This window comes from Nomia melanderi, chromosome 4 (genome assembly GCF_051020985.1).
Source record: "Nomia melanderi isolate GNS246 chromosome 4, iyNomMela1, whole genome shotgun sequence".
Classification (NCBI taxonomy): Eukaryota; Metazoa; Arthropoda; class Insecta; order Hymenoptera; family Halictidae; genus Nomia; species Nomia melanderi.
Genome location: NC_135002.1, coordinates 7,084,270 through 7,145,217, shown reverse-complemented (window position 1 = coordinate 7,145,217; position 60,948 = coordinate 7,084,270). Strand labels below are relative to the sequence as shown.

The following is a 60,948-nucleotide window of genomic DNA, read 5'->3' as shown; positions in this document are numbered from 1 at the left end:
ACGAGCGACCAATGCGAAAGCAACCCTTCGAAAATTCGTTTCCTACGAATCACCCCCGAGCAGATATCGCTGTATACGAGCGATTGAAAGGAGGGTGTCATTGTTGCCAGCTTTTAAATCGCGAAAGGGCCCGCCGCCGCTCGCGGATTCAATAAAGTAACGATTCACACCGTTATCTGGATCCCGCAGATTGGGGTTCCGCGCGTTGATCCGACTGATACGTGCGGCCGGATATAACGAGGGCCATCGCACACTTACGCCCCCTCTTGTATCGCGAAACAAAACGGGGAAACGCGCGACGTCCTTTCGAATGAAGAGGAGGACGCCCGCTCGCCGGTGGAAGATAGTGTTCGACGAAAATCGAAAGATAGTTATCCGAATTGTTAGGCGATCACTTGTACTTGACGTGTACTGCTTGTCGTGACAGTATCCTCCCTTTATGGTTAAATCATTTTTAATTGTCAATAATAACCTAGGTCAAAGAATGTAGTCATCTATACAAAAATCTATTTAGATCTTTGGAAGATCTTTAGAAAAAATTGTCAACGATCCACACGAACTTTAATGTTTAAGGCTAAATAATTAGGAAGAGATCTTAACACGATCTCCTTTCGATCGCAGAAAAACTTTAATGAAATGATGGATAAAAAGGTTAGTTCGAAAGAATTCAGTTGACGTGGATACGGTTGTTTTGAACAGAATTTTTTTGAAGACTACAAAGGGACACGCGAATTCTTTCAGTGTTCAATGCAGTTCTGAGGGTGTACTTTTATTGGCTTTACAATTTTATGGTTAGCAAGTAGATGAATGATCATTTATCGAGAAGACCCATAAGCTGTTTGGAAAATTGTATCGAACGGCTTAAGAGCAGCGACAAAATGGGACGAGACTTACCTCCGAATCGCGGTGGGACGCCCGGAATGGTATCCACGTATGAGCATCCGTGCAGCGGGAGGCCGCAACCAGGTGTACGGGTGTGAATAGACCATCGGCTAATTTACATACACCGAAAACCGGCGTGCCGGCTCCTCGATGGCCTGGAATTCCCGGCAACAAAGCTGCTACGTTTTATCCGGCGGGTGTATCTCGGCCGCCGGCTGGAAAAGAAGAAATTCACTACCTGTTTAACGATGAAAAAGCACCGCGGAAGAAGAACATGGTCCTTTTTTTCGGGCGGATGAAGCTCTTGTCACTGTGGCGTTTGAATTTTACTCTTGCCACCCGTACCTGTAGGATACATTCTTGTTAATAAATGTTAGCAAACGTTTGAATAGTTTTAAAACCAACGTGGAGATTAATGAATTATTTAAATAATTTTGATAAGATTCATTTGTGTCGTTGAAACGAGGTGCAAAGACATTTTACGTTTTAATTTATTTCAAAATGTCAACGCTGCTAAATGTTGCTTGTGCTCTCTGAGGTTAATGTACCGAATACCACGTAAATATTGATCAATTTTATGTAAAGTAGAATTCATTAAAAGTTTATTATCAGATTTGAAATATTCGAAGAAAGGAAAAAATTCCTTTCAAATTTGAAATATTTACATAGCCGTATTACGCGTGAAATATTGATACGTCAATGAGCCAAGTAACACGTCCGCACGTTTCACCACATCAATTTCGAACAAACGACAAGTCGCGACGGAACCTCTCTCAAAGGGAGACGGTTAATAATACCGCGATAACAACCGAGGCATGCTTAACGAATTATCGCCTCTATAATCTCGGCAAATGCGAAGCAGCGAACCGGTTGTTTGCGGTGTAATTATTTCGAGCAGGTCGCCTACAGAGTTATACAGCAATTCCCTAGGTTGTTTACGCGAGTCGATCGTTGGCACGAAATATTCGCGCGTCGACGCCCTTTGAGCTCTGTAATTCGCAATTTATCGATTGTCAAATTTAAATTTCTGGGAACAGGAACATTCTATTAATATAAATCTATTCTCCGAAGCAGTTACAAAAATTTATTCCAGCACAGATTCCCATTTATATATGTTCGGTTACTTTGTAACGCGAATTTCAACAGTTTTCGGATGATTTCATTAGGTAACCGGTCAGAAATAAAATTTATAGGTGTTTTATTTTGCATGTTTCTTTTGCCCGCGTTGTTACACACTGCAGAAATCACGATGTTCCGAGTTTTGTTGCCGGAGAAGGAGAATAACACAAAATGGAAGACGAGATTCCGGACCACACGAACGATCGAAATTCGCTGGCTATTGGCGCCATTTTTCACGGATCGCTGACGGTCTCTGCTTAATCCGAATTGTCACGCACGTGTCGGGGCCGGTGCTGTGAACCGCAAGTTCAACACTCCGGTTAATTCCGCGTAAATTGTGCGACACAACATCGAATGGCAAAAACTTTCTGATCCGATCGTGACACCTGTTCCTTTTTTTGTATTCTCATGCGTACAATCACTGACGGAAGCATTCGTTTGACGTGAACTTTTTTGTTCAAATTAATAATAGTGTTTTCTATAGAGTCTTTAATTGGAACACGCCCGATTTTCTTTGATCAACTTTAACCCTTAACTGTCGAGAATTTCAGCGTATCTAAATGTTCCTCCCTAAAATATTAAAATTCTGTTTCTTTCGCAGCTTGTATACATTAAAGTGTACAAATTTAATAATGAAGCATCACTAAAAATATATTTGTATTGAATATTATTGCATTAATATTACCATTGAAGAAAATTTAGGCTTCTTTCAGATGTCTACAACATTAAGGTGTAATAAAACGATCTACCTGATCCAGTGAAAATCAGGATTCCATAATTTCATGTGAATCACTAAATAAAAATATGCGCGACCTACTTCAACCAATTATCGCACCCTCAGACCTATAATACCGTCGATGTAATTCCTTCCGGTGCGTGGCAGCCTCGGGTTGCTGAAAGAAATTCGAGAAGAAGGCGGGAGAAGGAACAGAGCCGATGGAGTCGATTCTCGAGTGCAGGGTTCAATCCGAGGCTGAACCCAACGAGTTTCCCGGCAGCCTCCAGGAACAATGATCAACGATTAATTATACCGTTCGCGGCTCGTATCGGGACCGCTCGTGTAAAACGCGTTTGCCTGAACAGGGGCGCGTGATTGACGGAGATGGGAGCGGTATGGCAGGTGAGGTAAAATTGAGCTGCATTATTCGAATTATTAAACAATTTGACAGTGACGCTGTTAACATTGTAGCGATAAATTCCACGAGACATGTGTTCTGATCATGAATTATTAATAATAAATTAGCATGTTCAGTGGAAATAATAAACTAAATGCTGCAAAGCGGGGCAGAAATTTGTAAATTAAAAATAGATATTTAAAGAACTAGGAAAAAGGAATCCAAAGGAAACCGAGGAGGGCAAAAAATTCATAATCCGTCGTTAAGGGTGAAACTCGAGGTTTACGAACCACGATTGCCGTTGCGAGACCTAACCCCGATATCCAGGCTGCATCTAGAGTGAGGCACTTCAAATGAGCAGATAATTTCCTCGAATCGTTGCTAACAAGATTCGTACGAATAATTTCAATCCCGTTGCATATTTTTCCGTCGCCGCAGCGTAGATGGCCAACGGAGGGCCTAAACGCGAATACCATAATATCCCGGCGATGGTCTCGCGTTGAAATTACGTCGAAAGTAATTAATCCTTCAGAATGGTTCAAGTTCGAGCGGGGAGACCCGACCGACCGGAAGTAGAGGCCCCGCGGGCGCGGAGGCTCGAAATGCCAATGGCGGATCCACGCTAATGAAGCCGTGAGGTGGTGGACGAGCGACTGATTTACATTCCGGTTAAGTGATTTAAGGTATATAACCGGCGAAAGGCACTCGTTCAAACTCGTTGCTCGTCGTTCTATAATGAATTTAATGAGAAAACTGTCTGTAGCGTCTTTTGAACGGTGAACAGCGATGAGTGGTGGAGTGAGGAGAGAGGGAGGGCAGGCTGGCTGTCGACCGGCTTCGATTCTCGGCGTCGTACCGGGACTGACGGGACGTATAATTAGTAATTAAATTGTCCGTCGTTTCACCGTCGAGCACCGGTAGCCGAATCCTAGACAATCAACGGCCGATTCGCGGTGATTTCTAACGAGAGACGAAAAAGTGAACGGCTGAACACGTTTCAGCCCGGCCACGGGAACCTGTTCCACGGATGATGACGTTGACGCAATCCTCGGCAGACTTTGTCTCTATGCTCGGACGGAGGAGAACATTCAAGGACCTTCGTCACGGGTGTCTTATCGGATGTTGTAACTTGTTCCGATCACCTGGGAAAGTGGCTCGGGTTCTTTCGAATATACGGTAGCAAACATTTTTCTAACGTTTGACGGGTCTACGAGTTCTCGATTATGAGATAGAAAATATAAGTATTGAGATTGATAAAGGAATACGTTGCTGTGACATTCTTCGTCGAGAATATATTGTTACATACACCTTTACCTAATGACAACTCTATATTGTACTTTTAACTTTCTAAGAATCTGTGTAGAAAAATACATGACAAGAAGGGTTAATCAAAGGTCACGGTACCATTGCAAAATAAAAGGAACAGCAGACACAACCAAAAACTCGCCTACCTACTGATCTCAGTACTCCGTCACTCAATAAAAACTTCCAACACCTCGTCGAAGAAAAGAATCGCCACAAAATATTCGCAGAAAACCAGGTCACCCAACGCCATCTTAAATCACCGCGCCTCCCGCGGAGCGAATCCTCACAGCGTCGCTGCTCTTCATCGATAGTGTCGTAACAGGACTTCGCGGGGACCACTTAAAACCCCACCGCGCAACAAAAGCCGGCCGTGATCCCCGCGATCAAATCCCTATCAGCTCTCCCCGGACTCCTATTCTGGCCTGGAATCAGGAAACCGACAAAAAACCGAATCCGAGTCTGGCAGCGGGAGGTGGCCCCGCTCTAAGCGGAGCATTCCAAAGTCAACAGGTACTAATGAAGTCGTGAGAGGTTACGGTGCATCGGGGTTGAACGTCCTCGGAGGAAGGCTCACCCGGTCGGCCGAAGGACGCGCCGAGTGTGTGCGAGAGAGAAAGGGATAGGGAGGACAGCGCGGGATGATTTAGATTCCACCTAAACGATCTGTCTAACCGGCGTGGAGAGGAAAGGTGCGCGCGCTCGGCGGTTGACGGGCGCGTTCGGCTCGAGTTCATCGCTGCTCACTCGGTATAATGGATTTAATGAGAAGGTAGCCACCTCTCCTGCCCCGGGGTCCAGGAGAGAGGCCTACGGTGACTGGGGAGAGCGTGTTGTTGGCGCGCGAACGCTTATATACGCCGCAGCCCGGGCTGGCGCGGCGTCTCGACAGCATAATGGCTCTCCAGTGATCAGAAACAATGGCGGGGGCCCTCGAGAGGATAATGATGGTGAAAATTGTCAGTTTGTCGCGGCAAGAGGCGTGCATAAGTCGGTAATCACCGTTCTCACGAGCGCCGACTCATTATTGCTGGGAGGAGGCCGGGCTACCGTGGCCGCTGCTCTTTTTTATCGAGTTACCAGCCGCAAACAAACGAGCTGCTCCTGCTCCTGCTCCTGCCGTCGCTGCTGCTGCTGCCGGCCAACAGACCCCTGCCAAGTCGTCTAACTGCTCGTTACCTTTCCTCTTTTATGCTTCGAGGCCTTGGCTGCTGGTGTCCGCCAATAGACAGCTTTCGACACTTTGCTTCCATCGCGGTGGGACCGATGATTCCGGCCGTTTGGTCGGCTGATTGCGATGACAGTTAGTGGGATGATAGGATTGGGGGTGCTTACGTAAGATCAGGTGTTTGAGGAGCGTTTCGATGGGGATTGAGGTTTGAAGAGGTTTGTATTGCATGCGAGTTTGTGGAGTTGATATGAATGTTTGGAGCTTGCGCTGGTTTGTAGGACTGTTAGAGGGATATTGTCCTATTCTATGTTTCGAGGGGGTAGTTTTAGAAACAATGATTCGTCCTTAACGAATGTCAATAGGGGATTAAATTTGATAAAAATTGAAAAAGAATATTTAAGGTTGTTAGGTACAATTGATACTCTAATTCTAAACAGTGCTGCTTAAATAGGTAACGGCTAGTCTTCGTTTTTTAAATTTCGTACGTTTCATCCAGCGGATCTCTTAGCCACCGTTTCACAGAAAAGAGGCTGATCCGTCCGAGAACTTTCTCACAAATCCCAACCGTTCCTTTCACCGTCGACGGAATCGTGCAACCACAGAGGAACGCAAGATTCGGACGTCGCCGGAGAAGGTGTCGCAGAGGTGCAAACGAATGAATGGATCCAGGGATCACGGCACAGCAGCCGCGATCGCAGCTGTCGCTTTTCGTAATCCGACAATGAGCCGCAACCCGGCGAACCTTCCTGCCACTTTTTCAACTTCACGCTTCGACCGCGTGTCAGATTTCGATAGATATTGTGCACAGTTAACTTGGCCGAGAACGCCGGGACCGACGTTCTTTGTTTCCGGGGATTTTCGGGGCCTGGCCGTCCTCGGAATGCCGATCTTGGATTTCGTGTCGGATCCTCGGACTCCGAGCGTATTGTTCGGGCCCCTCGTATCGGGAACCGAACGTGTTTCATCGAGATCTATCTGGTGCGCCTTGTTTTCATCGCTGAAATCTGACATTTCGCTTGAAATTTTCTTGGAAACAAGTTCATTCGTTTTTAGTTGATTAAGTGATCTTGCGGCTAAGATTTCAGGCCAGAATCGAGTATCTAGGTGTTATAATAAGTTTCTATGTAAAAATGGAATTAAGTAAGAAGAATGAAGAAAGAGACAGAAGATATAAACAGGTGGTGTGGCAACAAGGGATTACGAGCAATTAGACGACGATCGTGCCTTCGAAGGATAATACTTAACGTTTATTTTGCTTTCTCACTTAGAATACAATATTTATAGGTTACTTCTGCCGCGTTAAATTGTAATAATCGAATAATTGGTACATTGTGTAAGATTTATCGTAACGATACAAATACAAAGGTTACACGTCGCACAATGGGGGAGGGCGTGAACGTTCCGCCAAAGCGTCCGAAAAAACACTCTCTCTCACTCTTCCGTCCGTATCTCTCCCACTCTTTTGCTCTCTCGCATTCTTTCGCGTGAAACACCTATAAAAGCTCTCGTGTCGACTCTCTTCCTCGCAAAGTCGTCCGATAGAACATCAACTAGAAAACTGAAAACAAAAAGAAAACAGACGAAACAACGAGGAATCAACCGGTTCGGGAGCACTAAGTATTCCCTCGCCGGTGGAAAAAACAGAAAAAAAACTCGGGCCGAAGGCGAGAAGTATCGATCCAGGAAGGGGAAAACGATATTTTACAAACGCGTTTTCTAGCGGCGGGTTTTCAAATGATCCTTGCCGTTCGATCCCCACGTTACCGCGTCGGCGACGGTAAGGATCATTTGAAGACCACTGGGACAGCGATCGGCGTCACCGGTTTCGTTTCCAACGCTCCCCCGTATTTCGAGCTTCCGAGTCCGGAGAAACTCAAGTAATCAACATGTAAAACAAAAACAAAGGAAGCTCGATAATAAATAAGCCAAATGGAGTACAAAGAGAGGGGAGATTCGTCAACCCTTTCGCTCCGGCGTGCTCGCAGGAACACGTGGTCTCCGTGTACAGAATGTGTTGCTCGCGAGCCGGTAGAGACGAATGCATGAAACGCGTCCATTTGATACATGATGTCGAATACATAAGACGGTGATACATAAAACACTGTGTACGATGCCATTAAGAACGCAACGTTCCATTTGTTGCAAATTGTTAGATGACAGGATGGTATACACTCGTTTTACGCGAGCGAACGATTATTCGACCATGTATACGTGCATGTATACGCTGTTTAGAGCGAACGAGTTAACTCGAACCGATACACTGAGATACACGCATGTCAAGCCGCGCTCGTGACACGCACATCGTATCTATGGATAGAGGAAAGGGTGTCTAGACGCGTCTGACGAGTTGCCGAACGACCGCCGCCAGCCACCGACGTCGAGGACCGAGATGCTCACCGGACGCGATAGAATTTCGTCGACGATCCGAGCCGTCTATGTACACTGATTACGAATCGAACGTACGCACGAAAAACGCGTTCTCCTTTCTCCGGTTCCGGTACCCTCCGTCGTCGAACCTGATGGTTAATCTGCTGTACCGGGCTCTTGTCACTTGACTGTCACCGTTTTTCTCGTCCCGCTTTGTTAAGTTTGTTATAGGGAAATTGTACAGCGTGGTTCAATGATTTCCATTGTCTGGGGTATCTTCGTCGCACGGTGATGTGGATGTTAGTAAGGAATGATTTCTTTTCGATTTTTTAAAGATGTTAAGTTCATTTTTATATCTTTCCTTTTTCATTTTTTAACAGCGACGAAGATAGGTTTTGCAGTGGAAATTATTGGACCACAGTGAAGGCTTTGATTATCAGAGTGTGCGTACCCTAAAGCAGAGTCTACACCGTCTTGGACTTTTTCATACGGTTTTGTGTTCTGGGAACGTACGGAATGTGGTTTGTGTGCTTCGTTATGTGCTTTTCAAGCGGCAAGGCTAAGATATTGGGGACGCGGCTTAACACTTCACCTACCATATTAACAATTAACGGTTCGAAATAAAAAATTTGTATAATTATATTAGAGTAACATAACAATGTCTTCCGATCAAGATACTTTTTGATATAGAACAGACATTAAGGATCCTATTAACCCTTTGTCAACGAAAATTTGTATAACTGAAAGACATCCATAAGAAGCCAGATTATGTATTGAAATTTTAAGTACCAGAAAAGAATTAATCAATCGTTCTTTAGCACTGAAATAACGTAATAACGTTATCAATTAATAATTGAGTCAATCGTATTAAACTTCGGATACATAAGCGTGACGTTATCAATATGGAGGCTCTCGTTGTTAAAGCGTTAATAGGCTCCGATAGGCAAAGTGTTAATACAGCTACCGATAGAAAATCAATGACTTACTCAAACAGTTTCGATGATCGAAGGCGGAAGAGGTCCTGGATCTGAGGAAAGGTATCCTGGATACGCGTGCTCGGCAGCTGGAACGTTTCCAGGGCGAGTCGGGGAATGGGGCTGAAGGAAAATCGCTTTTTCGAGCGTCCTGCGCGATAATAATCCTTGCTACACTATTTACACGGGGACTATGTACAATTTCTCTGTACCATTCCGTCCGCATCGACGGGAACTATCTCTGACAAATAATCGTTGCGTCTCTCTCCGCGTCTACGAGTGATTAGAACGGAGCGATTCGATTTCGTTGTTGCTGTCAACGCTGTGTACCGTTGGTGGCCCTGGATTCACTTCGCGGAGGAAGTAAACGTGGTCCTCTTCGCTGGTCCGAGAGTCACCTCTGGTGTCCGCCATTTTGTCCGGTTCCCGATGCTGAGTTCCTAAGATCATGGCCGTACAGGGGATCTAGAAGCTTCACTCCTGATGATGATGTTTGATGCTTCCTTTCTGGAGGGCTCAGACTTAGCTACCTCTTGAACATTGGTGAACCGATGATTCAAGGAATCTCTGTTCATCTTTCCAGCAAGTATTATTTCAATCTATCATATGTTTGTAACATATCTGATTGAAGAAGAAGCTCTTCTGAAATTGACGATAACAAGTGGTCTTGAAGACCCAAAGTACTTTGCATTTCAAGTTCAAAGTTTGATCTTCAACTATCACTATTGCAAATTGTTCTGAACAGTCCAGTTTGATATGTCAAGGAAGCCCAGCTGTAGCCCAACTCTTCGCTACCCTTATTTCTCAGCATCCACCCTGTAGACATCACCGAACCGACACAATTCAAACGTCACAAACCTAAATGTCAATAAACAATCACATTTCACAGCTCCTCGGACACCTTCGGACCAGAGGGTCGAACCAGACTCTACGGAAACTGCTCCTCGAAGAAGGATCAGAGCTACGTTCTATCGGGTCAGAAGATGACCGTAAGAGGTCGTCGGAAGGACTCGTTCCCAGGTGTGGGGGCGGTTTGGTAGCCTCCGTATTGGCTCATCTGTGCTCCCAGCAGGCCGCTACTCTGTACTGGACCTGGGTAATAGGCCGGGAGACTGGCTCCAGGACTCGCAGCTGATGATGTCGACGTGGAGCTGGCGCTTGACGAGCCCTGCTCGGTCCTCTCGTGTTGTTTGCTCATGTCCGGCGATTCTGCAGCCGGTGACCTCGTCGATCCTCCCCCGCCCACCACGCTACCGGGGCTAGACTCCTCATAGAGCTTGTTGTGCTCGTAACTGGGTCGATTGTAGTCGGTTATCGAGGGCTTCTGATCCATGTAGAGCTTAGACTGCTCAAAATACGCCTTCGCCGAGTCCAGGTAGCTCCGGTCTAGGTAAGATTTCGGACTGGAGTCCAGGTACTTCGGGTCGGAGTACATACTCATCGCCAAGGTACTGGGTGGCATGTACGTGGCGCGATATTTATCCGCCTCCATCGAGTACTTCATGGCGTCCATTGAGCTCACCACCTGGAACAGTGAAGAGGAAATAGGGGTTTCATTTGTGGTTCTGGAAACATTGTTCGTCGAGGTGACATCGTTATTTTTAGATGAGATATTAGAGTACTATGGTGAATTTTGGATGTAGTAGACACGAGCTTGTAAAATTTCTTTGGATAATTGTAGAGACAATTGAGAATATACAGACTTTATAGAAACTGAAAACAGATCTTGAATCTTAAGTTTGGTACTATCTTCAATAGGATTTTTATTGGCTCGACTGTGAAGGTGTCTCTAGAATGGAAAGACTCCTGATTTTATAGGTCTAGACGTTGCCCAGGCCAATTTGCATAACCTGCATCGGTTTATGCGAAGCTGTTCACGCGAAATTCGAGAATAAAATTCGACATTATCATTACAACACGTTGTCAGACTCGTTAAGCTTTGCCCCATAAACTATAAGTATCAAGTAAAACATTCATTCGAATTATTCTAAAATTCTGACGACACGCCAAACGGCTACCCCTAAATTCTCCAAACTATTCATCATACTCATCTCCCCCTAACACTGCCGAACAAAAGTAAAAAGTCCCGAACAAGAATAAGTTAAAAAAAAAAAATAGTAGACACTTTAGAGGTTCCGAATATATCAAAGGACAGTCTCCCAACATTCCTCCGCATTCCCGTTCTCCTTTAAAAGTCCTAGCCCAGAGTCCGGGGCTAATGGATCCCGTGTCACCGATCAATTTTAATAAATCCAGCGTGCGAGAGGGAGAAAATCGCCGGCGGTCGGTGAGGAGAGAAGCGATCGAGGCGGATTCGATTCGGCGCGCCGCTCGCCAATCGCGAAATCGTCGGATCCACGACCGCGGAGATTTGTTCTATCCAGAGGACAAAGCTGCCAATGGCTATAAATTTCGTAACGGCGCGTCGGCCACGAGCCGTCGGTAGGAGGACCGGGGCCTCCGCCGCGTGAAACCGCGAGGGATACTTAAAAAGGCGAGGAGACGGCGTATTCCCGATTCTATAATTCGTGGACGGAGGACTGAGAGCGGGACCCTTTGTCGGATCGTTAAGCGGCTTTGTCCGGATGATTTACATCCAGTCTTAGCTGCCTCGCTCGTCTCACCTCCCGGCTACGTCCAATTGATTACTGCTCGGTTCCTCTCGCCTCGCAATCCTCCTACCCCTCGCGAAATTCGGACCCTGGCCCGGCCCGGCCCGGCTGGGCCACGGTGGATCCGGAAATTAAGTGTTCCCCGCATTCCTCAATGCTTTGTGCCGTGCTGTGGGAACAGAGGTGATTTGCAATGCTAGCGAATTTCTGGAAGAAAAGCTACCTGTTCGATGTAACGCGAGAGAGGAGGTTTCGACGCATTGCGCGGCGGCCATTTTGTCTGCGGCGCTTTGCGCTGGTCGCTGTCGGTGCTAATCGAGGGGATTGAATGAAGAATTATGCGATTAAACTTGGTGACAGTGGATAATTTGAAGGTGACATTAGGTTATTGTGGTTATAATGGATAATCGTGGGTATTAAGGTATGTAGAGTATATAATAAGGGAAAATAGCGTATCGGTTGTTACGCTGATTTAAGGTTTTATGAATTTGATGGATAAAAGTGGTATAATATGGTAATAGGAATTTGAATATTAGATGGTGTACATGTTAAGATTTCGAGTGAGATATTCGAAAGGTACTATTTTATGAAACGGAAGCTACGAAATGGTCAGGAAATATTCCAGAATCGCGCCGTATAGTTTCTCTAGCTCTCGTTTCAGCGTCCGGACACACCAGACCTTGCCCGGCAAGACTTAATTATCCTCCAACGATGTCACGATCCAACCGTACAATAACGTCGAAACGTTTCTCTTCTGTTTTCATTCACAAAAGCGTCTATTCTCTGCGCTGCCATGTGTCGTCAGAGGACGAAGGGACGCGCGGGAAGAAGGAGCCGCGCCGACACGGCTAGACAGAGACAGAAAAAGAGAGAGAGAGAGAGAGAGAGAGAGAGTGAGCAGCAGGGAATGGAATGTCTTTTGCTAGCTCACTTTATTTTCCAAATGGCCCCTACAAGCTTACGGGGCCGGGAAAGTTGACTAGACTGGGAAAGTCAACCGGGGCCATTGTTGCACGCCGGGGTCGTCGATATTTCACCCACATTGTGCCCATATGGATCGACCTGGACTAATGTCGGAGACGATTGGAGCGCGAATTTTCTTCTCCGAATTTATGTGCTTCCCCTGGATCCTCGTGCTTTTCTAAGAGTCGTTGGAAAGTTTGGATGCTTGATGGTTTAGGTCCATTTCATTTGGAAAGTTTTTTCCCTGAATCAAGAACTTAATTCTACAGTTCCCTTTTAAGCTATGTATCCAAGCTGTTTCGCGAGTGTTCACAAGATTGTTGTGAAATAGAGTGTCCTCATTAATAATTACTGTCCTTTGATACTGTTATTTAAACTTTGATTGAACAGTAAAGGTAATACCCCCCATTTTTATTGTAAGTATTAATCCTTTGCACTCGAGATGTGGCTCTCAATCACCACTTGATTCAATATATAAAAATTATACATTCCTATATATAATATTAATCTTTGTATAACATATTCATTCACGAACTATTCAAATAAAATATGTTCCTTAACTTACATACATTCTCATTAGTTCCAAACAGTACCATCTATATCTCACCAGAAAATGTCCAATATTCTTAATGAAAAACATTCAAGTCCAAAGGGTTAACCCAAGAAATTTAACCAATGAGATACCCAACGCGTTCCTAAACCATCCACCTCCAAAATCCACTTCCCCAAAACACTCCAAACAGTAGTAGCAAACTCCCAAGCAAATCCAAAAAAGAAGCAGTCCATTCCGCTGAAGCGATTCGATCGTGATATCCGTATATTTCATATCAGCCGAATAGGTCGTAAGTGTCCGAACACTCCTGTACAGCTTCGCGCTCGTAGAAGTAGGGAAAAAGGTGTCCTTCCTCGAATCATCGGCCGACGAAAGGATCCTCGCCCCCGATGGGCAGTCGGCGGCGGCAATGATGGGGGCCTGGTGACGGCGATGACGCCGTCGTTTCGTCCAAGGGACGATAACAGCGACGCATGCTGGAATTCTTCGCTCGTGCTCGCCGGTTCGCCAATAATAGTCGGGGCTGTATCGCGCCGGTGCGTCGTTCCAGACGCGTCGGCCATTCAGCCGTTGAATGCAGAAATAACTAGCTATCTGTTTGTCTCCCGTACCCAGCTGCGGAAATTCATACACAGACCACGGTCTCCGGTTTCTGTTTGCGAAGCCACCCGGGGGCCCCTTTGTTGCGACAACGAATGAAACGTACCTACGCTCGTCCTCCGCATCGTTCTCCTCTTCTTTCTCCTCTTCCTATATCCTCTCTCGCTGCTCCTGCTGCTTCTCATCAGCGATCTATCTCCCTCTTTCATTCCCTCTCTTTTTCCCCAGCCTCCTTCTCCCTTTCCCTCTTTACAACCACCCTCTCTCGCTCCTGCCCGACTAGTTCGCTCGGTTTCATTCGGACCCAGCAGACGATCTAGCCAGCAGACTGTTTCGAGTCCGGAGATCGACATCCGATCGACGAGCAATTTCGCTCGGTTATCTTTTTTTGCTCGGCGGCTGGTCGCGATTCGGTGATGTAACGCGGCTGAACAGCTCCTTTTTATTTCTGTTCGATTTCGCGTCCCAACGGTATGAATGCTGACTCTGTCGGATCGGGAACTTGGGTTTTGTCCGGTGATTGGGGAAGATTGGGGAATGTTTCGCTGGGATTTTTGGTGAATTTTTTAACAAGAATGTCGGTACGGTTGCAATGGAATATTTAATAGAGACGTTTCAAGAAGGATTTTAGAAATTCGATAAGAAAGGGTTAAATCGTTTTTCTATTGTTATAGATTTTTCAAAATACATTCTACGGAATGTTCGGAGAAGGATATATACTAGAGATTCGAACTGACTCGAAGAATATTGAAATATCGCCTTTCGCAAGAGGACCTCGTATTTAAGGTATATTTTTCGGGACACCGGATGAAGAATGAAAATTCGTTTATCTATTCCGAAGGAGATTAATAAAATTTTACTCGGGGCGGATCGGCCCCGGCGAGGCCGCTGAATACAACGATAAATCTCGAGATTCCCCGATCGGGTCTCTCGATGTCAAATTCCGCTGAATAGGGACACCGGAGAAATAACCGCGTGGGTGGCTCTTTTCCGCCTGCATCTCGATAACGCTGCTCCCCATACGAGCGTGTCTTACGCATTTTTCGTGTCTGACAAATCGCAATCGTCGAACCCTCCTACCCCTCCCGGCGGTTCGACTATATCCTCTAATTGAATCGCGCATTGTTGTCCCAAGAATCATTGTTCTGTCTCCACCGTGAAAAGGGTAACTTCACGAGAGTGAAATTGATGTCTCCTTGTTCACTCGATCGTGTAATTATTTGCGAAACAGTTTTCTTAATCTGCTTCAATCTTTCTGTCACGAGAAACCGCGCTAGAAGTTTCTATAACGAACCTGGAGAATTTAGAAAGCGAGACTTGGCATTGATGCGGAATCATTATATAAATAGATGACTACAAGACACAAAAGAACATTCAGAATATGTTTAAAACATTCAATTCTAAAATAAAGTGATATATTACCGAGTCGAGTGAACGAATTGATATTTCTATAGGTATATAAATACGAAAAGTCTCAGTCTTTTAATAATTTTAACAAATTTGGAAATTTTCTTTTCGTTTGTTTTAAACAGATGTTCTATAAAAAGTTTCGTGAATTCTTTAGAACATTATCATTCAACGGGAACCCCAGGCCATTTCCACATTTTCCACGTTGCACACTTCGATTGTTCAAACGAGCGTGCCAACTGCAACCAGCGAAAACGCGACGTGCGCAGAATTCGGCCGCGTGATAAACGAAAACAGGCGTTCCCCGTAACAATGCGCAATTAAAATTCCCCGCAACTCCATCCGCGTTGTCGCAACCTTCTGAACCATTATCAGTCCGGTCTCGCCGTTTATTCGCGGGGAGGAGTCCATCGCAGCGTGTCTTGCGGAAACTCGTGTCACGATTCGTTTCACTTCGCGCCGCAAACCAGCGATCGGAAATCGTGGCATGGACGTTTCGACATTGCGCGATGTGATTCAAGTTTCCCATTTTTCCAATGGAAAAATGTGACAGCGGCAACTTCTCTCGGTAGAAAGACACTCAAAAATATATTGGTTCATAGAAAGAAGCTTAATAACGGCAAACTTTTGCTTTTAACTTTTATAAAATTGAAGAGGAACACTGAAAAGGAAAATCTATCACTAAAGTGTCCAATAATTGTGAATTTTTGCTTTGAATTTTTTCAGAAATTGATGAAATGTATAATAACAGCAAAGTTGTGCCTTTAATTCATTTGAAACTGAAGGAAAACGTACGAAAGTGAAGCTATTGTTAAAAGTAGATCAAGCAGACAAATTGGACTATTTCTGTTCGATCAGCAAGTCCAGCTAAAGTAGTTGAGATATCTTTCAACTCAATTGGATGAAAAGAATTTTTTCGCTGCAATAATTTTCTTGCTAAAGAGACTTCGCCAGTTGGTGCTACTGGCTAATAAATCAAATTAAGACTTCTGAGCGGTATTTATTTACAAGAAAGGTAGACTCACCTGAGCAGGTGCCGCGAGGCCTGCGGACATCGCCGCCGCAGACTGTTGGGCAGCCGCAGCCGCCGCCGCGGCCATGCTAGCCGCCGATAGTGAACCGTAAGCAGCCGCGGGCCCATAGTACGAGCCCATTCCAGCTTGTCCCATACCGCCTGCCATTCCTGCAACAGGCCGTTTGAAAAGCCATGAGACAATTTCGCAATTTATTGCACAGTTTGAGAATTTCAACATCATTCGGAGAAACATAAAACTCATTCCCACCCCGTACTCCTGGGTTTAACGAAGGTTTCAATGGTGAACATGAATTTCCGTACAGTTCCAGCTTGCATACATTACTCTGCACAACTGCACAAGTGCATCGTATATTAAACGCTATTGGTTTCTCTCCGAATCCGAATTGAAACCCTCGTTCAGGTAAAAGTATACTCAGATTTACTTAAGTAGGAGGTTTACTAGAAAAATATTAGTGACAAGTTCAATTGTTAGTAATATCGTGTTTTAATTCTGAGCATTTAATTGCGACTTATTGAAAATGTTTATAATATAATGAATAAGAAGTTATCTCTGCTCAATTCAACAGTTCAACATTGTTTCACTGACATCTAAAGTTAAGACAACAAAAATAGCGTTCGATATGTCCGAACGAATTTATGTTACCATCCAACAATTCGAATATTCTCGCTTCAGATTTCAAATCCGCGAGACAAAAAGGCGATCCTTCCCTAAAACGCGTGGCGGTTCGACAGTAATCTAATTCAACGATCGCAGCCGTTCCTTCATCTTCGATCTCAAGGCTCTCGATCGACAATGCCAATGATTAACCGAACAAGCGCGCATTTTCGTCGAGATTAATATCGAAGGGCTCCGTTGCACGACGTATAAGAGCGGCGAGCTTATCGATCATCGTCGTCGAACGACGGAAACGCGGCGAAAGAATACCTATAGCAACGAACGATCCATTGTCGGGGCGACGTGAATCTCTACGGTGACGAAGAAACGTCGCTCGATCCTGCCCGCGCTATGAGATCCCCGGGAAGAAGGCCGGGGATGATTGGCGGCGAGATTTATGATCGGCAACGATGAATTCACGCGCGTATTAGTCGCAATTTTGTAACTGGCATTCCTCCAGCTTGGCTACACGGGATTAAGAAAATTAATAGGTGGCGAAAAATGGATGAACGTCACATTAATTTCTCATTCACCTCGGTTTTCGTGTTTCGACGCTAGTAACGTCCATCTTGAATCGTTTCGTAAGTTATGTAGATTCTGCTGTGCAAGTTTTCTGTACCGATTGCTTCTGGATAATTACGAATGTAAACACGACATTGAAAACTGCCAAGTATCCATCATTGGATTTAACATTTGAACTTCACAAGAAATTTAGAACAGTTAGATGAAGAAACAGTTAGTAACTTCTAACAACGAAATGCTAATTTTTACGTAAGAAAGCTGAGTCTTGTTAAATCGATCTGAAAATAGGTATTTTTAATGGCTAACAAATTTGATCATTTGAATTTCAAATTTCGTCGTTCGGCGCTTCGAAGAGATGCGGCGTCACGATGGAAAAAGCAAGGCTCGCCGGATGAAAAACGAAATTCGCCGCGGATCTTGATAAATTTGTCGGAATCGAGGCATTCTGGTCGCGGCATCGATTTCGCGCGAACTATTTGTTCCCACGTGACAGGCAAATGGAAATTTCATGCATCGAATATTCGCCGGTCGGCGTCCCTTACCCTTCCGCCCCGTTTCTCGCCGCCATCAGCTATTCACGATCATAATTCCGCGCGATTGTTCCACCCTCCCGTTTTTCTTTGACTCGACGCGCTGCGCCGCCGCGCCGCGGAGAAATTCAAAATTACGTAATCCGGTATGAGGCGGGAAACAATGAAGACAATGGGGTGGCCGGAACGTCAAACAAATCTGTGTAAACCGTCGATGGGGTAGACACTCGCGCGTGTGTAAGCGAGGAGGACCCGATTCATCGAACATCTGTTCCACTGATTCCGCGGGGAAACTTTACGGCGAATTCGAGATAAGGTACACCGATCGAAATCGTCTGGCACGCCCCGGATTGTGTAATTAAAGGCGAATGTAATTCGCGATGCTTAGTCTTCTGAAGTAATCAAATGGGCTTCTTAATAGATCATAGGAAAGTGTTTTCTAAAAGGTGCTTTGGGACTCGCGTCGAAATTTCACATAAATGCAGGATTTATTTATTAAAAAACTAATCTTTGATAAAATGGGGAATAGAAGAATTTGACGTAGAGAGAGAAGAATTTAAGAATTAAGTGTTTTAGCGTTGAAATTTGGAAATATTAGAAAAATGGAGTTAGAACCTTGGCGTGTGAACGATTCAACTATCGTTTAATAATTATGGTTATTTATAATACGGTAAGTGTGGCTATATACTTCCGTCGAATTACCCGGAGCGCAATTATAGGACGTCTTGCTGGTAATAGCGGGTCGGCTGCTAAGACAATTCGATAAATAATGAGCCAGCGACATGTTTATGCTCTCGCGTGCATAAGAGCAATGAATCGTCCGCACGAAGCGCTGCCCTTCCGCGCCAAAGGGAATTATTCGACGATTTATTCCAAGCCCTTCGAGGCCCGATCGTCTTGATAACTTTTGACCCGTGTTTTTGAAAATAAACGCGGGAGCCGTCGCGTGATCGCTTCATCCCCTTACCACTGCTAAATTTATCAGTTTATGCCGCGTTTCTTTTACCGCTTGATTTACGATTCGATCAATAAAATTAGGGTCTTTTAATTATACATTCACTTCTAAGCAAAGAAAGTACATTGACTACTAGGGCATCTTTTTGGTAACTTTCCAAATCTGTAAACTTTTAAAAACTTTTTAGTACCTACTAACCGGAAACATCAGTTTAATGAACCATCAGTAATGTAATAATCGATTGATTAATCTAAGATTAATAAATAATAAAGTTCCACAAAATTCCATTGTTTAAACAGAAACTAAGAAGTCAAGATCCTTCATAACAATTGCTCTTTCTTATATCTCATACATCCTATAAATTCGATTCGCTCGACACGTCACTAAGAAAATTAAGATCATATAAAAAATGGAAACACACGAATTTAGATGACGCGGCAGTCAAAGTGTCCAAGTAACAGAATTATCCATCCGTCTAGTCAAAGATAAATCGCGTGGAAGGATATCATCGAAGAATCGTGGGTTCCTCTTATTTCCAAAAACGAACATTAAATCCTACGGAAAAGAAAAAAAAATTGGGAAGTCAACGGTCGCCGTAGCTTATAGTTCGATCGGCGATAGGGAACGTGGGAAAAGGGAATCGATTTTACGAGACCGCGTAGAATCGCTATGCAGGAGTCAATGTTTATCGCGCCCGAGGGAGGGACGGAGAGTAGAAACACGACCAAAAGTAGAAACGGCGTGTTCCCCCTTAACTTACGTGCTTAAGTCGCTATCTGCACGAGCGGAAACCGCGGTCAGAAATTCCAGCCTAAGCCGATAATTTATCCCAACCACCCACGCACTTGTCTTATGCGCGTGCCACTGTGCGGGGACGTGTCCGCCAACGGCCGGCCGGCCGGCCGGTCGGCCGGAGAAAATGAAAAAAACAGGGTTTATGTAGCACGTCGGAGAGGCGAACAAGAATGGAGGAGCGGAATCGGTAGCCGATTCCCTTATCACGTCTTTCGGATCTAAACGGGCGGCTACTCCGGTAATCGGGCAGGTTTAAAGACAATCAACGCGGCGAACAAGCGAGATAAAACAGATTAATATTGACGTACGGCGCGAAGAAACGTTCAATTCCCGATCCAAGTGTCCTTTACATCATGGCTTTCGAGATAGACGTCCAGTAAAATGGCAAGGCGAATTAGATTGACGTTAACGAAGCACGACACACGAAATCTTTTTGTTATTCGACGAGAACGTCCGACTATATAACTCGATTTCAAGATCACGGAGGAAGACCCTCGAGGAACTTTCGGGGTAAAAAAGGAATCTTTCACCGTGTTGTTTTAAAATTTCTGCCGTCCGAGGAAATGGCGGGACAAAGTATCGTAACCCGGGGAGAAAAAGAAAAAGTGGGGGGAGCAGGAAGGTGGAGAACGAAGTGGGAAGGAAAATAATGGAGGGAGCGAAGGGGAGAAAAAAGGGATAAGGAGGGAAGACGCGGAATACGACCGATAAATCGGGGATTACCGATCACTTTCCGAGGTGTCGCGTGGGCGACGAGATAAATTCCGGCTTTAATCGGGTCGTTGCCGGAATTAATAATTTTGTTCGGTTATAGTACGGATCGGCCGGGGTTTATGAATGAACCGTGGATATCCCCGACACGAAGTGTGCCCGTGAACGCGTTCACGCGGATACGGGACAAGTTACGAGCTGCTTGGAGACACTCGTTTCTACAGGTTTCATGGAATTATAATAAAATGATCTGCCGGTGCGTGTTTATTCCGATACGATCAACGATACCTCAGATTTATGCTGATTCTTTTTATACGAAAGCGTTCACGGGGGAAAAAGCCCTTGCTGAAATCGGAGCGGGACACGCTCATTGCCAGCGACAGCTACTCCCATGGTATTATTATTACACGTCTTTATTACACAAACAATATGCGGCTCACTTGTAAAAAAGGAAAGAACGAGGGGAAGAACCGATATACATATGTACCGTGGACCGAGTTTTACATCGGCTCGCCGCGAGAGGCGTGACGCGGCTAAAAACTGTTTTCAAGCTGACCCTAAGTTTAGTAGTTTATTAAATTAGGTAAAGAAACTCCAGCTCGAAGGTTCGCGAGCGTAAAATATTATTTCCTACCTGTACCTTTATTAAATTCAATTTTTGAAACCTTTACCGCGCGTCTGGCCGAATGGCTATTGTAAATCAAAGAATTAAAATTATGAAACGAACGAACTTCCTTTCCCTCGATTTTCGAGTTAATAAAGTGTGCTCTAGGAAACCTTGTGCTAACATTGCCAGGTTAATGTAACGTTCGATGTACACGAGTATCTAGGATGATCTTTGTCAGCTGTTACAAACAGCGATATAAGAAGAAATGGTTATTGCCGTTTGCACAGCGAAAACTGACCAAAGATGATATCATCGATGATCGCAGTTCAAAGGCAAGTGTCCGTCTGGCTGGAGTGTTTGTCCAAGTGCATATCGGTGGCCGCGATAATAAGAGCACCGCGGTGGAGAGGCGGCGGTAGGTGTCTTTGACCCGAAACGGGCGAACGCGTGAACCATTAACGAGACGCTGGAGAAAATGGCAGAGGAAACGAGAGTCGGGCGAACCTCGAAGAAATCGCTATTATAAGACTTCCGACCAGGAATCCCGGAGGCATCGCCGGCAACAATGCGGCTGAAACGCGAGCCGAAAAGATAAGAATATCAGAGCCCTACCAGACGAACTGTTCTTTCCCCCATTGTACTCCCCCGCGACCGTCGCAACACACCGCCAGTTCCTTTGGATCCGCGAGGAGATCGATCCCGCCTTGTCTTTTCGTACCGTGATCGCATTGTTTCACCGCTATCATAATATAAAACGGTCGGGACTAGTCGCTCTGGAAGCAGCCTTTAACGGACGGGCATTGTTAGAAGCATTAGAAATGTTTTTTATAGAAACGTAAATTAGATGTAGATTTTTGAATATCAGGAAATATGAAAATTATTTCGTGATATTTATTGTTTATAGAATTAAATTCTTTGACTGAAACTTTGAAGTTTGGATATGTAAATTTGACATGGATAATGATAGAGTACTAATAGTCAAAGGGTTAAGAAATTGTTATCATTTTTTTCAATCACTAATCGATAAGAGAAGTTTTTTTATGAAAGATATGATAGCTACACGCTTTCTATGTTTCGAATTGAAGAATTTTAAATTCTTATTGAAATAAATATTATTTATTAATTCTTTTATTAGAAAATTACTACTTCTTTAATTGCACTAATTGAAAGTCGAAAAGCTACGTATAAAATAATATTTGGCGTCTGTATGATTCGGAGAACAAGAATTCGAGCACGTATAACGTAGATAGGTACATTATATTAATTATATGTCTTCGAATGAAAGCCGAAAGCTTCCGAACATTTTCCTGATTTATCAAAAGTACCGGTAGTTACAGTAAGGTTTCCAGTGGATGGTAAGAGAGTTTCGAAGTTGCAGTAATAATTTTATTCAACGAAACGACCGACTTACCAGCTCGAATCGCGTCCACAGGCAGACTGGGGTACGGGATGCTATAAGGGTAGCCTTCCTTCCGCAAAGTTTTCGGCTTTCTTCTTGGCCTGTATTTGTAATCGGGATGTTCCTTCATGTGCTGTGCACGTAACCTCTTTGCTTGATCGATGAACGGCCGTTTCTCATCCTCCGTTAGGAGCTTCCATTCAGCTCCTGAAACAATCAATCCATGTTGATAAGTAAAACATTTAGACCTAAGGTTCAATTTACATTCGAATAAAAATGAATAAGATGTGGTAAGAAACAAATAAAAATTTAACCATATGCATCGTAATATCGTGTTAAATGGATCACGCCCTTAAATGGAATCCCTTCTAGTTTAAATGAAATATTATTCTCCTGTCATAGAAGAAACACCTAGACAAAGAATATGTTTAGAAGTCTTCCTTCTTTTCGATGAAGTATTCAAGACAAAGTAGTTACATCGATCATAATCGAGAAAGAAATGACAGGGCAAGAGGTTATAACAAGATTTCTCGTACGTAGAATGACTTTTACGTTTTCAATTTAATAAACAAAGCGCTTAATTATAATTTCATGTCCCAACAATTTGCAGCGGACTAATAGAAGAAACGGCAGCCCCAATATCGAGCTCTCACCCGGGCGGCGTATTTGCGGGCCGAATAAAGCAGTTTGTAAACGAACGATAGGCACTTGGATCACGCGCTCGATCAATGACTATAAAAGGCATTTGGATGCTGTGTTTACCCGGCGAAACGGCCGTGTTGTGTGCCGCCCGGCAGTGCCAGCCGTTATGGCTGAATTATCGACGAGGCCGTAATCGCGCCTCATTTAAATCCGCCTCGTTGACGATTGTCCGCGCGGAAAATTGCATTTTCGTTTCCCCGACGTTCGACTACGTCCACCGTGCCGTTTTGTATCATCCAAGACGATTGTTCTCAATGGCGGTCGTATTTACATTTGGCGAAAAGATTGAATGCCGTCAATTATATTCCAGAATCGATTTTACAAGTTCCAATTAAATCGAATATCAATAGGGAGGATAATAGTTGCCCGAGATGAATGAAAGTTGGCTGTTTCTACAGTAATAACTAGACTGCCGATTTTTATGCGTTCATGGGAAATTTCAAAGCCCGAAATTCTACGGATCGGATGTAATATTAGAAAATATATAAAATATCAAACGTGTAATTTTCTATAGTATCTTTTAGGAAAAACTATTTTCCATCGTAATTCTATTTTTCTAATTACATTCTTGAAACGTTAAACTCGCATAAAGATTAACAGTCCAGCAATAAGCTTACGATTGACGGAGAAGGTGAAAAATGAAATTGCTGGAACATTGTCAAAGAATTTTCACGCGGAATCGTATCCGTAACCGTCATCCAATCAGAGTCACAGCGTTCTCCGCCCACGGGCGAGATCAAAGATCGACGGTCGAAAGACGCCAGCGTCTCGACATCGGCTTGCATTGTTATCCAGCGAGTTGGGCGCGACCCGGGTTGCCCTTTGTTTCGGTCGTTGCAACCGCGGAGAACGGACTTCGCGCGGCGTCGACGTCGGCGTCGCGGCGTTTCTCGTTTGATTCAGGGCTCCGTTTCCAGGATGCAAGCGCTTCGCGCTTTGTCCGCGCAGCTACAGCTAGCACCCCGACAACAAGTGGTAATTAATTCTCGGCGAAACAATCGACCCGTTACCGCTGAAGGAACAACAACGTCAAAGTGGAAAGAGAGAGAGAGGGGGAGAGAACGCGGAAGCATTTTGCCGCGAAAACATTGCTTGTTTCGGGGGAACGACTCCCTTTTCCGCCGTCTCCGCCCTTACGCGGCTGGAAAATAGTTTCAACGCGAACATCGTTCGCTGGGAACACAGCGTCATGTTGGTTAACCGTGCCTTCTCTTTGCTTTGGAAATTTCTGATCATTGCGCCGGTTGTGTTCCGCAGTTTAGTAACAGGGCTGTTGATGCTCGTGGAAGTCTTTGGATCGATTAAAGACTAAAAGTAAATCGTTTAAATATTTAATATTGTCTTTATATTTCGAAATAACTAGTTTCTTCAGTTTTTCATGTATTACTTTGTATTATATAAAAATATATTTATAAACATTCTTCAAACCCCGATAAGTTGCACGATTTACATCATTTCTTATTGTAATAGTTATATTGCACTGGATTTCTCGCGAAAAAAATTCGTACTGCAAATGTTTCTTTTTATGCAATTAATGTCCAGCCTTCCTCGTCACGTAATCTCGTCGCGAAGGGAAACAAGGAATCGAATATTCAGTTAAAATGAAAAGTCCGTAGACAAAAGGGGGTAACGTGGATGCCTGGTGGAAGAAAAGAGAATCGAGGCCAAGGAGTAATATCAAGAACGAGCACGTTCCAGCGGGCACAGGGGGAGAGAGAGAGAGAGAAGCGGGTCTGTCGAGGAATCGCTCAAGGGGGATGAAAGTTCCTCGATACAGAGAGGAGATACACTACCGGAAATTCGAGGCGCACCGGAGCAGATACGGTAGGCGGTAGGGAGGATGGGATTCACGTTGCCCGATGGATCTTTTACTCTCCTCGTTATTGTTGCTGACAGCAGGCAGCAACAATGGAAAGAGTTGCTCGGCATAGTGGAGCACACACAGGGAAAGAGAGGGAAGAAAGGAGAGAGCGGGCTAAACAATACGTGCACGTGGTGGTATACAATGCACGTTCGAGGAACACCAGCGAGAAAAAGAGAGGAAACATCCGAGATTTTTGTCTTCCGGGACAATGCGGGACGCTGATAACGCATTCGAGACCAGGCGAGTGGTGTCGGACCATTCTTAATCCTTGTTCCGAGTATTTACAATACGCTTGCACTTGAAAATTAATGCTGCGCGGTGCTTTGAAGATGCCCTTTAAAATAATTACACATGCTTTCATCTGTGTTTGGCAGGATTTACACGGGATAGATTAATACTTTGATTAATCTGGAAATAGTTGATCATTTGCTGACGATGAAGGTTCAATATGAATTACAACAAATGTGGAATTTAATCTTTGGAGATACTAGTAGCAAAATTGAACACTCATAATTACTGCACCATCCCACAGAAAATACTCCAAAATTAAATTCTACTGCAGAATTAGCACTGCGATGTACATGTACAAAGCACTTCAACCAAAGAGACTATCCCTCTCTACGTCATTCACTCAGCTCTATGCCATCAGCAGTTACATTGTCAGCAAAATCGTAACTTTTAATTCCACTAATAAGTGTTTCTTCCATTCCATAAATTCTTTTACCCTCGATCCCAGGCCGAATCTCCAAAACACTATCACGAAATCGTCAACCAGCGGCCGAACCGCGAACCGCCGAATCGATCCACGAGACTTCCGGTCGCACGTGCAGCTCCGCCACGGAAAGGGGTTTCCTTCCACGCTGTTTACACTATAGCCTATCCAATCGATACACGCTTCACCGTCCGAAGGCAGGTACCACGAACGAACAAGGGATGGAAGCGAAAAGTGGGTGGCGGCAGGAGAAACAGGGGGTGGTCGGTCGAGGGTGGGTCGGCGTATTTGTTTAGAACAAAGGCTTCTCGGCACCGGCGGTATTAGTAGGTTGGTATTCTCGGCCAGTACTCCTTCCTTCTCTTTCCGTGCTTTCGGAGAACGAGGGAAAGAGAAAGAGAGAGAAAGAGTGAGAGCCTGGCGGGGGGAGAGCCCGCGACGACGTCGACGACGACGTCGACGATGAGGACCGGGCTTAAAGCACAATGCCGCCTGCTTTTCAGTCCTTTCGCTGGCGGACAATGCCGTTTATTTAACATCGTTTAAAAGTACAAAGCCTGTTAATTAATGGACGGGGTCGAAGGAGAGAAACGAAGCCCGGTGTCGAGGGTGGGGGAAGGGAGAAGCTCTCCGGCGAGGACAGCCATGGCGACGGAGCCATTGCCACGGAGCGCGGTGGTCGGGCTTTTACCGCAGCACCGCGACGCGCGCTATTGCACCGGCATTACTATTTCTGAAGGCAGCCCGGCTATTAGTCCACCGCTACCCGGACCCACTGGATGCTATTCTTCTTTCGTTCCTCTCCTTTTTACTCGTCTTCATTGTCGCCCGGGCAAAACTAGGCTACTACCCGCTGCTGCTACTACCCCGCTACTGTTCTTCTTTTCTCGGTTTCCCTTCGCCTACCTTCGTCCGCCGCCACCGCCTTTCTGCCGCGTGTCTTCTGGTGCAACGAGAATGAAACTGTGCGCGAATATCTGACCCCTGGCTCGTTTGTTTGGGCTTCTTCAATTGAAAGGATGGTCTTGCTGGTAGCTGGCTAGGTTATTAGCTTGCAGCGGGGACTCTGATGTGTTGGGTCGCTGTAGGTGTTGAATCATTGACGAGGACTGGTTTTGTTCGGATTTGCGTGTATGTCGGTAATTTGTGAAATTTTACAATATCATTTTTTTTGCAATATTAAATTCTTGATTATTCTTGGCGCCGTATTAGGATATCGTTACAGTTAAAGTCCCTTACCGATTGGATTTTTCTGGATTCAAGAAACTTCCGAACAGTTTCCATTTTTCACAAACACGCGACGATACGTATACAGCTGATACGCTTAATACACGTTTGTTAACGGATAACGAGGCAATTTGTTCAAGTTAGATTGTTCGCGCGGCAAGAAAAATTACTTTGTTGCACGGATAATAACGCGGCTTATTAATCCGCAACGTGCACGACTCATTAACACTGGCAACAGTCTTTCGTGTTGAATAACAGATCGTTAAGGTCGATAAGCGTCGCATTGTTTCGCTTCGGGAACGGGAAACCGCGTAAAGCTATCGTTGGGAGAACCTAGCTTCCTCGGTTAATTTATACGTTGCAACATTTCTGTCGGGCCATAAATTCTTTTTGTGCTCGGAGAAAGAGGAGAGGATCGTTGACAAAGCAGAGAGATCCTGTGTAATAGTCGGGCACACGATGTTTCTATTTGTCAATTCGATCTTGTGCTCATCGTTAACGAGTACCAATTATCGCACTACAATGCAAAAGAATCAGCAAGTGCGATTTTACATGTGTCAAGGAAATTATTATTAATCTTGAGGTGTGAGTCACTTAAGTTAGTCACGTGGAATGTGCTCACGTTTTCTAAGATCATATGTGACTGCAGGAACGCGTTAACGAGTTCGTTCATTTTAATGAGAGAAGATTGCTATCGTCTGATGGATGTCAGCCATTTTGAGTAGAACAAGGTTCCCAATATCTTTAGTTACAACTCAATGGAAGTTTAATAAGAATAATACATGTTGAAAAGATACTTCTTTCCGAAGACGTTAATCAATTTTTATATAATTTTATTAATACCAAAGTTTGCTGGTATTGAAATTCATAGTTTTAATATTTTATAGAAAAAGAACTGTTAAAGACATTGAAATGCACGTAAAACGAATTCAAAGGGACGCACTCTTGACTTTTGTTCGCGCCGTATGTCACGTGACCATTAAACCAATGTGGCGGCGCTAACGGTGTGGAAAGTGTTTTGTGCTCCTCAATTAAGTCAAACATGTTCATTTACTATTGCGTAACAGAAGTATCAAACGTGTTTCGGGAAACTATTATTGACAGTGCAATGTATTTTTCATTATCATAAGTAATTGGAAGCAATTGTATGCTCGTACAAGAGTAATGAAGTATATGCACCTAACCCACGGGACCCGCCAAAAGAAGCTAACCTGGTGAGTCTTAAGATCAACAATTCTTTCTTTTATAAAATATTGAATTTATCCATTTCATTTGCAATAACAATGTATGTACAAAAATTCATGGAAAATTGATGAAAACATTACCAAAGATTTATTCCATGAAATAAATTAGGTTATACATTGTTATTAATAATTTCTTGAAAATAAGAGAAAACTCCAGTTTTATTTGATGTCAACGTGAGCTCTAAGGTATAATTATTAATAACAGAGGAATAATGTGTAATTCGTATTCAAACAAATTAAATAATATTTCTATTTGTTAAATTCTATTTGCAATATTCTCCATGAGTCTGACACGATATTGTAAGACAAGGGGTTAACAGGCAGAATAACAAAAGCACCTGAAATTAATAAAAATTATCAATGCATATAAAAATGCTAGAAGATCCCCTATTCAATTTTTCCAATATTCTTCAGGAAAAAAATACTATACGAACCAAAACACCTACCAGAACTGCAGCACAAAGGTATCCCAATTGTTCGATTAACACACATAGTGAATCCTACAAAAACCACAGTCGAACAATCAAGCTAAGTCAAATTAACAAGTCCAATATGTCCACCAATTAATCTAAACACCCCTCAAGAACACTTTCTTGCCACTTTGCCGAGATTGTTCCCGTTGGTCCACGATCCCCGACAAGTCTCTCGCGGAATAGCATATCCAGCTTATGCAGGAGGAGAGAGCTTTCAGGCTGAAGAGCTTAAAGCTTGCTCGGGGACGATCATTTTTAATCACGCGGAGACAGATAGAGAGCGAAAGAGAGAGCGAGAGGGAAACAGAGATAGAGGGTGGAGAAACGGGAGTGGAGGATGGCCGTGTACCTGTGTGCAGGCGTTTTGTGTTCCCGCCTTTGTCGCAACGGCGCCATTGTTCCCGCGATTCTATAGGATCGCAGTGTCGGGGTCCTCCGCGAATTGTTTTCTTCGCGAGTCTTGCGCGAGCTCTCTCCTCTCTTCGATGTCCTAGACACGATTACGTCCACTTTTCTCGGGATTACGTGCGCCAACCCCCGAAAATTCTAGTCCCGTACACCGTCGTCTGGTGCGTATAATTGTCGTACATGTTTACCCCCTCGCGTTCGACAAAATTTTCGACGCGCAGGGTGGAACTTCGAACTGTATCGCCATCGACGGGAAACAATCGCGAAGTTCCGCGACAAACGGAAGTCAGGTGTGAATGGAATTAATGCGCGGACGCTGATAACGGGGGTACCAATTGAATGTTTCTTGTCCTTTGAGCGGTGGCCCATTGTTGGACCGGTGTTTCCGGATGGAGGGCTCGAGGAGTTGTTGTTGTATGATTTCTGAAGTAAGGAGAATTTTTATTTCATGAACGATGACTTTGTTCGACGGAAACTTTAATGGAAATTGTAGATCAGATATCAGGTGCAAAAGAGGTGATTCGGTATGAGTGAGATTAAGAATGTTTAAGGTAGCAGCAGTTATTTGTTGCACTTGTAGCAACTTATTTCTAGAAGATATCCAATTTATATGTTCGCTAATTTATTCGTCCAATCGGAAACCTTTTCAATTGCCACGGAACAATCACGTTAAATCCATCCTCGTAAATTATTCTAAAACGACTCGACTTCGTGTTACTCGTCGGACTCAATTACTCAGGCGCTCGTCGCGAGAACAACCAGGCGAAACGACGATTCGGTCGGTACACCCACTGTCATCGATCCCGGTAATTCCCCTTCGCGCTCGTCCTTACTCTCCTTCTTCTCGCCCATCGTCTAAAATACCCGGACCCATTGTTGCCCGGTAAAAATGCACGAAGAACGCTACGCACTACGACAATACGAGGAAAAAACGCGTTCGTGCATCCGCGTACACACAGGTATTAACGTAACGGACGAAGAAAAAAAAAGCAAGGAAAAGGGGGATGCGCGCGTAGGGGTGGTGAAGAAAATCGACAAAGAGGGAAAGGTGGTGTGGATGCAGTCGGAGAGGTGCGCGCGGTGTGTACAAACACGGTGAAACAAGGATTTCCAGGAGAGAGATGGGGGAAAGAGTAAATGAAAGAGCGATAGAGAGAGAGAGAGGAGGGGGGAAGAGAGAGAGAGAGAGTGAAAAGGTGGGAGGAGATAGGAAGGAAGGGTAGAGGAGACTCGAGGAGGTTGGAGGCAAAGCTTTCATCGTAATGAAGTATTTCTGTCGGTTCCCGTAGCCTCTCTCTTCGTCCTCCGAGTTCTTTCGCGTGCGTTAAAGAAACGACTTGTCGGTTTTGCGCGCTCATCGACGTTGAAGCGAATAGAGGGCCACCGGGGTGGGAGGGAAAGAGAAACACAGGAAGAGAAAGGGAGAGAGAGAACATTCATCCTCCCACGCGCCGAAGGACAACCCTATTTAACCCTTCGAGGCGAGCACAGTCGAGCCGGGACTTGGAGCGTTTTCTACGGTTCCCACTAGCGACTCGATTTCCCTTCTTCTTCATCGAGGAACTTTCTGGCTGCGTTTAAAATTGCTTCGACTTTTCCCGGATTATCTCGTTAGCCCCTTGCCGCTTTTAATATCGAGCCTGGCTCGGCGAAGATCTTGATGTAATTAATGCCGTCGTTCGCGAGTTGATGCGGAATACTATTTTGTCTTCATTAATATTTAATTCCTTGAGTGAACGTCAAGTTTCCATTCCTGTTTGAAACTTGTTCATGATAAAGTGGCTTCGGCGAGTTTAGTGGAGAAACATAAAATTCTCAAGCTAATTATGTAACACCAGTCCGATCGGTTCTTGTATGAGTATCCTCTAAATTGCTTAGCAAAGGGACCAAGTGATTAAGCTTGAACGATCCCTTCTTCATCCAATCAAAGAAGTATCCGCAGAGAAGTAGAGAAAAGGCACCTTGCAATGAGAAGATCTAAAAGTTTTGAAGCGGGAACAGGAGTGTCCAATAACTAGATTAGCTTCGGCCATTTCCCAATGGACCGTTTCCCTGCGCTCCCAAATGCCACCCTCAATCTCGGCTCCGGTACAGTTTTCGCTCGTGAAACGTGTCGAACCGTCTGCCAGAAAGATAAACGGACACCGTCATCTGCTAATCGACGTCATAAAATTCACGGCAGACACGCGTGGCGACGTTTCACCGGGAACGTCTACGCGCGGCTGTAGAACCGCCGCCGGCGCGTTCCGCGCGGAATTGTTTGCTCGATGACGAGGAGAATGCGTTTGGCTTATTGTTAGCGAGACGCGGCCTGTTTGGGCTGTTAATTACGGGCTGCGAGCGGCTAATTGCGCGGAACATTTGGTCGCACGATCTTCGGCTCTTTGGTTAAATATAAGAATTGCTCGACGCAAATACGCCGGCCGGCTCGTCGATATTAACGCTTCCAGCGCTCGTTAACGATATAAATACTTTCTTGCGGTAACGGAACTTCTTCGTTGTTGGAAATTCATGGTAATGTTTACAGTTAGCTGCTGAATAAAGCGAATACGCTTGGAGCACGTGGAACACGAAAAGTATTATGAAATATTCATAAACATTTACTTACATAGTCGTAGTTTCATTAAACAGATAATTCTTTCTCTATGAAAATTTTATAGATATAGATCTGATGGTTAAGATTTTGATGAATTATGTTTCTTCGAGGTTCACCATTTAAATGATATTACATTTACACGCTTCAATTTCTACTATTTCGAAGTAAAGATGATTTCCAGCGATCGTTTCAGTGAAACATGAAATCGTAGGAAATATTTGTGACTTGTACGGTGTTTTTCTATAACGGAAACGTAACAATGGCTTTTCTAGTCCAATTAGCAACGAGTGCACTGGTACAGGAAGCCATAGCCAGCGAAATACACGGGGTACTCAATTATTTGCCACGTAGGCGTGCTCAATCGCGGTTGACCAACCGTTTATATAGTTTGGTCGTGCACGGTTTGCAACAGAGTGCAAACTTTTCCGTCGGCCAAGTATCTAACACGCGTGGTTTCACGTGTCCAACTGAACAGTTCACCAACTAAAAGTCGATGGGTGTTTGTCGAGCCCGAGTAAACGAACCCGGCGAGCTGGATTCGAAACGGTTCCTGAATGGAAATATCACCCGGCAGCAAAGCTTGATCCAGCTTCCTTGTCCACTAAGATTCTACCCGCAGAATTTTATTGTTATTAGGACTCTATAAACTTCTCGCCGACCGTAAAGTAACTAATTTATCACTTCTGGAAGCGATTTCTGCAGCAATACGGTCGCTGCATTGTGCGGAAAAAATGTTTACCGCGGTTCTACATAGTTTCATTGAAAATGGAGTTCCCTACACTCGCGCGAACGTTATCGGAGCTAAAATATCCAGCCGCCACTATTTCTATGTATCATCTAGTTCGATTACATAAGTGTCGTAACTGTACGTCGAATTTCATAAATTAGATCGAGCAAAAATCACGGGGACTGGTATTTCTAGAATATAAGTTGTCTTTCATGATCTGGTTGAACTAGATTCGAAAAAAACCTTAGCAAGAATATTTTTAAAAGTGTTTTCATTTCCATAAAATATCAATCTGATTATAATACAAATTTCTGAATACTCAATCATTTCGTATATTCCGAAATGTCATGAATAAATTATGCAAAACGATGTATCAACTTAATATTCAACGATTAGATTCGCAAAACAAACGAAACTACAAGAGGTTCACTCAAATTTACACGAAAGGTATTCAAAAATCTTCCATAAGTGTTCTCCCACTTATAAACATCTCAATTCCATCAACTTTCACAAACATCTCCGCGAGTCCGCTTGTCCCTTAACATGAAACCCAGCGTTAACCGAAAGAACAAGGGAACAATCCCGAAAACAGTTCCCCGATCAAAACGTCCATTTACATGACAATGTACAACACCCTCGTCCCCTTCGCGGTCGGAAGCCGTTAAACGAGTTAACATTTTCCCCGGAAACCGCGGAAGATAGAGAGAGAGGAAGAGAAAGACGGAGGAAAACCGTGCCGAAGCATTCCTCGCGAGATTCCAGCGGGCGAGTCGAGAGTGCTCGTCGTAGAGCGCATCGGTTCCTCGGATCTTTTGTCGTCTACATCGTCGTCGTCGTTGTCGTCGTCGTCGTCGTCGTCGTCGTCGTCGTCGTCGTCGCGGCGATCGTCGGGCGGTGGTGGCGGAGGGCGGATCGCACGGAGACGAACGACGGTAGAAGAGGGAGGGTCGCGGAAGCTCGGCAGACGATGAGCGGCGGGGGTAGGTTGTGCAGGATGAAATTTGCAAATGCTCCGACAAGCCATCCGCGTTGGAAGGTCCGGGATGGGAAGAATGGAGGTGGGGGTGGACGCGTGGGGTGGGGTGTTGTATATCAAGCAGAAATATACGCAGCGCCGGGGATATGGCGGTAAAAGAGCGACGAAAAAGTGTCGCTTCGACAAAGGGTGCAAGCTGTAGAAGAGAAAGGGGGCGGAGAGGTGGAGAGGGATGGGTGGTTCGGAGGAAGAGGGCCGAGCAGAGCGAGAGAGATCGAGTAGGAGGAATAGGGGGTGGAATCCCGCGACGAAGGGAGGTGGGTTCGAGCGTGCGCGCATCATTTTTGCCGAGGAGCAGGCACTTCCCTTATTCGCCGTCGCCGGGGGAACGAAAAATGGGGGTAGAAGAACCGAGGCGAGGAAGAAAATGACGGATAAAGAAGCTTCGAGGGGAGAGCTGCGGGAACTGGGCTTTGTCGATTCCCGGGTATTTAACGGAAATACCAACCGGAATACCTTCGTCCCCGTTCGTCTTTATCATCCCCCTTTTCTTTTCCTCCGGCGCGCTCCTCGCACCCACTCCCTCGCCGCTGGTGTCTGTGTGGAGGCAACGAATAATTCGTGTACGTCGGTGTGCCGAACGAGCGCGCGCCGGACCGTCGTCGACGCGCAAAGCAAGAAACACCCTGAAAGGCATGAATCGCGGGGAGGAACCGCTACCGCCACCGCTGTCGCGTTCGAATAGACGCGACGCGCGCGAGCGCGTTCGAACGAAAAACCGTCGACGTTTGATTCTCGAAAACGCGATTAACGCTGTGTTCGCGGCGACGCCGCTCTGTGTGTTCCTTCTCTCCCTTCATCCCTTCTTTTCACTTTCCTTCTTTCTTCTTTACTCGCTGTTTCCAGGGGACGAGCTTTGAACGATTGTTCGTCGGAAGATTTTACTCTCCTCTTTTTTTTTTCGTTTTCGTGTCGCGTTCCAACGTTCGCCACTCGCGTTTGCCGGATTCGCTAATTGCTTTCGGGGCTTGGAGGATGAACGACTCGTTCCCTTTCTTTGTTTTTCTCACGGAGATCGATGTTACCGCGGTGACATAGATATTTGGGAAGTGAATCGTTCTTTTGAGTCGGGGGAGTGTGATTCGTTGTTGCTTACGCTTTGTGGGATTTCTGGTGTGTGTGATTTCTTTTGTAGAAGATTTAGCGTGTTTCCGAGATACAGAGTTACATTCGATTATCTGAATCCTAATAGAATGATTTCAAATTACTGATACTTTGAGAATGGTGTAATTATCTGACCCTATGAGTGAGATATATAGAACTCTTCTAATTATCCTCATAATACAATAAACTAGACGAAAAAATACTGCAAGCAAACATACACTTCCTCCAACATTTATTTAGTAGTCACTTTACTAACGTCCAACGCTTAATTATATCATTCATCACCCTCTTAACAAGATTGAATCGAATCATGCGTATTGATCGTGTTAATTCGATAGTGAATCGATAAAATAGTTACTAGAGATCGGAAGAGACTTACCTAGCCTTTTGGAGATCTCGCTGTTGTGCATCTTCGGGTTCTCCTGCGCGATCTTCCGTCGCTGAAGCCGGGACCAGACCATAAACGCGTTCATCGGCCTCTTAATGTGCTCCACCTGCGCCTTCTTCGCGGTCGGGCCGAGAGGGCTGCCGAGGCCAACCCCCATGGGGCCGACACCCGCGCCACCGGGTGGCGACGTACCCGGCATGCTCTGCATACCGCGCAGGGTCTCCGTGAAGGAGCCGTCGCACATGTTGCCGCCGGCTCTGTAATTAAACCCAGCCACCAATTAGTAACCCCAACGGGCACGTTAATGGGACACGCCTACGTGAAAACAGCCACCCGACGACCCCGAGTCCGAGTGACCCGAGGATAGACCCAAGATCCGGCCGGAGAGACAGAGAGAGAGAGAAAGAGGGACAGTGTCCCGAGGGCGTCATGGAGTGTCCATTGTTTTGACACTAGGTACGAAGGACCGACCGTCGGAGACAAACGTACCCGTCTGATTTACGATCTCGACGACGTTATCTTGGTTATTTAGTCTCCGAACGCGTCTCGATTAGTGCACCGAAGAGGCTTCTGATGAATAGATGGAGATCGAGATTGTTTTCGACGGGTGCAATTTTAGGGGAGTAATCTTGCATATGATCTATTGGATGAAAAGGTGATTTTGTGAATTTGAAATGGATGGTATGATAAAGTTTAAGTGACTTCGATATTTAGAAATATTATTGTTGGTTTATTAAGAGATGTAAAAATTATTAGTATAATTATTTTATGATAATTGGAGGTGATAATATCAGACTCAAGGATAAAAATTGCATTCGTTTGGAGGAAAGAATGAAACGATGTTCTGGTTCATCTTCAATATTACATCGACAATATTTGAATCCACGTTTCTTCATAAATTGCCAATATACCTTATCTTTTTATTCGATGAAAAGCAGTTACTTACAAAGTACCGCGATTAAAATGTAAAACCGATTAAAAAGCACCTCCACCTGAATAAGGAACGATCCTGTTCACCGGGAGGTTCGCATCCCAATAAAGTCTCCCGATAAAGATTCCCATTCGCTCGCGTGATTATCCCGGCCCGAAAATCTAAACGTCTCGCCCGGGTAGAATAGTTTATTCCGCGGAACGCGTCGTAAAATGAATTTCAACCGGTTCATGACGATTTCCATAAAAAAACCCGGGGATTCCAGCCTGGTGGCTTTTAATTGTGCGCCACCGACACGCAGAAGAACCGAGCGAGGGCACTCGTGCCAGCCACTCCTCACGGTCCTGGTAATTGCTTATTCGTTTGCTCTTTGATTCACAAGCAAATTAATCTTATCCTTTCCTCGTATCAAAGCCATTAACCAATCTCGCCGCGTTGCCTCTCTCTCTGCGCCGTCTTTTTACCCTAAATGTCACCCTTCGTTTAGGGCTGCCTGCCTCTTTCTCATCCCCTTTTCACCATCGTCTCCTACGATCTCGCTCTCTCTCTCTCTCTGCCTTCCTCTGTGTCTGTCTTTTTCCTTCTTTTCTCTCTCATTCTTTCTCTTCCTCTCGAACTAATACAATTACACGCGGATCTCCTTGAGCATTCATTAAGAAAAAAAACCTGTAGTGGTTGAGGGAGTTAACCCGGGGGCGGTAGTTACGATTTTGTAGGGTTAGAACCACCCCTCGGCCAGGGCCACCCTCGAGTGTCATTCAGCTCGGATTAATAGATACGTTGGTTAGCGAGGTTGCAGGGGCGCGAGGGAGTAAGAGGGAGAGACGGTGGGAGGGGGTGGAAGCACCAGCGGTGGTTGCTTACAAGAGAGCCCAAGGGTGCTCGGGGGTGGCTCAACGGAGAGAGAGAAGATGCTGGAAGTAATGGCTGTTGACAACGAGCGACGGGGGATTAGGAAGTGCTAATTGAATGTTTAGGTCCCGGTTCGAACGACCCGACGTGCCCGCACGCAGCAATTTATTGCTCTCCACGAGGGAATCTCTATTTGCGACGGGATTCGCTGGATTTTGAAAGGTTTTGGAGTGGGCCTAGGTGATTTGGAGGGATCGGTGACATTGGGGATATGTTGATTTGGCTTTGATTCAGTTGATCGAAAAGTGATTTAGGGATTTTTTGATAGATAAAGATGATTAGATGTATAAGAGATTTGGTTTTTAGTGTGCTACCTGTTAAGTGGATTCTTGAGTCGAAAGGAAATGACTTTTCGACAAGAAAGTTTGTTTTCATCGTTTGGAAATGTGAATGATTGAGATTGAGGGTTATAAATTTGGTATTGACATTGTGTTTGATGTTCAGTTTTATGCGAGTGTGTTAGTACGAAAACGATAAAAGGTTTGAAAATAAGATAACGATAATTTCTCGTAAATTTGGAAAATAAATTTCATACTTTTCACTGAATTTTGAAGACTAAAGGCACAATATTAACGGAACAATAAATCTTCGAAAGAAATTTTGATTTGTCGCAGGTGAACACAATTGTATCGTATAAAAAAGGATCTAAAGTATATAATTTAGACATTGAATGACTAAATGATAATTATATTGGACACACTCAAGGATCACAAGTCAATGGGGCAACATTGTGACCAGAACAATAGAATGCTGATCTGGTTAACTCAATATTGAGCGGTAGAAGAAGGTTGTGGTTTCGCAAGTATTACTTTCTATAGTCCACCATACTCTTTCAACTTAATTAGTATAATAGCATTCGATTCTTTTGTGTCCACAGGTAGCACAATACAGACCAACAGGTTAATTTGAAATCGTACCACCTGCTGGTCTGAAGGTACCATTTATTTCTTCAGGTTAAAAGATTTTCATAATCGACAAATATAAACAATGTAGTTTCGAAATACTTTTAGAGTATCGTTGTTGATATAGTAGTGTATACAAAAGTATATTTGTGAGCGACGGAACGAGTCCGTCAGAATATTATACATTTATTAGTTTATTTATATAAGCATGTATCAAGGATTATGAACCATTTATGGCATGTGGGTCACCGACGGTGTCAATAATTCTAATCATATTCATCTGATTTTTTAAGGATGGGTATAGCAAAGTCCACAAAATAGTAATTTGAACAACAAAATATTAATAGAATCAGAGATTAATCACAAGATTTACTTTTTGAGGTAGTTTTAAGACAATGGTAGTTAAACTATTTAGATTTAATATTGAAAGAAATGTAATGAAAGAAACAAACATTTATTATGTTCAGTACTCGATTGAAACTTTTAATAGATCAAGCACCATGTTTCTCGTTCACGAGAAACTATACTATACAAATTTCATATCTCCAACATCAGGATTTAAATTTCTTCGCGTACTAACTCCTAGTCTTCATTAAACAACCCCTCCCAATTAACATACAATTTCTACATACGAAGCAAAAAGTATTTCCAAACAACTCCAACACTTTTTACCATTCACATACATTTCAAAAAAACTTCTAAACTTGAAGGAACTCTGAATCAATTTCCAAATTGACATCACCCCTTTTCAAGTTTCTCTCATCCTCAATATTTACTTGCCTCTTCAAGGCCATTCCAATAACCAACTCCCCAAAGAACCCAATAAATCGCGACTATGATTCGTCTTAGACAAGAATGCTATAGAAAAGAATGGTCTAATTAATTACTTCTCATCTGTTTCCATTTCAATTTCTATCCCAAAGTACTATTACAGTTACTATACAGGTAACCAATTAAAACTACAATCAAAACACTTAGCAAGATTCCTCCTGTCTTCCTGCCGACTCTCAACCATGCTTGCCCGACACACGATACTTTCGAAACCCCTCAAACTCCATAAAAACACCTCCAAAATTCCTCATCATCGATCAAAGCACAAAACCCGTATCCACCCATGACACACTCGTCCAAAAGTGTCCAACTCACCTCATAAAGTGGCCGGCGGCTCGTTGGTGCAAGTCCAGCTCAATTTTGGTGCCGTGATTGAGACTCTGGGTCTCGGTTCCTGGTACCAGACGATTCGGAGGGAGACGCGTCCGTTGTTAGAACGCGTAACGAACAACCAACAACAAATAAAAAGCGGGTCACTGCACTGTCATATCGGGACCATCCACTCAGCCGAGTCCAAGGGTATTCGATGTTCACTTTCCACGGCCACTAGGTTTGCGTCTCGCTCGTTTCCGGGTCTTCAAGGTCGCGCGGCGCGGTTAGGTCAGCATCTCGGTCCGTCGGTGACGGGCATCGATGGCGGTTATCAGTGACGGAGCTGGCGTCGCGTCGCCGGCCAACTATGAGGAACGCACGAGGAAGACACACGGAGTCACGGACGCTTAATGCGTCTCCGCGGACGATAGTTTTGGGAGTGTGCACGCACGATCCAACGCGACGCCCGGACCCGATCCACCGTGTCCCTTCAACTCGGCGCTCATCCCCCCACCACTTCGGGTTCGAACGGGAAAAGGTTCCGGACGCCAATCGCGGCGGCAGGTAGGCGTGGCCAACAAGGTGAACGCGGTATCGCTCGCTCCCCCGATTGGCTGTCGCCTCGAGGCCGTCGATAACGTAACCGACCCGCGTCTAACCGTGCCCTCCCCTCTCCCACGGGACGCGGGATTCCCTCCAGGTCTTGGTTCCCGGACCATCCTCCCTCCCTCTATCTTTATCGCTCGCGTTTCCCTTGTGTCTTAACGTTCTTCCCGGTGAGCACCGCGACTACTTGCCGCGATTGGTACACGGTCGCTGGTTCGTTTTGGATTTTTGACATTGCTCGCTGTTCCTGCAATGAAGATTTTTATGTTTTCGGGATTGGCTGGTTTTGAGTGTTTGGGAGGCTGATGAGAATTGCTTTTTGGTAATTTGTTGTTTCGGGGGGTGAGTGGTTGGGATTGATTTGGAGTTTGATAATTTGTTTAGATTCTGTTCTTTTTTTTTTAGTTTTGAGCTTGGTTTTGGGCGAATGGAATTTTCTGGTAGGATTTTGTTATTTGGAAACTGGAGGTGTGTGGAGATTATAGGAGAGCAGCTTTAATTTGCAATGTGAAAAGGAACTGTAATATTGAAATGTAAATATTGTTTTGTTTGAAGCTAGTAAGCTGGGCAAAGAGAGTAAGGAAAAATGAGGAAAATTTGGAAATTATTAATGAGAGTATTATGAATTCGTATGTCAGTTACGACTGTAGGAAATATTGTGTTTAGAATTGTAATGGAGATTGAACGATAGATTCGTATCATATCGAATTTTTTTTCGTCGAATGAATAATGGATAGATAAGATACCTCCACTTTCAGTTCTAATGAAGACCGATCTGTTTGTGTCCATTTAACACTTCGCATCGATGCACAATTCCTGAAAGCGATATAGCGTGTCCACGGGACACGCTCAAGCGTCCCGAAACCTGATATCCTTGTTTCGGCTGCCGAAAACGGTAGTGAGTGTCGGATTACATGAAGAAAGAAAGACAAGGTGTTGATGTTCCCCTAATCGCTCCAATGAACTATTCTTCACGCACCGTTGAATTTACAATGTCGTGTTATCTCGCCCGCGATAGTGGGAAATGAGTCTTCGTTCACCTGTGGAAACAATACGTTCAGATCTTCGATTGTCTTCATTGGCCATAGCATCAACATACTCAAAGAAAATAACAGTTATGTAATTGTTCTTTGCTTTTATTTGTACATGTTCCCCAATATCTTCTTTCACGAATCAATTATTAACTTTATTGTATTAATTATCTTCAGGCAGAGTAATTTTTTCCAATTTATAAATCCTAGCGTAACAACGTAACGCTTGATACCTTAACGACAGATAACTCTAACTTCCATCACTGAGTATAATCTTTTAACACCAAAAACAATGACCCACATTGAATAAATATTCCACTAGAATACATAGAAACCTAACGGAACACAATAAATCACAAATTACTCCAACCACGTCTAAAAAAGAAGTCTGTCATATGTGCCTAGTACTAGGTGCAAATCCTCAGCTTACAGGCCTCTGGGTGTTATCGGATTATCAAATTCCCTGCGTAGGATCGAGTGCACAAGCGCCAGGAATCGATAAAAGGAAGGGTGAGATTCTACTCCGAAGATCGTAGTAAGCCAGTGAGAGGAGCGGCAAGGAAAGAACTTCTCAGCAATAATTTCTGCTTCCCACCAATAATGGAGACCTGTTAGCGTCCGCATAATGCAGCATCGGTGCGCCCGTGTACCTTGGGGGTTGGGTTCTGCCTCCTGGAAGGAGTCGGAAAACAAGCAAGCCGAACGAAAGAAAGAGGAGAAGCCGTGGGGGTGGACGAGTTAGAGGCCAGGTAGAGCCGCTGCCGCCGACGCCACTGCCGCCAACCTGCCACCACCACGGGCACCGACTGTTCCAGCCCATGCGTGGTGGGGGCTCGTCACTGAAGGAAGGTGGGACGCAGCGAGATGGTGGCCGCCGGTATTGCCGAGTCGAATTCGAAAGAACGCTGCCGAGAATGGAAATAAGAAAGTGACTTCTCTCTTCGATACCACTCGCTGCTCGCTGTCAGCCCCTCCTTCTGCCTACCTAACCCTTTCTTCAGTGAAGTCTACTCCGATTTGTTTTCTTCTGATTCTGCCGCGAGGAGGATGCATGTGGCACCACTGTTGCACAAAATGGTAGCTCTCAGATGGATGACCAGAGAAACTGAATTTTTATGCAGGTTGTGATGATTGAGATTAGATGGTAATTACGTTGGTTTGTTTATAGGAACATGTTGTATATGGTTTTGTTGAGATATAAGTTTTCGGAAGTTATTGTAATCTGTATGCAGATTATTATGGAGTAATTGTTTAACATTTTGCAGTACACTCTGATTATACAGTGTAGAATATTTAGTAGTTATTGTATTGTTCACACGAAGAGATTAGTACCTTTTAAATGCAGTCAATATCTTTGATGTCTCATGTCTGTAGCACAACTGCATCAAACATCTGATAGACAATCCAAGGGAACAATGCGGAGAATGTATGAATACGTATGAGCATTCAGCTTCAGAATGACAATATTAAACGTGCAACGTCGATCACGAGTATAAAACTTCGAATGGCCCGTCGGCCGCGAGCGACAGAGGGATGAAACGATTTCATCGTTTCCATGTACCGGCAAAAACGTCCCATCGAAGTGACGTCGATGACAAAAGAATTTATAGACCGCCCGTTTTCTCCGCAGACACTCGATTCCACCCTCTACGGTCCATCGATTCCCTCTTGTTTATCCTCAAGTGGCGATGAAGGGCGGCGGTTCGTCGGAATCGCGGGGGTTGGCCGCGTTTCGGCGCACCCCTTCGCCGGCCTGACAACTTGCCGCGAGTCCGGTCATTTTCCGTGCGTTTGAACCGTCCCGTTCAATCCCGCGCGTAATTTGCACGGTCACGCGGATCGAGGACGCTTTTATTTCGAAACGAATCACCGCGCGCGACGGATTCTGACGCATTAAACGCGATGAGTTTGCGGATCCGACGCACCGAGTTAGCCAATATGCCTTTTGTACGGGTGACGACGCACGCTTGTTCATCGGTCATTGTGCACAACGGCCCCGTAAAAACACGATTTGCGTGTAATTCTCGTGGAAAATTGTCGCGCGACGCCGCGCCGTCACCGACGGTCATTGAATTGTTTGCACCTGGGAGGAATAATTGCGGGACGCGCGCATGTGCTTCGACGTATTTGCGTTCTTATTCTTCGCTTGGCGGAGAATGGGAGACAGGTGTATGATCGGATTGTCCGGTGTATTTTTGGAAAAGTGTTTCTCGCTACCCTTTTCAACTCTTCATTCCTCACATACAATTATTATATAGAAAGAAGGAAAATTTCTTATAGCACCACTGAAGCATAATCTCATTTATATTTCACTTTCAACAGATTTTACATTCTTTAACAGTAACTGACTTCACCATTGTCAAGGAAAGATATTAAAATTCTAACCCAAATTTACAGCGTTAAGGAATAAAAGCATCCTATAGATTTTTCGATTACACTTCAACTATCCTCTTAGCCCCTATAAATCATACCCTAAAAGTTCTCGAGTTTTCTAAAATGAAAAGTTCTGTACGTTCAGAAAGAAGGTTTTCGAACCTACAGATTCTTTGATTATTCCCCATAATCCGAACCCCCAGAAATCAGTCCCCAAAGAATCTTCAAAACCATAAAAAATTCTGCCAAGTAAAAGATGAAAATTGCAGTTGATGAGTCCGCTAGACAGTCGCAGTGTTTATCGGCCGAGAGATTTATTTCCCCTCGTGACGGTGTCGCACGTGCTGACTCCCCGAGCACGGCGCCGGGTGCGTCGATATTGTTGTACGCGTCGTGGAACATGTAACGTATGAATATCTAATGCACCCCATCCACAATTAAATTCGGACAATATGTTTTGTTTCGGGAGGGGCCGGGGCCGCCGCCACCCTCGAGACCGGAGGGGTCGGGAGCTGAGCCAGCGGCGTGGCTCGTTGCGAACCAGACCCTGGCGCTCTCCCTTCGGGATCCTCGACATTGAATAACCGCCCTAAGTGTAAATCTCACGCTGTACACACCGATATGATGAGAGGCGATAATAACTTTCGGGCAAATCAGGGCAGACCGCAGGCCTCTCCAAGCGCGTCGGGCGTCGAGTGAAATTGAACATGTCGACGGATCGTTGGAGGAGATGATCCCTCTTATTAATGGCCCCCCTTCCCGATGGAAGTTGAAGAATGTAATTTATTGCTCCGTGGATTCTTCGCGCCCTGTGCCCTGAAGGCGCTCGGAAAGAATTGCCCTGGAATTGACGAGTTCCTCTGCGCGCATACCCCCGTTTTCTGGGCGATTAATGACACTTATCGGGCGTCGCGTGATTTACCGATGATTGCAGGTTTACGAATTTAGGTTCGTATTGAAGAAGAGGATTGTATTGCAAAATTCAAAGGTTATTGAAGATTTTTGTGTACTATGAGATTAGGCTGCTGCGGAAGTTCCCTTTGGATTATTATTCTGTTACTGCCGATCCAATGAATTCCATTATTCACTTCTATGCAACCTATAAGTAATTCTAGAATCTTACAATACATTTCATCTTCAGCAAGCTTCTAATCCTTGGCACCAGTCTCAAGCATTTAATACTACCCAAAATCCAACATCATACCTGACACTAACAACTAGTCAGTTACACCCTCGTAAAATCAACAAAATCCAATTTCAAATGCACGGGTATGATCCTCTTCGCCCTCGCCAACAAGAGAAAATTTAAAGCCACTCGAAGGACGCTGAAGACCATCAAGCCGTTTCAGTCCTCTGCCATCACCTGGCGGAGCCAGGTCTTACGCCGAAAGGCAGGAACAACCGTGTCATCCGTGTCGATTGTCTCGAACGGTTCCTGCAGTTTTGCGGTGATGAGTCGGATGGTAAACGTGAGCCTGCTGCGCGACAAAAGACGGCCACCAGCTTTTGCAGCAGGCCTGTCTACGTTTGATCTCTTTAAACGAGCCGGACGGACACGTTTCTGGCTGGGTCGGGGTCGGGTCGAGGACACCGGCCAGTAGAGGGAGGTGGCGGGCTGTTTAAGGAAGATGAAAGAAATTTTATTAGCTGCCCCAGGTGGCAAACGATCGGCAGGGACGAAGGATGCTAGCCACCACCCGCGGAATGATGCCCGGGGCTCTACCTACAGCTTTCTTGCGGCTGATCACCTTGGTGCCGATCGTCTTCAGGATGCTCCGGTCACCAGACTGTGCCTTTCAGCATTATCTTTCTGTTTTGCAAAGGAGCAGGTGTCGCGAAAGATAAGCACAATAGCGACAATGGCCGGCCACCGGTAAAACTTAGCTCGGCTGAAAAGGCTGGTGGGAATTGTCCGCGCGCAGCGGGCCGTCCCTTTTTCCTCGATTGCCGGCCGGTGGCCCGCTTGTTTCCTCCTTTTATGAGGACCCGGCCGAGTAACTCGGCTGTAACAGTTTAATAAAAATGAGCGGTTTTGGAGTTTCCTTAGAAACAACCGACCCGAGAGTCCACGATCTGTTGAGACAGTGTTTGTGGAAGATGAGACTTTCGATTTTGGGCGGGGAGCGTTGAGAGTTTGGGCTTGGCGAAAATTGAGATTGATACGGGAATAAATATTTCATCAGATACTGAAATTTCAGACACGTTTCCTATTAAGAAACAATATGAGTTTCATATTACATTCATTGTAAACCACAAATCGCCAATCTCGAACTTCAATTCTTAAACCTATCTCTATACCAGTAGCACACCGATTCAATTGAAAACCCATCGTTCTCCAAGACATTAATCCTAGTGTCCCTTAACATGAAAGAACACTCTACTCCCACCCCTTTAACAGGAATTCCAACAAACCAGCATGACACTCGTAAAACCGTTCATTATGTATAGCTCTTCTCGCAGAATCGATTGAAGGTGGTCGGAGTGCAACAGCCAACGATTCTCTTCCGGTAGATTGAGCTTTTTAACAACACCGGTGTACTCGAGAAAAACAGGAGTAAAGTTTGCGAGAGGGGTAGTTCCGGGCGGTCGCTATTGTCAGCGCAAATTCGCATGTAAGTAGGTGGCACTGAACGGTCCAACGGGAACCGGGGCTCCACGGGATGCTTTTAAAGGGCTTAGCGCGAACATTAGCCCGGCATTAGCCTTTCAGGCCGGTTTTGTTCCAGCGTGATGCCTACACGCCGCCGGTTCCGGGATTTGTCGCTCGACTGTTATTAATTATTTGCGGCCGTCCGGGCCGGGGCCACGAGCCCCGGAACACCTGTAGGCCACGAGGAGCCCGATTGTTGTGCCTGTGCCGAACAACGGCTCAACTACCCCGCTGACAATGAGGTGATTTTGTGCAAACACCGTGGCGCAGCCATGGTCTTCCGATTTGGTTACATCGCGTTGATCTCGCGCGGTTGAGTGTCATCAGTGATCATTGAATTTGTGTGTTCGGTTCTTTTGGGAAGTTCGAAGATTCAGCTTTGCTTTGGGATTAATTGGTAATCTGCATAAGGCGAGGTATCTCAGAATTAATTCTGAAACATAGAATTTGAAACTATTCTATCTAATAGCAAAGAACGATTTCAGTAGTAATATCTTTTTATGTTAATTAGTACATCCTAACTCACTAACGAATTATTTATAAACTTAGTATTAGCCAAAAGAATAGCTTCTTCCCAGATCCGCGGAGTTCGTTGATAGAAACGGTCTCGTACCGACGAGGCTTCGGGGCTGCCAAAGAAAATTCGGTGTTCCCCCTCATCGACTTCATTTTCCCAAACACTGGTCGCCAGTGCGCTGCGAGGAGGTTACGCAAAGGAGTTGCAAGTTCACCTATTTTCGGGGTACACCGCACGAAGAAAAGGGCCGCGCTTGCATCGCGGGACGGGGGGGGGGGGCAACAATGGCGCCGCGAATAAACCAGACGAATGGCGACGACGACGGGCTACAATGACGAAAAAAATCTTCGACTCCCTTCGTCGCACCTCCCTCGCCGCCCCGTTGCCGCCGCTCTTTCGTGATACGTGGAATTGATGGATGAGAATACGACGACGCGAATACAGAATACACCGCAGCTTGGTATTCCCAGCGCGGAATACACGGCGGCTCTCAAGCTTTTAGCCCGGGCAAATAAATCGCGAGTTCCAAGGAGGCGACATTCCTGGATAAATTCCCGTCTCTCTTCTCTTCGGCCCCGTCACCACCTCTTCCATTTCAACCCCTACCCCCGTGGCGACGAGCCCCGACACCTTACCAGCCCTGACGTGTGCCGCCTACTTGAGAAGAATCCCGCATTTGTGTATGTACAAACCGAGGCTGCCGGGATCCATCGGTCCGACGAATTTTCTGCGAGGAAACCGGCGACGTATGTACCGACGGTTTTAACCGCGACGCGCGTCACGCTCTTTCGGTTTTATTCTAACGCTGGATCCTTGAAATTGTAGATTGCTAATTGCTTGCGTTGGTTATTTGAGGGAGATGATGATTGGTAGATTGAGTTTATTATGGAAAGAGTATACTAGATCTGAGAACTTGACAGGTCAACGTTTTGATGTGATTTATATTAATAATTCAGCTAATAAGAGTCGTCTCTTAAAATATGATTCGATTTGACTGTGCATTAGGACTAAGGAAAAGTGTGAATTAAATAATAAAGATACTACCTTTTTACCATGAAATGAGCGACCAGTGGTCACAAAGGTTTCGATTCAAAGAAAGAATCCTCTCTAAATTCGACGCGTCTGGAGCAAAGGTCTACAGGGGATGAACGAATAAGGCGTCGATCCAGCGTCATGGACTCGATAATGTCGTAAGAGGATCCCGTCGGATATCAGCTTAATTTCGTCGGTGAACCCCCGAACAACCGTCGCAGCACAAAAAGACGGACACACGCGGGATTCACCGGCCGCGTGTCCGCGCTAACCGATGGACGGGGAAGAACCTATACCGAATTCGGCTTATCCGGAATTTCTTCCTCAACTCGCACGTGTATGGATCAAAATGCTACACCTGCTCACGTTTTGTGCTTTCGATTATGACGAGCTACTGTGCATTGAATCATTGTCGCGGCTGTTTTCTGGCTGTTTCTATTTTGTTTAATATTCTGTTTTAAAGGATGAATTGCGATAAAAGAAAGTACGATATTTCAAAGATTATAACGCTAATATCGAATTGTTTTAAAAGAAGAATTATTCTTTTTCATTCACAATAGAAATTGCTATAGTCCCGATTCAACGTTGTCGTAAATAAACATCGCTAATAAAAAGCCCCAAAAAAGAGGAAACTACAGAATTCACCGATTCGCCAGAACGATTTCCAACATTTCCAACATCGACGTGCACTGACGCCAACTGAATAATTCCAGAAAACGAGTCGGCGGGTCACGAAACCACCAATAAACGTCTGGGTCTGCGCGAGCAGCCCGGGCTTCGAATTAAAAACCTAAATTTTTTCGTACAGTACAATGGCCGATTCGAAAATACCCCGGGTAAGTGAAACAACCATGAAACCGGTGAAACGCGAATGAGAAATGAGACTCGGACGCAACTTTTCCGCCCAAGGCGACCGGTGGCAAAACCATTCACCGCAGCGGAACAACGGATCCTCCTCCCTCCGCGTTTTTCCCTGTTTTCATCGCATGTTCCCTATTTTTTCCCCCTTTTCACTGTGAGTAAAATCTGATCCGTGGATTCCGCGAACTGCGTGGAACGTTCGACGTATCGCGGGGCATCTCATTATGCTTGAAAAGTGGAAGTCAAAGCCGTTGAGAAGAAGAGGAAAGGACACATAATAAAGTAGAGTAAGAATAAGAGACCAGGATAGAATGGCATACTTGTTAAAAGGGTAAAAGAAGAAGAGTAAAGTAGGTGTTAAGAGAGTAAGAGAGAGTAACGTAGTATGAGAGCTGTTAGGAGAATAAGGAAGTAAGAGGGAGTAATAAAATAAAGGAACTGCTAATAGAATAAGAAAGTGAGAGGGAATAATAGAATAAAAAGACTGTTAAGAGAATAGGAAAGTAAGAGAGAAAGAGAGAGAGAGTAACAGTAAAGGATCTGTTAAGAGAGTAACAAAATGGAAGAGTAACGGAGCAAGAGAATAAAAGAATAAGAGAGTGACAGAATAAAAGGGCAACAGAGCAAGAGAATAATAGAGTAAAAGAGTGGCAGAGTAAAAGAGAGTAAAAGAGAATAGGAGAGAGTAACGGAGACCAAGAGAAACTAAGAGAGACAGCGAACCGCATCGCGGTAGCCGAAGGATCTCCCACTGTCATTTGGCCGCGCACAATACTCGGTCCGTCTGCTATCCGATTGTTTGCCGCATTCTCTTCCTCCTTCTCCTCCTTTTTTCTCCCTCCTCCCCACAAAAGGAGACGAGGGTGCCCCGTGCACGGCACGGCGAAAAAAGGGGGAGTCAAGCCGAGTCAGTCGATCGCCAATTGACTGACGTTATCGGGCCATCTTCCAGATTAGGAAGATTGCTTAGGAGCACCGGAGACCGTCGAGGATACACGGTGTCTTGGCTTTATTCGTGGAAATCTGGGGGGGCCCGTCTCTTCCCCCCAGATCGTAATTCGAGGATAGACCAAGCATCGGCTAGGAGAGAATGGGGTTGGAGGCTGGGGAAGATTTCTTCGAGGTATTTAGCGAGATACGATTACCGGCGGTCCTTTCGATGCAGCTGCGATGAGATCCGGAGATTGTTTTGTGCGAATGCTCGCCGATTGATTGTCCGCAACTTGTATCTTTTTCTGCTGGGAAAAAAATCTTCTAGCGTGCATCGAGTTGCGAGTGTGTGAGGATGTTCCTGTAAGTTCATACTTTCGTGGGATACTTGACGTGAAACGAAAATTTCATTTCTCTGGCAAAAGAACTTCACTATATTAAAACTATTGTATATTCGCTTACGCTTCAATGGATTTTCCGTGAAACAGTTTACAGAATATCATTTATGTTATCTTCTAAACATTTCAGAAACAAATACACTAACAGTTTCAATAACCTTTCAAAAATAAAAAGAAAAAAGATCCCGATAGTTTCCGATATTCGCAGCTGTCGCAGCTCGACCGAAAATTCTCGCGCGAACTTCTGGCGGTTCCCGCCGTTGTACGATTCCAAGGGAAGAAGAAAAAACGAACGCGACCGTAGATAGTCACGGTTAGTTTAACGCGAATAAAGCATTCGCGAAACGACGTATCGTGATTCGGCGGCGGTTCAAATCCGCGGAAATAAAGGGATTACGATCGGGTCTTGAACGTTAACCCGTGGACAAGGTAGGGCTACCGATTAAAAAGCGGAGAGCGAAAAGGGGGGGAGGGCAAAAAGCGTCCGGCGAAGTTTACATGGAGAACGACGGGCGTCCGGCGGGATCCGCCGCGACAATGGCGCCGCGATCGGATTATCCGGCCGCGTACATACGTTTCACCGTACGTGTAACTTCGAATCGTGAACACGGGGGCATAAGCAGCCCCACGAGCTCGGGCACGGTCGCTCGACCCGCCACAAAGGGGAAGTTATTCTCTAGATCTCTTATCTGGCCCGATCCTCGCGGAAAAGCGTGCAACGACCCGGTAAAGTCTTCTCTTTTGCGGCGGCCCTTTGTGGCGTCTGCCGGATCCTTCGACCCTCCACTTGAGGTTCTCTAATTTTATTTGCCGGGATTACGTGGCCATCTATCGATTCGAGGTTTTGTCAGGGAAATACTAATTCTATTTTTTCTTTCTTCGGTTCTTTGAGCTTTTTCGATCGATCGATTATAGTTGTGGGAGTTTTAGGAAATAAATGAATCGATGGTGATGTAATAATGTTTGTGATATTTGTAGTGTGTTATAGCATGTATATTTATAGTATCTAGATCTATAATATCTATATCTATAGTGTATAGATTTATAGTAGCTACATCCATAGTATCCATGCCTATAGTATCTTGTTTCAATATAAAAATTGAAGAAAATCAACGCGAAGTTTTACCACTACATATACAATACTCCTTAAACTCGCGAAGCATCAATGACGAACACACGGAACAGAGAATTAAATAAAATTTGAGCAACAGTATCTCCCATCTCGTAACACGGTCGCCAAACCGAAGAACCCGCAATATCAAAGTGGATCAACTGTTCGGTTTGAAGAAAAACTCCGGATCGATTGGTCCGAAGTCAGCCACTCGAAATTCCATCGGCGAACACCGGGTACATTCGTGGAATCCCCCTCAGCGAGCCGATAGAAATACCTGTTCCATCGAGGCGTTAACAATCGGCCCGCGCGGTCTGAATGGCCGACAGAATGCCGGACCGAGCGTTCCCGCCAAAAGCGAAAGAAAAGAAAAAGAGAGAAGAACGACCACGACGACGACGACGACGACGACGACGACGACGACGACGAAGAGAAGAGGAGATCCCGAAGGCGCCCAGCGGTCTGGCCAACCGGCCGATGGAATCCGGAATGCGCGTGGGTTTGGATTTTCAGGCCATTAGGCCGTTTCTACCCACGGACTGGTCTCGATGGACCAGCCACCCTCAATGAAACTTGACGCCTTACACTCTCTCCTCCTCCCTCTCGCTCTTTTTCTCTTCCTTTCTCCCTTGCCGGAGTCTTGGAACACACGACCAAGGGGTGAAAGAGGAAGAGAGAAGAGGAGACCAGATTTCGTGGCAGGTAGATCGGAGGAGTCTGACACAATGAAAAGGCGTTTTCGTATGACGTCGAGAGGGCAGGTGTTAGTCAGCGCCCCGATGCCCCGCGAGATGTGGAAACGATGCCTGAACACGATCAAACGATTAATTCGACCACTGTTTCCGTTTTGATCCCCGAGATTTACACGAACTGTTGGATTTTTTTTAATGTTTTAGATGCCATAGGATTAGAGGCTTTTCTGGTGAATGCTTTCTCTTTTATGTGGATGTAAATGGATAGAGGAAAGTGAGTTGTAATAGATGTTTCCATAAACTGCATGTGATAGTGCAGATTGTAGGATATCCTTTTTTATTCAAATTTATTTTCGTTAAATTCGTTAGATTAGATTCTTAGATTCATTTGCAAAATGAATACGATATGGCCTGATATCATGTATTATTAAGCTTCCTCCACGACCAAATTTCATTTCTACAAGGAAGAAGAAGATACATTTGTTAATTCCTGAAATATTCGAGCTACAATCACCGATTTGTAATATCAAAAAATCGTCTAAACGAACTACCAATTAATTTCAAAAAAAGAAACTCTCAACCTCGGATTACCATCCACCGAAATGCCCGACAGTCTTATACTAATCCACGGGGCGTACTGGCCAGATCCATTTCCTGTCCGCGGTTCACTGTTACGAACAGGAGCCAAGCACGATCTTACAATTAAAATCTAGTTTACCAGGTAAACAGGTGAAAGGGCGCGCGTTGAATGGTAGACAACGGGAGCGGTAAAAACGGAGGAAGCCCGGTTCATCGTCTCTCTCTCCGTGGCGGAATAGGAAGGACAGAGATTTCGTTTCGTCTAACGGGGCAACAATAAATTCGTCGTGCTGTTAATAAATCCCATTGCCGGCGAGAAGAGAGATTCTGAGCCGTGGCACAAAGGCGCGGATGAACGAGGATATAGAGGGCGGCCCCTTTGCAGCATTTATTGTAGGAAGCAAGCTTAAGTATTGTTACCTGCTGCTACCGGCATTGTCACTCCTTCTGTTGCTCGCCGTTTCCCCCTTCCCCCGCCGCCGCGCAGGATCTCCCGTCCTCCATCTTTTTTCTCTTTCTTCCCTTTTTCGTGCTGGAAAACTTTCTTTCACGGATCCGCCGCGAAACTTGCTCCCGGAATCATCTCCCGTTCCATTTTAACGTGACTAGTCCGTTCGTTTCGTGGGAATGCTAATTTCTTCTCTCGAATGAATGATGGTTCCGGTGGATTCGGACATTTCAGGGCTCGGGAGATCCGTTGTTTAAATATGTTATTTATCTTCCGGTCGAGGAATGATGGAGGCAATTGTGAAGTAGAAAAGATGGAGATGGAAAGTTACGAGAATAGAGAATTGGTAAATGGGAATTTAGATACGATAGAATTGTAATTGTGTATTTTTCAACATTGATAACTTGTTACGCAGAAATACACGAAGTGAGATAACACAGGGTAATCTAATAATATTATATAATATTTTACTATCAAATTAATCGAATTACAAAGAATGATTTCACAGTTAATGCGTCAAAACGCCCCGGATTGGCGTGAAAACGGTCCCCGAAAACCTCGCCGCGCATCGTTGACAAGAATTAACCGTGCCCAGTAATCACGTCGAGCTAATCGTCCTCCGTCAACCGATCGAATCCCGCGTCCCTTTCCCGGCGAGCGAACAATGAACAAGCCATCGGTGTAAAATCGGCGCGAAATTGGCGCGGTTCGAGCGATTTGACATCGTCTGTTCGGCCGATTGGCGCGGCGCGTCCCGTTACGGCGTCGCTTACACGGGGCCCGGTCCACTGTCATGCAAAACCGCGACACAAATCTCAAATCACAATTCGATTGGCATTCATCGGATGGCTGACGGAATCGAATCGAGGCGAATCGATGTTTCCAGCCGTGTTCCTCCGATGCATATGCATCGATCTTTCTCCCTATTCGCTTTTAATCTGTCGTTTCGCCTCTCTCTTTTCCTCCCGTTGATTATTTTCCTCTTTTTCCGCTCGCACACGCATTGAACACGACTTTCTTCTGTGACGAAAACATCCCCAGGCTCCATATGCCACTTGCCCCGCGCCACAAAGGGGCGAGAAAGGCCCGCGAGAGCCGTGAAAAAAGGGGCCATCCCGCGCCGACATTGGAATTCACGCATGCGGAAGCAGGTAACGCGCACGCTTACGACCCGACGCCACCGGAATAACCGAGACACGGTATGAATAAATTTTCGGCTCGTCCGTTAGGCCCTGGGTACTTACATGTGTATTGAAGTACGCGTATCGCTCGATCAGCAGCGGTTACGCGAAAGTTCCGGCACTCCGCGCCGCCATTATACGGCCCTTCTACGCTTGCTCTTTTCCCGACGATTTCGCATTCGTGTCACTTTGTCGCCGACATTCAAGTAGAACCGACTTCTTGCTCGTGAACGGATTTTTAACGATCGTCGGAGAAAGGCGACCCTCCAGGATTACAAGTTTGAATGTTTGATCAGCTATTTCGATGCTCGCGGAGAGAAATAATGGTTAGGTTTTGAATATTGGATTTTTTCCTTTTGGTTTCGAGGAGGGTTGAGAATTAGAGGTTAATTTCTGTTTTGTGTGCTCTTGGCGTGTGCTGGTGTGCGTAGAACTGTGAAATACATATTTTAGCAATGATTAAATCTGTATTTTAGATGCATGCTTCGTTCGATTAGACTTCTATTTTAGGTTTCATAGAATATTTGATGCAATGTAATGCATTTGGAGGATTTCTTGTAAATTTCATGTTCACAATTTCTATTGTCATAGGGAAAATGAACTATTCATTTCTTAGAAATTCTTTTCACCATTTACGGATTATTTTTAGGAGTTTTCATGCGATGTCTTTAGAAGATGCGTCAGTGACGCCGGTTACTCTGTTTGAATAACGAATCCTACATTAACACTGTACCATACAACTCTGATGCATAATGCACCGTACCTAATTGTAAAATACCTTCATTACACGCGCGTATCACGCGGCAAATCCGGTGCCACGTTCGGCTTAACATAAATCTGACAATAATCCTGTAACCTGGCCAGGACAAAGAGCGAAACTGATACAGAGATCGAATCAATGGAACGCGTCAAGGTATAATTCATGCTCCGATCAGTTTGCTTTCTTCTCTAACCCCTTGAATTCTTCTTGCGGATCACTGTATGAATGTCGTTTTCGGACTAAATCTACAATTGTTGAATCATATAATTAAATGTTTTAATTATAATTTTACTCATGGAATTATAACATTGAATTTTGTATTGTAGAATAGTTAATACAGATGCATGGTAGATTTACCAGTAATTCAGATATTCCATCGACGATTTACACGTGTACGTGGTTTAGAAACAGGTTTCAATTAAACATTCCGCGAGAAACTGTTAAACGATGTTACTAGCAACTCTTACCACTAGAAATAAAATACCCAATCCAATTGAAATTCTAGGTTACTAATGAATAAACCTATTACTTCATAATCATCTATAACTTACCATTCAACCTAGTTAACATATATCCCTTCTACAGACTGTCACAAAACCATTCACAGCTTCCATAACACACATTTACTACCGAACGCAATAAAAACGTCACAAAGACGTACAACTGAAAAATCATTATAAAATTTCATCCCTCGATCCACCCTTCTAAAAATCCATTCGATTAAAGCCTCGAGCTTCGAATACCCATCTCACCGAATATCGCAGATGCACATAATATTAGTACTTCCCAACCGAATTTTACGTTACATTTCTCTTGAAACGGGTCCAAGTGTGATACACCGGATGCGCGTCGCGGCACAATGACGGATCGACTGCGACTCGCTCGCGGGAAGAATCACTTTCATTGACATTCAAAGTCGCTTGTGCGACTTATTACTTGCACGGCGCAAGAGAAGGTCGGTGGAAATAAATAAATTAACACTCGAATCCGAGGCGGTGCCGCGATGACGGTTCGATGGGCGGCGATCCGCGGCGATTTATTGGCCACCCGGTAATGAATGCGAGATCGATCCCCGGCGTAGACGGTTTCCTCTGTGTCGCGATCGAGGCGTGGCTCCTGAGGGGGTTAGATCTCGAGTCGAAACGGCGGCGGCTAATAAACGATTATTTATTGGTAGGCGTGTTTCGCAGGATCGATTGAGTCGTCGGTCGCTCGCTCGCGCCTTAATTCTCGATAAACGGCCGATCGGTTATGAATTTTATATACTGGCCGCATACCGATCACGCTTGTCAAACAGATGTTCCGACAGGGGTTCGATTGCCAGCGCGTGAACGCGGGTCGTGAATTTCTCCGATTATTAATGTATATATTAATATCGCGCGCCGGCTGGCGGGAATCCTCCGGCGTGAGAGGAAATCGATCCCGATTCCGATTCTGATTGCCGATGGCTGTCGAATTAATTTGCGTGCGATTGAATCCGGAGTATCGTTCGGGGTTTAAGAAATACGGGGATTGATCCATTGTCGATTATTACACGGTGGCCGTTACGGGTCGAGCATTAAGATCGTAAAGAAATTGGTTAGTTTCGTTTCCAGGGGGAGTATTGGGTTTATGAATAAGAATTAAAGGGGTGCTGGCGTATATTCGCCTTTGAAGATTGAATTTATAGTTACAATCTCTATTCTATGATTCAAATTATCTAGAAGGGACCAAGGAACACGTGAATAAGATTCGCAAAATTCTCCAGAGAATATTCAAATTCCATCGTAAATAATTAATCCCCGATACTTTACGACACGGTGAACTGTCCTGAACTACCTTCGTTTAAGTTCCTCGGGAAAAGGAAGGAAGGTGGAGGAGAAAACGAGAAAATCCTGCCACCCGTATTCCGTCAGGATCTCGCAGAACGGCGTACAATGGTGGCGCGCCGTTATTCCAGATTTCAGTTGTTCATAAATTCGCAGATGGAAAAAGAGGAGTCCCCGGGCGAACGGTGAACAGAAATTCTGGCGGGCGGTTCGGGGGTAACCCGCTAAGAAGGCAATCTCGCTGCGCCCGAAAAAAGGATATTACGAGAGAGGCCAGAAAAGACCAACAGCTCCAACAGCGGGAGAGTCAGAAACGCGAAATTATTACTCGTCCCGTTCCCATTCTGCCGTTCCCCATTCACCCGTTTCCCGTCCGTGCTTCCATGAATGGAGGATCACGTCCCGAGCCAGGACGATTTCGTCACCGATGGTCGGGCCGCATCCTTCGGCTCTGCTCCGCTCTCCCGCCGCTTCTTCGAGCTCGTAATCGTCTTCGATTTTCTCTCTTGCTCTTTCGTCTTCTCCTTTTCTTTCTGTTTCCGTCTTTTCCTCTGTTTTTCGCTATTTTTCTCTCTGTTCCTCGTTTCATTCTGTCTTTTCCTTGCTTTTCTTTCACTCTTTCTTCCTTTTTCCTCGGTTTATCTTTTCCTACTCTCTTATTCTTTCTTGTTAATCTTTTCTCCTATTTTCTTTCTGTCCATCTCTTTAGACTTCCCATTTGCCTATTATCTCTCCTGCACTCTTTATTTCTCTGTTTTACTCTCTGCTTCACTATATCTCTGGTCTCTTCCTCACTTCATCTCTATTTCTCTATCTTTTTCTTTTCCCCCCACTCTATTTCTATTTCTCTCTTTCCCAGCCTCTATCTCTATTTCTCCGTCTCTTCTCCTCTCTCTCGCTCAGCTCATCCAGCACGCCGAGCTCAACCCCGAGTCCTCCCCGGTTCTTCCGGCATTGTCGGCTTCCTCGTAACAAGACGCGCAACAATGTCGCTCGGGTTCTCCGCCCACGAGCCGTCGGACGTTTTCAGGAATTCGTCGCGCAGCCCGCAACAACGATCCGCGGCGGGCACAATGAGAGCTGAATGCGGGGCCCCGGCCCCGCAGAAAAACAGCTTTTTGTCACGCGCGCACCTAGTTATTGGGGGCCGGGAACGGGGACCGTTTCTTCCTCGGTGATCCGCGAGACAAAGGACAGACGTCGCTTCAGGAAGGACACCGAGAGTTTTCGAAAGTCATCGGCCGGGGAAGTCAAGTGGTGGTGGGCGGCGTTCGGTCAGCTTGGGACAGGAAACGAACGTCGTGGGAAAGTCTCGGAAGGTCGGGGATCGTCCGATCGAGCTTTCGGAAATTAGGTAGGGAAATATTTGGGAACGGAGAACTTTGGCCAAGTTCGGGATTTAAAACACTGGCCTGACTGACTGGCAAATATTTTCTTTTCACGCGCCGTGAACGTGAACCTCGTCTTCTTGTGGATCGTGTTTGCTGATCTTTCGGGGTTGGATCTCAGGTGGTGAATGTTTTCTCTTCGCGGGTCAGTCTCTTCTTGTTTGAGACATTATTTACGTAGGTTCCTTTTAGATACAGTTTTCGAATGGAGTAATAATAGATTTTTGGAATATTCTTGTGGGGATAGAAACTGGAATGATTGAAAGTTGAAACGAGAGGTTTGGAAAGATTGATTTGTATGAAGCTGGTTTGGAGATTTAATTAGTGGAAATTTAAAACAATTAATCACAATTGATTTGTTTTTGTATCTGAGGACTTGAATCCACAAAAGTGCGATTATAATATTACTAATTTTATTGAATATATCGATCACTGAACCAGTATACACGCGACAACCTGATAGTTCCAAGGATATCCTATGCTAATCCATTTCCGCGTTTGCATATGGAAAATTCACGTCAGGTGCAGAGGTAGTATGCGAAAAGTGCAGGTGCAAGATAATCGTGGGCCGTCGCCAGGTCTCCCTTTTTCTTTTCTTCAAGGAGGAAAATCCATCAATGGATTTACGGTGCTAATGGCCCGTGACACGCACCACACGAGCGTCAATGAAAATTGAAAAAGGGAGATCCGGGGATGAATGGCGGACAGCTTATTAAAGGACACGTCCCCTCGGGAGAGACCAGCTTTTCGTCCCTACAGGGATGACCCAGCACCGTAACACGCTCCTCGGAGCCGTGACACGCACGTCCTTCGAACACATGCAAATTCTCCTTACGAATTTTCCCGAAATCTCCGCGTCAATGGAGCCGAACGCTGCGCCGCTCGAATTTTCTCTCGAAGGGGTGGCGCGCTTTCAAAGGTGCATAGTTTGCAAACATGTTTGACGGATTATCATTAGATGGAGGACTATTATAAACGGATTCAACGCGAAACCACTCGCTTGTGAACAGGTTGCGAATAAATTGTTAGTGTTACATCGTGGACGGATAGTTTTATCCAATCAGACAATATTTAAAATGTTTAAGAACAATGTGAAATTAAGATCTAACCCTCCTATGTTCTTCAAGATTTTCCTGATACAATGAAGTGTTCACTTTTGTAATCACATTAACTCTTTTTTATTGTGTTTTGATAATTATTTAATTTTTCTTTTATTAAGGACATTTTGAAATTAATGATTCGTGTTCCAATCTTTCCTATAGTATTCGAAATATGTAGATGAATTAAGGATTGTTACAGAGTTAAAGAGACTATAACAAAGTGTCATTTCGTTGCTTCAACTAATAACAGCCTCAAACTCCTTTAATCTTTATTGATTTCTAAGCTGTATTAAATTTTTGGAATCAAGGAATTCTGTTAATGCAGAGAATCACCGGTTTACTAATAACAGATCCCGGGTGACATAATTTCGTAACGAACCGCGTGTTTCTTTCATTGTCGGTCGTGGGCGATTTGGCTTAACTCGTGAAATCGGGCGGCGTGACCGGCCCTCCAATTTTCAAAATGCAATTGCACATGCCCGGGACCGGCATTGTGCCGTGTATCGGGTCGGCGTGGCGCGGCGCGATGTTGTTTTTGTTGCTCGCCATTAAATTCCTCCGAAAAGCTGGCAGCCTCGTGAAACGAGCCAAACAAACGTTTCAATTAGCGCTCGCAACGCGCGCACTTTTGCGAACGGACCGCCCCGGAGTGTTCCATGCGCGCGGTGCCGACCGTTCGACCGAGTTTTATGATAAATTTCACACGCGACTCTCGTTTGTCGACCCCTTGTCACGCTTATTATACGGGACGGATTATAATTCGTTTTGTTAAATTTAACGCGAAAGCATGTCCAACTAGGAGCGAAAACATTTTTCGAATAACAGTTTTTCATTTTTTCCTTGTCGCGTGTTTCAAGCCCGATTTCGGAATAAAACGTTACCCCGAGTTATTTGTTTTCAGCGTGTTTTCGGTAGCTACCTTCAGCGCGGTTGGCATTTTGCGTTTTTTAATAAACGGAAAGAATTGAAATTTTGGAAGATCGTCCGTCCACGGAAACTTAAATCAATCAAATGAAAATTACGATAATGTCTAATTGCAAATGAAATATTCGAAAAGTAGTAATGAACAATGTACTAAATACCGATCGCCAAATCGAAAATAAAAACCAGTGTACCGATTACACTTCACAAAATCCAATAATACTCCAACAACCGTACAAAACCCCCACCCCGTCACTTCAAAAACTCGCCAATCAATCGTCACAAAGAAATGCGATTCCAATCCCATAAACAAATTCTTGTTTCCATCAAGCGCTAGAACGAATCAGGGCCGTGAATCGCGATATCTCCCCAGAATCTCGGCCCCTATTCCCAAGATCCGATTGTTCACCGGATGGAAGGTGTCGCGGGATCGAATCACTCTCGTCTCTGGAGTACCCGGCGATCTCTCAGCATCGGTAATCGGTGTCGCGCTCAATGATACCATCGAGGATAAATTAAACGTCGAATTTGGGCGATTTACGTCGCGGAAACCGCCCTCATCGACAACGTTGAAGAAGAAGATGAAGAAGAAGAAGAGGAAGAAGCTTCCGTTTGATAGAGATGATCATCCCCATCCCTTAAACTCTCTTCAGCTTCTTTCCTAGCGGGTTCAATCAATCCGGAATGCAAATTCGTGGCGCGTTGACGACGCCACGAGGACGTCGAACAATCGACGAAGATGGCTGCCAGGGGCGAGGGGAACGGCGGACGGAAAATAAACCGGCATAAACGGGGGTGGCTTCGACGCTACGGAATATCTTAATCAATGCCGCGGCAGCTTCCCTCCTGGTGGACCGATCCAATCCACCGATAAAAGTGATCGCGACGGTTTTAGGGGCGGCTCCGGCTGCCACGAGTGGCCGACAAACAAATCGCGGCCCGGAAAAACGGATAATTATCCGGATCCCGGCGCGCTATTTACATATCCTGGCCGGGCGACAATGACGGATAGCCGAGCGCGGTGGCCGGACCGATTTAAATTAAACCGTTGTTTGCCCCGATACTTAAATCCTGCGCACTTTGTCTTTTCCACGATCCGTGTTTCCTGTCGCGCTGCCATTGTCGGCGATCCGACGGATCCTCCGAGGAAATTCTTTGGGCAAGATTTCGATCGGTGCCGGTGGACGAGGAAAGAAATTGTTTTGCTGGGTTTGGGGATCGTCGATCGCGCTGCCTCGTTGGTTTTGCTGTTTTCGTTTTGTTGCGGGTAGGACATTTTTATGGGAGACAATAGGAGATGTGGAAACTTGAGCTCTATATTTGAATTTTGTGTTCCTCGTTAGAAATTTTAATTCAATCGTAGATTGCTTGGAAGGCTGAATAATCCTTCGTTAAATTTTGTGCAAGGTAAAAATGAACGATATCTATAATTTAATTACTATTATTAAATCTTGAAACGTAGAATATGATGTTCGAAAGGTACGATTAGCAAATGGATACCAAAGGAATAGAAGACGCGCGTATCCGGACCAATTTCGGCGCGGTGACATCTTTAAAGTAGCGCTCGAGTATGGGAGCACCGCGGTGACACGTGTTCTTGACACTTGTATACTAGCAGCACCGCGTGTACCCATATACACGTCCATATATATATATATATATATATATATAATATACAGGCTGCGTCTAGGGCGGCCGGCTGCTTCGAGACTTTCGACACCCTTATTTCACCTCGCTTTTTCCCCGCTTTCTTCGCGGAATGATGGCCCTGACAGACGTTCCTCTTTCTCTACCGTTCTTCGCCGCAGAATCGGCCTCCGAATTGTGTACAGTGCTGGAAACGTTACTAGACGATTGAGACGCTCTTCCACGCACTGTACTGGCGTGGTGGTGGTTCTTTGAGGGTTGTTGGCGTGGG

The 60,948-nt window shown here is 45.1% G+C and overlaps 1 protein-coding gene across 1 annotated transcript; it reads right to left on the bottom strand.

Annotated features, from left to right (window-relative positions):
• Positions 1-6,819: 6,819 nt before the first annotated feature.
• On the bottom strand, positions 6,820-39,074 carry LOC116435036 (uncharacterized). Its single transcript, XM_031994122.2, has 5 exons — positions 38,648-39,074; positions 34,748-35,013; positions 22,288-22,482; positions 16,091-16,248; positions 6,820-10,455 (listed from the first exon to the last, which is right to left on the bottom strand). Exons 1-5 carry the CDS (start codon positions 38,650-38,652, stop codon positions 9,907-9,909), a joined length of 1,173 nt encoding a protein of 390 aa, XP_031849982.1. The 5' UTR covers positions 38,653-39,074; the 3' UTR covers positions 6,820-9,906.
• Positions 39,075-60,948: the final 21,874 nt, after the last annotated feature.

What these genes read in the sequence shown, in the direction of transcription:
- LOC116435036 (XM_031994122.2), bottom strand. An exon ending in CGAGATCTCCAAAAGGCTAG is followed by an intron (nt 22,483 to 34,747) that starts GTAAGTCTCTTC and finishes TGATTGTTTCAG; the next exon opens with GAGCTGAATGGAAGCTCCTA. An exon ending in TGTGGACGCGATTCGAGCTG is followed by an intron (nt 16,249 to 22,287) that starts GTAAGTCGGTCG and finishes GGCCTGTTGCAG; the next exon opens with GAATGGCAGGCGGTATGGGA.